At 35.8% G+C, this 72,089-nt stretch overlaps 4 protein-coding genes across 4 annotated transcripts; 3 read left to right on the forward strand and 1 right to left on the reverse strand.

The window, feature by feature from the left end:
- Positions 1-21,728: 21,728 nt before the first annotated feature.
- LOC142538217 (uncharacterized) lies at positions 21,729-29,604 on the forward strand. The gene is made up of 20 exons (XM_075643579.1): positions 21,729-23,089; positions 23,779-23,982; positions 24,486-24,590; positions 24,698-24,763; positions 24,847-25,011; positions 25,255-25,329; positions 25,417-25,571; positions 26,070-26,205; positions 26,290-26,359; positions 26,449-26,576; positions 26,682-26,738; positions 27,152-27,337; positions 27,460-27,552; positions 27,644-27,729; positions 27,820-27,886; positions 27,972-28,038; positions 28,125-28,261; positions 28,365-28,456; positions 28,558-28,624; positions 29,020-29,604. Exons 1-20 carry the CDS (start codon positions 21,860-21,862, stop codon positions 29,179-29,181), a joined length of 3,348 nt encoding a protein of 1,115 aa, XP_075499694.1. The 5' UTR covers positions 21,729-21,859; the 3' UTR covers positions 29,182-29,604.
- Positions 29,605-30,521: 917 nt separating this feature from the next.
- Positions 30,522-31,725, forward strand: LOC142539176 (ethylene-responsive transcription factor ERN1-like). Its single transcript, XM_075644452.1, has one exon. It carries the CDS (start codon positions 30,823-30,825, stop codon positions 31,600-31,602), a length of 780 nt encoding a protein of 259 aa, XP_075500567.1. The 5' UTR covers positions 30,522-30,822; the 3' UTR covers positions 31,603-31,725.
- Positions 31,726-48,307: 16,582 nt separating this feature from the next.
- On the forward strand, positions 48,308-56,221 carry LOC142538218 (4-hydroxy-3-methylbut-2-en-1-yl diphosphate synthase (ferredoxin), chloroplastic-like). Its single transcript, XM_075643580.1, has 20 exons — positions 48,308-48,605; positions 49,054-49,303; positions 51,641-51,798; positions 51,979-52,085; positions 52,173-52,273; positions 52,365-52,441; positions 52,644-52,763; positions 52,860-53,090; positions 53,290-53,406; positions 53,507-53,581; positions 53,662-53,739; positions 53,900-53,959; positions 54,046-54,108; positions 54,222-54,366; positions 54,454-54,592; positions 54,688-54,765; positions 54,919-55,078; positions 55,165-55,263; positions 55,354-55,458; positions 55,921-56,221. Exons 2-20 carry the CDS (start codon positions 49,090-49,092, stop codon positions 56,020-56,022), a joined length of 2,229 nt encoding a protein of 742 aa, XP_075499695.1. The 5' UTR covers positions 48,308-48,605; positions 49,054-49,089; the 3' UTR covers positions 56,023-56,221.
- A 7,971-nt stretch (positions 56,222-64,192) lies between these two features.
- Positions 64,193-65,185, reverse strand: LOC142539177 (uncharacterized). Its single transcript, XM_075644453.1, has one exon. The coding sequence runs from the start codon at positions 65,016-65,018 to the stop codon at positions 64,512-64,514; it is 507 nt and encodes a 168-aa protein (XP_075500568.1). The 5' UTR covers positions 65,019-65,185; the 3' UTR covers positions 64,193-64,511.
- Between the last annotated feature and the right edge of the window lie 6,904 nt (positions 65,186-72,089).

Raw genomic sequence — 72,089 nt, forward strand, 5'->3', positions numbered from 1 at the left:
GAAAAAAATGTGTGTTTGTATATAAAATAATTGACTGGTAGATTTTCGCACCATATTTATAATTTTGTAATAACACATATAGCAGTGTTACTGAGATTAAATTCACTTGTTATTAGTGAATTTGACTAACCAAACGTTCATACCAACAAGCTGAAATTCACATGAATAAATTTCATTAGACAATATGATATTATACTTTGTCACCAGACTTTCTTGATTTGTTGCATTCTTCTTATTTTGCAAAAAACCAAATATGTTTTTGACCCAAAATTAAGGCTGGCTTCGTTGGTAAACATTGTCAGGTCCTTGGAACAGAGAAGAAATTTAAATCTCATGCACAAGTTTTTAGAGGAAAAATATAATTTCGTACTTCAAATATATGAAACTTGAATTTATTTCAAGTTTTAATCCCAGAAGTAAAAAAGTCGCGAACAACAGATTAAGTCCCTGTAACTATCGGTTGTTGCGAACATGGAGTGTTGTCGAACTAGAAGTTACTCTACAGGGTCACGCGACTCAAGTTTTTCGTAAAATAAGAGGCGGACATGAATGACAGAATATAAAAGCCAACATTCGTGCATAATTGCTGAACAGCCGGACCAGACTCTTTTTTCCAAAGAGGCCTAAAGTAAGCCAATTTTGCGGATTAGGCAGAATCAAATGCCAAAGCTAAATCAAGTTCACTGTAAACAAGAAGCATGATACAGGTCCAACATTGAAATTTATTCCAACAAGAGAAAAATTTAATTACAGTAGTATGCAATAAATTTATTTTAAATTGGAATGTATTATTGCGATAAAAAAATAACTAAAATTTTTAATCGTATATTTTTTTTTCTAATATGCTCTTTAAATAAAAGGCTTAAAAAATACGATTCGATGAACAACTTCCTTGTTTAGTTAAATTGTTTATCTTAGTTGATCTAGTGAAAGACTTGAGGCATCATATAACTATAGTTATATGTATGTAGCTAGACCTGATTTAATTTTTATAGAAACCTTTTATTTAAATATAGCAAATCATAAGTCTACTAAACTTGTACAAAATACGGTACAAGAACATGAATTATATTCTTATAATAAAATATTTAAAAAAACCTAAACAAAAAGAAAGAGAACTTACGATATCCGAATTAAAAGGAGAAATAGATCAGATAAAATTTGAGATCAAAAATTTAAAAGAAAGAGTAAATACTCTTAGTATTAATAATAATCATATTTGGGAAAAAGATTCAACTTCTGATGAAGAAGAAGAAATTTTACCCAAAGATGACAATGATAATGAAATAAATCAAATGATTTGGATCAATAAAATTGATCAGATTATTTCTCAAAAATGGTACTCAAAAGTAACATTAATCATTAATAAAAAATTTAAAATTACGATTGAAGCATTATTAGATACAGGAGCTGATGTAAATTGCATCAGTGAAGGAATTGTTCCTTCTAAATATTATAAAAAGACCACTCAGTTTATAACAGCTGCTAATAAGCAACCTCTCATAGTTAATTACAAATTGTCCGATGTGGCCATATGTAATTCTGGAGTTTGTTTAAATAATACTTTTATTCTTATTAAAAATATATCTACTCCTGTTATTTTAGGAACTCCATTTTTCCAAATGTTGTTTCCCATTAATAAAATTTGCAGTTTTATCATTCTTTTATAGAAACCTTTTAATAATATATGAGATTTTACAAAGTGTCTTCATATATAATATATTAGGTAAAAACTTGTATGAGAAGATCTCACGAGTCGTATTTTTTAAGACAGATATCTTATTTAGGTCATCCATTAAAAAATATTACTTTTTATACTAAGAGTATTACTTTTTATTGTAAATATCGGTAGGGTTGAGCCATCTCACAGATAAAAATTCGTGAGACCGTCTTACAAGAGACATACTCCATATATTATTGGTTATAGAGAATTAACTAATTACTCACACCGAATAAATTTGCTCCTAGAGTGATTTTCTCTTAACTATTTTGATTTATTATTATACTAACATGCAGAGTTTTTAGAATTGGATCAGACTGACCGGTTCGACTGAGAACTGATCATGAGTCAGGTTTGGATAACATCCAAAATCCGTTTTATTGGTCGAACCGGTTGGACATGTTCATCTTTTTTAATTTTGTTTTTATATTTTAAATTTTATTTTTGGTTATATATGATTATTTGGATTTTGAAATTTGTTAAAAATATTATTTTAGTTGTATTAAAGCTTATTTGATTTTTTAAACTTTGGTAAATATATATTTTTATTATTTATGTACACATTTAAGATCTTCAGAATTTAAAAAACACTATTTATTATATTATATTGTTATTTTATATGATATAACAATGTTCTGATCCGACTGATTAAACCACTATTTTTAGATAGATCGATTCGATCATGTGTCGGATTATAAAAACATTGCCAACATGCACAACAAACTTCAAAATTACAAGACATCCGTAACTTTATCATCGATAACATAATTAGTGATGCTAGTAATAGGTTTTTGCTATTTTTAGAATATCTTCTCATTGTTTTCACTTAAAATAGCCACAACCATACTCCCATTTTTATCTTCTTTTTTTTTTTTACATGTTCATAATAAATTCCATTAATTTTACAATATATCAGTGAATTATCATAAATTTAATCAATCTAGTCTAGTTAATTATATACATATATTAAAACCTGAATTTAAATTTATTGTAATTATTTTCACATAAAATTAACGAGCATTACATGCACATTATCATTTCAAATTTGCGATTAATCTGACTTCTTCAATCAAATAACTGGATCTCGATTCGGTTTTTTGTTCTAACACCCTCGGCAAGCCAAAAATTGAGAATTATAATAAGCAATCTGACGGAATTTACAGAAGAAATCCATGAATAATATATAATTTAATTATGTTGTTATGAAATTAAGCAACATTTTTACAAGAAAACTGGAGGGATATGTTGAAATTTAAAAAAATTAAACTACTGGAAATTAGAGTGAGAGAATAAAAATTTCAAAGCATTTGCATGAGCTTTTGTTGATGAGTTTGCCGATACCTTCTTTTGATGATTCTTTCAGCTTTTGACTGCATTGTTCCAATTGCTTGGCCCATCTTCTACGATCACTGACTGTGGATAGTGGGTTAGCTTCTTCAACGTGCACAATCAACGCGCACACATAGAGTTCATCTTATTAAAAAGACCGTATATTCCAACTTAATGGGTCTTAACCTGACGAGCTTTAGTTTTTATTTGAGCTAACATAATTTGAGATTGTTATTTAATTTTGAGTCCAAAAAACCCCCCCCAGTCAATTTGATCAGTAGGCGATCTTGTCTATTTATAAGTGTCCAAGTCTAATCCTATTGTTGTAAAATAATTTAAGGGTCTGAGCCCAAAATACACAAAACAAAATATTTTAAAGAAGAAGAGGAAAGTAGATAAAGGGATGATCTTCTCCCTACTGTAACTCTCTCTTCTAAAACTCACAATAAAAATCATATTTCAACATTTTCTATTTATCTTCTTTCTCCAACTCCTCCAATTCTTCACTGCCATAAAAACTGATCCTCATTCACCAATGGTTAGCCAATAGTACACTCGTGGAGACTCCGTGTACAGTGGCGGAGCCAGAAATATGGCTCTGTTCGGGCTAGAATTTTAAACTCTAGAATCTTTTAATATTTTAAATTGATCTATCCGGACTAATATCATATTATTTCAAAATTATATAAAATTTACATATAATTTTTTTTTAAAAAAATTGCGGGCTAAAGCCCGGGTACAAGAGCAATTAGCTCCGCCCCTGCCAGTGTATAGTACTTTGGCTGCATACATTGCTTCTGTGATGCCATCCAAGTTTCAGAAAATCGCTACCTTCGACCTCCTTCGCATCTAGCCACACCATGTCAAGGAGCAAGTATATTTCAACATTTTTTCCAATTCTTCATGACACAAATACTTTGGAATATGTCCTACCTTCATGTCATGCACTCAAGATGTTTGAGATTTTGTGCAAATGAGGCTTGTGAATTGCTTTGAGATTTGAAACTCCGTTCTGGAATATCCTGTAACTTTCACCGTAGTTCATTCATTTGTGTGGCTGATCTGATACCCATGGCTAGAGTTTCTGTTAAACTTCAAGTTTGGTTGATTTGAATCTCATATATTCTTTCCTTGAGCCATATACATATGTATGAAGAATACCAAATATTTATTTTGAAAAAAATTCTTACATGGATTTTTCTTCTTCTTTGATTCATTTGGTGTGTTCGATGACATGGTGAAATTATTTAGGCCAGTGTGCTTTCTTTCTTCTTGACTTTGAGATTATTCTTTTTCAACATGTGTTGGTGGCTTTTCATGATGCTTCATCATGCATTTTTTCGTGTTTTTCACTTTTTCATATGCATAATTACATTCAGTTCACCAAAATATTTTCAAATTTTGATTTAAGATTAACTTCAAATGCTTTCTTGCTTCAAGGTTATTTCTACCACGCCACAAACTATTTTAGGCCAATATAGATTCTTTGGATGGTCTGTTTTACCTGAGTCCGATCGAAATTTTATTGCACCGTAAATTCTCCAATAAAAATTTTCTTATAAATTCGAATAAATCGCAAGTACACGAGTCAAATTATAATATAGTTTACAAAGTACGAATATCGTTCACACGGACACTGTATGAAAAAGTATTATTTTCAGAAATTCAGTCTTTATCAACAATTATTTGAAATGAGTTTATCTACTAAAATTCAAAGGAAAATATAATTCAACGAGGACATAAAATCATGTCTATGAGGATATTAAAATCATGTAGAAATGAATTTGTTGGAATTTATTTCACCTACTACTAATTGATTCAAATAATTAATCTCGACATTTATCCATGCTTTTGACAAGATTCCGTAAATTATTAATACACTCTCTCAATATATGTTAAAACAATTCAACATAATGAAATAATTAAACGTTTTTCATTACTTATCAAAGCTGATTGCATGAACGATTGTAGAAACCCCTTGCTTTTGACCGATTGGACTATCAATATCAATGTGTGTTAGATTTCATATGTTTATGTAAATTATAAATCCACATATTATGCGACTTGTTCCTATTACAAACTGTTCTTTCATATTCATTCACAATATAAAATATTATAGAAGTTACTAAGCTTCGATAATTCAAAGAAAAAGATTAATACAATCAAGCATGAAGCAAAATTCGAGAATTAAATTAATTAAAACAACGTCTCTAGGATCACATAAATCCCAACAAATGTAAAATTTATCTACTAAACATCGTCATAAAATTATCAAAAAAATGATTGAAATAAAGTTATTAAACTAAAAGTACCATAAGAAATTAAGAAAAGAAGAAACATGGAGTGAAAATCTTGAGTTCTTGCCTCCTGGATTTCGTGTTATTTTCTTTGTATGTGAATGCTCTCTCCAATTTAATATCTGCTGATAATAATTCGTGTAATAAGGTTATCACCCTTTATAGCCTCCAAAAATCCGCGACAAAAAGAAAGAAACCTATTGTAATTTTTTCAATATTGCGATGCATTGGGGCGATAAGAAATACCGCCCCAATGCGAGATATTTTGTCCACACTTACTTGAATTGCTCTCGAACACATGATGGCGGTAAAATGTTACTGCTCTAATGCAAGATCCACTGTCTTGTGTCTATGTTTTTCATCCAGGTGCACTGGGGTGGTAAAAATTTACCGTCCTAGCGCGATTTTCTCTGTTTCAGCACCTTGATTTTCATGCACTCGCGCTGGCGATCAAAATGCACCGTTTAGATTAAAAGGGGTAAATGTATGGAGTTGAATGAAACCAGATGCAAAATATGATTGTGCACAAATTAATCTATCATTGTACTATATTCCTTGTGTCGATCGTAGTTACCTTTGGTAGCCCTCACTTGAGCCATAAGTTATGCCTAAAAAGTTCCAACGATTTGTGTTTGCTGGTTAGTAATTAGTGGGAAAAAAAAGATATGGCAGAGGGAAATTTGCACCAACATGTTTATTGAAATTTCTTACAAACTTTGGAAAATAAATATATTTGAAATGCACGATAATAGAACCAACATTACACAGACACTTTTAGGTTTCAGTAAAAAATGTAGTGCGTTAACTTCATGAAATGTGCAAAAACTTGCGTTGGGCGTTGAGTGATGGGAAATATATTGCAAATTCACCGAGGCATAACTGAACCATGAACTCATCAATGAGCTGTTTGTTTTTAGTTGTGTCGTATCTTATAACTTATTTTGCTAGAAAGCGAGAAAAGTTAGTATGAGGAGGTTGATGTGTGTCTTTTTTATGTATTTTATTGTGTTATTGTGAGTCTAATTCTTGCATGTTTCATACAAGTTGACTATATTTTTAGTTCTTTTTATTTCTATTATGTATATTCGTTATCTCTCATGTGTTTCAGTTTGCTTTGTAGGTGAATGTGATAAAAACAAAAAAAACAAAAGAAATATGGGCTAGATATGCAAGCATGGCAAGCTAAGGCAGATGAAATTGTCCACCTTAATGCTAAGGATGAAGACAAAGTGAAATTTGCGCAGAGCTTGCGCTATGGTAGTCAAAGGGGTGGGTAGTTTTGACCACCCCATCGCATACGAGTGTAAAACAAAATCATGGACATCAGGCTATTTGTTCTAGGGTAGGTATTTTGGTCCGCTCCAATGTGCCTGAGTAAAGAAGAAAAAATAAAATATGCGAGCAGCTTGGGCGGGGAGGTTGATTTTGACTGCCCTAGTTCAATCCGATAAGGAAATAAGATTTGATCGATTTCAATTTTCTAGATTCTTACCTACATGGAAAGCCCTAATACACGGTTTTGAGGGATTCATCCAAATTGGGGACGTATCAACTATTCATTGGAGAGCCGCATTACGTGAGAGAAAAGATTGGAGTCGAGGACACAAGAAGAACTCGGGATTTTCATGTAGCGTTTCTTTTTTTCCCTTAATTTCTTCTAGTACTTTTGTAACGTCCCGAAAATTTGAAGGTGAACGTGAACCACATGTATGCAAGTTATCAAACTTCCTATGTATTTTATTAAATTGTTTTAGTACTGTTGAAACATTTCATGTTCGCAATCTTAATTTTGATGTGAACAAAACTTGTTTGTTTGTTTTTAATAATCTACCTTAGTGCGCAGATAACTGAAACTGAAATAATCAGTTACGAGCCAAAACTGAAGCTGTCGAAGACGCCAACTGAAAGCATCAACTGATCAATCAAACTAGACAAGTTCAACTGATATGTCGTAAATGAGTTCAACTGATTGTTAAGTTGATAGGTGGTTCAGCAGGAGAACCTCAGAAGCCCGGCCAGCTGAAGGAGTGTTCAACTGATGAAGAGCCCAACTGAAGATCAGTTCAACTGAAAAAGAATGAAATCAGTTCAACTGACGAGTCAACTAATTTCATCAGCCTAACTGAACACCAGTTCAACTGACCAGTTCAGAACATCAGTTTGGAGCAATCAGTTGCAGATCAAGACAAGCTGAACTAAGTGAAATGCAGCTGTGCACAAAGGTACAAAATCATTTGTTCAGTCAAAGGACAATAATGGACGTTGCATCAGAGATTAAAGACAAAAGTGTTCCAGAAAGAACAAGACAAATTTCGAGGAACAGATTCAAAATGCAACGGATACAATAATTGAGTCTCACTGTACGATATATGTCACGCCCCGAAACTCGGGATTTGACACTGGCGTCGTTTAACAATCACACAATTGAAAACAACCAGCCTCGTAGCATAGTATAAACCGAAATACCAGTTTATTAATCATAATCTCAAAAACCAAAGTCATTACAACTGAATAAAATAAATTTGCGGAAAACGTCTAACATGAAATTGAAAGTACTAAAATTCAAAAAAAAAAAAAAACAATAACATGACTAAACTAAATCACCAAATTCACCATCCCCAAAATTGTTCAGATTCTTCTTCTTCAACCTGTTCTTCGGATTTATCTGGGGAAGGGTGTAAGGGGTGAGTATTTTGAGAAATACTCAGCAAGTGGGGGATATCAAACACAACATAAAATTTTTTCCAATATTTTCGAAAATAGCACATATTTACAACATGCTTTTCATAATCGTAACATCGTATTCATATCATTGTAACACTGCGATATTTCACCTTTAATGGTTTACTGATATCAGTCCCTAAGTTTTGATCCTCTAAGGGGGCGATGCCATAAAACAGTTCTATCCCACTGTTAAGGGCCATATGTTGGAATTCCACCCATTTTCAGGGAATTCTCGCAGTGCCAACGTATAAACGTACCAAGATTTTAAAAAAAAAACGTAGACGGTGTTCGACCGAATTTTTCTTTAAAAAGAAAACACATAACCGAAAATTTAAGAATTTTAAAATTGCCCACTTACCTTGAATTCTTGAAAAAAAACCGTGAATAACTAGGATTGCTTGCACAGGAATTTTCGAAAATTCCTCTTCGGCGGTTTGACGGCGGCAGCGCTTCGCTGTGCTCGAAAATCCTAGGGAGACTAGGGCAAAAATTTCGAAATTTTGTGTGATATGAGGTGTAATTTTCGAGTCTACAGGGCCCTCCTATTTATAGGGGTTGGCTGCTATCGTGATCAAGAGTTATAGTACGTTTGAACTCTGAATCAAATCTTAATCCAGAATCATGATATAATCGTAATGTTGTTCGAAATCTTAAACCTTCCATCCCCTAATTTTCGAAATTTTCATTATATATATACACTATTTAATTTCGACTTCTATGGATTTTATTATCCCTTGCTTGATTTTTATCCCGGTATCTCAATATCAACTCAATTCTTGGATTTTTATCCGCTCAATTTCAAATAATATACACGATATTATTATTCACTTAATCTTGGTAAAATCTTACAAATCTCACATCCTAAAATGAGATAAATCCTGGTATCCAAAATATACTATCGTGATAAAACTTAAATGATAAAACTTAAAATTCTTGGATTTTACAATCTAACTTCGCGCCTATAAATAAAGGGTGAAGATCACTGAAGATAGACACAATATACAAGAGAGAAAAGAAAAGGGCACGCTTCAAAGTCATATCAGCTTAAGAGAGAAGCATTCGACCCAGTCGAGGAAACACTTAAACGTGTTATCAGCTTTAGATTAGAAGCATATTTCCCTCAGTGTATGAGAACACTTTCGGGGAGTTTTCAGAGATCAGTTCACACACACACACACACACACACCACCACTCAAATACAGTCTTGCACAAAGACGTTAAACTTGTGTATGTAGTCTTTCTCACATAGACATTAAAGAAGTGTTGACTGGAAGGTGCTGCCTTCAGTCTAATCTAGGAGTTCAGTTGAGTCAGTGGGTAAGTTCTAAGCTGGGTGGGTTTGTACAAGTATTTGTATCGATCAAAGTCTTCTAGTGAATCCTACTCGATGCGGTAGAAGGGGTGGCATAGGAGCAGTTGAAGTCTCCGAACATCCATAAATATATCTTGTGTATTTAACTATTGTTTCAAACTGATTTAACTAGTTAGAGCATTCGTTGGTTCAGTTCTCACCATAATTGAACTAATAAATGCAAAAACTAATCTAGTCTTTTGGTTATTCAGTTACACAAGATATACAAATATATCAGTGTTTCTTAACGAATGATCATTTCGAGTGTTTTCCGCTTGGTTCTATACCAAACTCGATCTAATTCATCGATGTATACATTCTTAGAACACAAGCTATTGCTGCTCTTAGAGAATATTTTGTTTGAAGCACCTCAAGGTGCTCTGCAAACGATCCTTCAAATACATTAAATGCATGTTTATTGCATGAATATGTGTTTTAATTCATGTTTTATTAAAGTTTCATGCATAAAGGCTTTTAGTAGTTTTCGCGCTTGAACGAGGAACGGAGATCGGGAATAATTAAGGAAAAATGTTTTTATTAAATAATTAGTTTTAATTATTTATTATATGGTGCATTTAAGCGTGATTTTCGAAATGGACCTTGGTGGAGTATTTTTACTCTCCGAGTCATATTTTTAACCGGTACGCAAATGTAGCGAATCAAAGGACTTTTTGAGTGTTCGGACAATATTTCAAAAACATACCTAAACGAAATATTTTCCAGGAGTGTTATTGGGCTTGACAAAATTTTTTTATTGCTTAATGGGTCTAAAACCATTTTAACTCCTTTAATTATTATTATTGGCTCATTAGTATACAATTATATTAACCTAAACACTTCATTATCTAACCCTAAACCTAATCACTCTCTCATGGCCGCCCCCTCCATTTCCAGCAGCATCTTGTGCCTTCAGTAGCTATTTTCTTTGGTTTTCTCAATAAAATCTCATAAAAACTCTTCCCCGTCTCTCCGGTGTCCGTTTTACGCGATTGTCTATAAGGTTTTCGAGCGTAAAATATGCAAAGGCACGCTCTATACCTCATTTTTCTCATCAATCACATCAATATAGGTTTATTTGTATGTTTATGCATGAAAAGTATCAATTATACCATCTTGCATTGGTTTTATACGCTTTTGACACGAAAAACACGCATATACTCTTGTTACTAACGGTTTTGAATGGTTGTGTAAGGGCTGTCAGCGTGGTTAGTAGGGGACGATTATGAGAGGGTTTAGTGAAGTTCTAAGTGCTGGTACAGCAGCTGGATCGAGGTCGTGTAGGGGGCCGAGCGTGTTCTTCCCTTTGGACGCATTTGGTGGCTCGATCAGGTAAGGAAGCTTGAATAGCCATGCATGGCTCGTTCCATGTGCTGTTTTGGGATGTGAGTGGTTCGTGTCAAGGTCTTGGGATGGTCCATGGTCGGCTGGTAGTGAGGCAATGCGTGGACCAAAGCTAGGAGACGATTTGGAGAAAATATTGTGGCTAGATCGATTCTTCTTGGGGAATCGAGGGGTGCGCACGCTTGAGGCTGCGGGCTGTGGTTAGGTTGGTCAAGGAGGGTCCAGAAGTGGGCTAGGAAGAGTTGGTTAAGGTCTGGTCCCCATTGGTCTTGTCTAGGGTCGAGAATTTTGAGGGTTTAGTGCACTAGGTTTCGTTCGTTTTTGTGCAAGAAAATCCAGCAACTTTCAGCTGCTTTTTGAGGGTCTTATGGAGGCTGGTCTAGATGGTTTAAAAGCTGGTAGCGTATGGTTGAGGTATGGTTTAAGCTTGGGAAGTTAAAGTTAAGTTTTGGGTTGATTCAGATTAAAAACCGGGACCTCAGTCCAAGTTTTAAAACGAATCGTATAAGTTATGAAACGAGCTCGAGTTTACGTCTAAGGAACAATTATAAATATGTTTTGAGGTGTTTTAAGGTGTTTGGTTGACTTCGGGTTGAAATTTTGAAGTCCAGGGGTAAAACGGTCAATTAGGGTTTGCAGGGGCAAAATCTGTTTTATGGTGTTTGGTTGACTTCGGGTTGAAATTTTGAGGTCCGTGGGTAAAACGGTTAATTAAGGTTTGCATGGGCGAAATTGTCATTTTGCACCTGGGTCAAGTTAGCAGTCATGACAATGCTCTGATCATCAAATTGACATGTTTTAAATATATACGATATCCTTACATGACTTTTTATATAAATATGAAAAAAATGCGTTGCATGCTTGATTTTAAAGAAATTTACGTATAGACATGATTTTTATAAGTGATGAATACGATGATATGTTTTGAAGGATGAGAGTTGATTGTGACTAATACGAATACGATGACATGTAATGTGGGGCCCTTAACTCCTAATCGTTATTACAATGCAATCTGATTAGGGTTAACTAATTACAGCGGAAAACGAGTTTAAAATTTCTTTACAATGAGCCCGAAATATTTCTTCTATAATATAAATACTAAAAATAGTATTTAATCTCACATCATAAACATGCCCACACGAAATCATAACCAATCATATACAAACAATTCATATCCTCCGGACGTGCCCCGGTATATAAATACATATACATATATACTGGGAACAAGACATAAACATAAAACCTCAACCCAAGCTGTGGCTCCCTCCAGAAGTACCATCTCCGACCTCCTGATATCCTGGAGTACCTGCCATTGTCCACACACAAAGACAACAACAGCCCCCCTTGGGGGTGAGCAAAGCTCCGTATGGAACAACCATCATATATACCACAAGTATCTAAACAATGATATATGGTATGCAATGCATGTATGTCGTGGAGGTATCAGGTCAAATGCCCATCCACTGAGCACATGTCAGAATCAAACGAATCGCTATCAAATCAATGCTCGAGCTGGCACACCGGCCTCAATAAGAGATACTCGTATGATAGCGTCGACAAAGCGCCATCAAATCCCAACTCTCATATCCAATCATCGGGGCCACAATTGTCTATAGCTTTACGGGTCATATAATACCAACATAGCAATTGTGTTCACAAACCCCAGAATCCAATCAAATCATATCAGGGTATCCAAGGATCATAGCTCAACGTGCATGTCATGTATCGATGTATGCATCAAACGATGTGTGTTAACAAAACATTTATTTTATACATCGATATCTCAATCTCAATGTCATGTATGCCACATAAATCGAAAAATAAGGCATATAGACATGTATTCTCATTCCAATCAATCAAATCAATCCAACATATATCATATAATACAGATACCTGTCGTATGTTACCCGGTCGCAACATACCTCAGTTCTTCGTTTCCAGTTGATGTAGCCTGAAGATATTGATATTACACTTTATCTACATCAATAACATACGCATTCCAATCAATAACATAATCCAAAATCATTAATATGAGTTTCAAATATCATTTGAAACTTCAAAAATTCATATCAAATCCAAATCATATCATAATTCAATTCCGACTTCGATTATGAGTTTCTTGTCGGTTATTCTACTACATATAGGAAATTCAACTTCAAATACATGCTATTCCAGCACTTTGATATTTAGAGCTGCTGGAACTAGAATAAAATTACCTCAGTCAGAAGCCCTCGACGCGAAGATCACAAATATATAATTTGTTTCGCGTTTAGACAGCGTTTTGAAGTCGATTCGAACGAAAGAAATTTAAATTCCCTTGTATTCTCTCGAAGTCTCTGAAATGAAATGAAGAAAACGAATGAAAGAATTGTTCTTATCAACTCACCGCTTCGGCGCTCGGGCGGTAGAATTCTCGCGCCCGAGCGCGAGACATTCTGCCCCCGAGTCATATTTGTGCCGCGCTCGGGCGGTCAAAAGTTACCGCTCGGGCGCGGAACTTTCTGCCCGAACACACACCTCATATCTCCTGGCGCCTGGGCGGTCACTTTCTACCGCCCGGGCGCCACATGTTCTGTACAAATGTTAACTTTTGTACTATATTGGCGTCCGACTTCTCCACTCGAGCTCTTACAACGTCAATTCATATTCAATATTCATTTCCTCAATTCCATTGTCACGATATACATCAAATACATAATCACATGACAATTTCATTAATTATCGATAATCACATAAGATGTACGATAATACAATACACGGTCCTTACATTTCTCCTCCTCTTAAAAGATTTCGTTCTCGAAATCTCAAACATCTCTATATACATAACATTGGCAAACATATATATGCTACCAGTTATAGTACATATCAAAGCTAAAATCAGTAAAAGGATCAGAATACATCGAATACAATGGAACAGATGACATAGAATCATAAAATGCGGATACGAATCTCGCATCTTGCTCTCCGATTCCCACGTTGATTCATCAACACCATGTCGTGTCCATTGCACTCGAACTAAAGGGATCGACTTATTACGCAATATCTTTTCCTTTCGATCCATAATACGAACAGGTTGTTCGACATAGGAAAGAGAAGGATCCAGTTCAACCTCGTCAGGTGCAAGTACATGTGATGGATCGGGTTCATATTTCCTCAACATAGAAACATGAAACACATCATGAATAGCAGATAGAGCTGGTGGCAATGCCAATCGATATGCAAGATCACCAACTCGATCCAGAATCTCATATGGCCCAACATAACGAGGAGATAACTTCCCTCGCATGCCAAATCGAACAGTGCCTCTAAAGGGAGATATTTTCAAAAACACTCTGTCACCTTTCTGGAATTCCAAGGGTCGTCTTCGTTTGTTCGCATAACTCGTTTGACGAACCTGAGCAGCTTTCATCCGCTGCCGAATCAACTGAACCTTATCATTCATTTCCTGGATCATTTCAGGTCCAGTCAATTGTCTATCACCAATCTCATCCCAGAATAACGGTGATCTACATCGTCTCCCATATAGAGCTTCAAACGGTGCCATACCGATACTCGTCTGAAAGCTATTATTATAAGAAAATTCGACCAATGGTAAGGCATCTTGCCATCCCATTCTGAAGTCCATCACAACAGCACGCAACATATCCTCTAACGTTTGAATCGTACGCTCGGTCTGGCCATCAGTTTGAGGATGATAAGCAGTACTCATAGTCAAACGCGTACCCATCGCCTCCTGAAAACTACCCCAGAATTTAGTAGCAAATCTGGGATCACGATCAGATACAATCGAGACTAGCACACCATGCAGTCTCACAACATTCTCAATGAATAAAAGGGCCATTCTCTTATAAGGATAAGTCCGTTCATACGGAATAAAATGCGCAGATTTGGAAAGCCGATCAATAATCACCCAAATAGCATCACAGCCCTTGGGCGAACGAGGTAAATGAGTCACAAAATCCATAGCGATATGTTCCCAATTCCATTTCGGGATTTCAAGACTATGGAGCAATCCCCCGGTTTCATTCTCTCGGCTTTTACTTGCTGGCAGACAAGACATTTAGAAATAAACTCAGCAATGTCCTTCTTCATACGTTTCCACCAGAGTTGAGGTCTCAATGTCAAATACATCTTTCGACCTCCAGGGTGAATACTGTATTTGCTACAATGTGCTTCTCGAAGAAGGGCAGATTTCAACTCAGATTCGTCAGGAACTACCAGCCGACCATTAAGTCATAAAAAACCATCAGAAGAAATTTGAAATCCAGACTGATGTCCGGCAGATACAAGTTCTTTCGACTTTTGGATCTGAGCATCGCTTCGTTGGGCCTTTCGTATTTTCGATATCAAGTTCGGCTCAATTTGCAATGTGAGACAGTGACAGAATTCCAATTCGAGTGAAAAGTCCAACCAGAAGTACAAATATCCTCGTGTACTTTGGTGACATTGACAGAAGCTAGCACAGAATCATGAACTTTACGGCTCAGGGCATCCGCAGTAACATTCACCGATCCAGGGTGATATTGAATCTCACAATCAAAATCCTTCAGGAGATCCATCCACTTGCGTTGCCTCATATTCAAATCAGATTTAGAAAAGAGATATTTCAGACTCTTATGGTCCGAATAGATAACAAACTTTTCTCCGTACAAGTAATGGCGCCAAATCTTCAAAGCAAACACAATGGCAGCCAATTCGAGATCATGAACAGGATAACGTGTTTCATGAGATTTCAATTGACGAGATGCATAAGCAACCACTTTGCCATGTTGCATCAGAACACAGCCCAAACCTTTACCAGACGCATCTGTACACACCACAAATCCTCCGGTACCTGAGGGAATAGTAAGCACAAGTGCTGTGGTCAATCTCGTCTTCAATTCAAGAAAACTAGCTTCACATTCATCTGACCAAATGAATCGTTGATTCTTCTGTGTCAGTTGAGTAACAGGTTTAGCTATTTTCGAAAATCCTTCAATAAAACGACGATAATAACCAGCTAAACCCATGAAGCTACGAATCTCAGGAACATTCGTAGGTCTTGGCCAATTCAATACAGCTTCGACCTTCGCAGGATCAACAGATATGTCATGTCTCGAAATGACGTGGCCTAAAATATAACTTTGTCCATCCAGAATTCACATTTGGACAATTTGGCATATAAATGACTAGTAGAAGAGTTTGAAGTACCAGTCTCAAATGTTCAGCATGCTCCTTTTTCGATTTCGAATATACAAGAATATCATCAATAAAAACAATAACGAATCGGTCTAGATAATCTCGGAAGACCCGATTCATTAAATCCATAAAGATAGCAGGAGCATTCCTAAGACCAAAAGGCATAACCAAGAATTCATAGTGACCATACCTCGTACGAAAAGCAGTTTTGGGCACATCTTCGTCTCGAAATCGTACTTGATGATACCCAGAACGAAGATCAATCTTCGAGTATACAGAAGTACCCTGAAGCTGATCAAATAAATCATCAATACGAGGAAGTGGGTACTTGTTTTTCACAGTAGCCCGATTCAGTTGCCTATAATCAATACACATTCGCATAGTACCATCTTTCTTTCGAACAAATAAAACTTGAGCTCCCCAAGGTGATACACTCGGTCGAATATATCCCTTATCGAGAAGATCCTGTAATTGTTCTTTCAATTCTTTCAATTCCAGAGGCGCCATGCGATAGGGAGCTTTAGAAATAGGCGCAGTCCCCGGCACAAGATCAATACTAAACTCAACTTCTCGATGAGGAGGAAAATCAGGAATCTCATCGGGAAATACATCGGGAATTCTTTCGCAACTGGAATCTCAGATAAAGAAGACTCCTTCTTCAAAATATCAATAGCGTAGATAAGATAACCTTCATCTCCGCTAGTCAACAATCGGGACATTTCCAAGGAAGATACCAATGGAATTTTGGCTTGGGAACCCTTGCCATAAAAATTCCACTTGGGTCCATCAATCGGTCGAAATCGAACCACTCCATGACAACAATCAACAGTAGGTCGATTTGTTGTCAAGATATCCATGCCAACAATACAATCAAAGTCGTGCATTGGGAGGACAATCAAATTCAGAAATACCACATTATCCTCATATATCAATACGCAATTATGCACAACTCTTTCAGACAAAATAATCTTCCCTGCTGGCGTGGCTATCGACAAAGTATCATACAACGGGGTACACTCAATATCGTGAGATGCAACAAATGCATGAGATATGAATGAATGAGATGCTTCTGTATCAAATAAAACACGTGCAAGATAATCGCAAAGCGTGCAAATACCTGCAATCACGCCTCCAGGAGCTTCTCTCGCCTGATCCTCAGTCATGGCGTACACTCTCACTTGGGGAGGAACTTGGGCACTCTAACCACCCGGTCCTCGATATCGTGGGACACTCGACTGCTTAAAAGATGGAACAGGAACAGCAGGTCTCATCATAGTACTAGGGCCATCTCTAAATCCTGGCTGGGGTTGACCAGAAGTTGTACCCATGTTCGGACATACTCGAGAGAAATGGCCTTCCTGGCCACATTGATAACAAGTACCAAACATACCTCGACACTGCTCGATAGTATGTTTACCTCCACAATGACTACAGTAGGGAGTAATCACAGGACTCCCTCGCTGTGATCCACTCGAACTCGAAGAAGACGAAGAAACAGAACCAGTCTTCTTGAACTTCTTACCTCTCGGCCGCAAAGTAGGCTGCTGAGTTGACACCGGAGGTGGAGGAGTATACTATGGACCTCCTCTCCTAAGTCCAGCCTCGGCTGCCTTGGCTCGTTCCACTGCCTTGGCTCGTTCCACTGCCTCTGCGTAGCTGGTAGGCAATCCAGAAACAACATAATTATATAAAGCAGGATGTAATCCATTTACAAACCTGTTATATTTTGCCCTCGCATTCCCAGCTACGTGAGGTGCATACTTCAACAGAGTAGAAAATTTCGAAGCATACTCTGCAACAGACATCGTTCCCTGCTGCAGATTATTAAATTCATTCTCCTGTGCAGTATAATAAGAAGGAGGAGAATACTGCTCCAAAAACTAGGCCTTGAAGACATCCCATGTGACTTCAATCCCGGCCTCTTTCAATCCAATCTCAGCGGCTTCCTACCAAGATTTAGCTCGGTCCTTCAACTGATAAGGGGCAAGTTTCAGTCTCCGAGCCTTGGAATACTCAACAATATTAAACAGATGCTCAATATCCTTCAACCAGGCTTCAGCTCTTTCAGCACTCTCAGTGCCAAAGAACCTCGGTGGTTTTAGATCCTGGAATCGAGCCATCACTACATCCATGGACAATCCTTCAAATTGTCCAACAATCCTCTCAGTACTGCTACTCGCAGTTTCATTTGTGGGATCCATCTACAAATCAAATGATGAATATCACAATCAATATCAATCTCATTATCTCATCATCTCATATCATCAATCTCATCAAATACTTACTCGAATCAAATCAAGTAGGAGCAAGTAATACAAATAATTCAAACACATACGCACAATTCATTTGTGCCTATTCAAGTGTACACAAGACTCAATCGAGCATTCCCAGCCATGCTCTGATACCACTCTGTGTGGGGCCCTTAGCTCCTAATCGTTATTACAATGCAATCTGATTAGGGTTAACTAATTACAGCGGAAAACGAGTTTAAAATTTCTTTACAATGAGCCCGAAATATTTCTTCTATAATATAAATACTTAAAATAGTATTTAATCTCACATCATAAACATGCCCACACGAAATCATAACCAATCATATACAAACAACTCATATCCTCGGGACGTGCCCCAGTATATAAATACATATACATATATACTGGGAACAAGACATAAACATAAAACCTCAGCCCAAGCTGTGGCTCCCTCCAGAAGTACCCTCTCCGGCCTCCTGATATCCTGGAGTACCTGCCATTGTCCACACACAAAGACAACAACAGCCCCCCTTGGGGGTGAGCAAAGCTCCGTATGGAACAACCATCATATATACCAAAAGTATCTAAACAATGATATATGGTATGCAATGCATGTATGTCGTGGAGGTATCAGGTCAAATGCCCATCCAATGAGCACATGTCAGAATCAAACGAATCGCTATCAAATCAATACTCGAGCTAGCACACCGGCCTCAATAAGGGATACTCGTATGATAGCGTCGACAAAACGCCATCAAATCCCAAATCTCATACCCAATCATCGGGGCCACAATTGTCTATGCTTTACGGGTCATATAATACCAACATAGCAATTGTGTTCACAAACCCCAGAATCCAATCAAATCATATCAGGGTATCCAAGGATCATAGCTCAACGTGCATGTCATGTATCGATGTATGCATCAATCGATGTGTATTAACAAAACATTTATTTTATACATCGATATCTCAATCTCAATGTCATGTATGCCACATAAATCGACAAATAAGGCATATAGACATGTATTCTCATTCCAATCAATCAAATCAATCCAACATATATCATATAATACAGATACCTATCGTATGTTACCCGGTCGCAACATACCTCGGTTCTTCGTTTCCAGTTGATGTAGCCTTAAGATATTGATATTACACTTTATCTACATCAATAATATACTCATTCCAATCAATAACATAATCCAAAATCATTAATATGAGTTTCAAATATCATTTGAAACTTCAAAAATTCATATCAAATCCAAATCATATCATAATTCAATTCCGACTTCGATTATGAGTTTTTTGTCGGTTATTCTACTACATATAGGAAATTCAACTTCAAATACATGCTATTCCAGCACTTTGATATTTAGAGCTGCTGGAACTAGAAGAAAATTACCTCAGTCAGAAGCCCTCGACGCGAAGATCACAAATATATAATTTGTTTCGCGTTTAGACAGCGTTTTGAAGTCGATTCGAACGAAAGAAATTTAAATTCCCTCGTATTCTCTCGAAGTCTCTGAAATGAAATGAAGAAAACGAATGAAAGAATTGTTCTTATCAAGTCACCGCTTCGGCACTCGGGCGGTAGAATTCTCACGCCCGAGCGCGAGACATTCTGCCCCCGAGTCATATTTGTGCCGCGCTCGGGCGGTCAAAAGTTACCGCTCGGGCGCGGAACTTTCTGCCCGAACACACACCTCATATCTCCTGGCGCTCGGGCGGTCATTTTCTACCACCCGGGCGCCACATGTTCTGTACAGATGTTAACTTTTGTACTATATTGGCGTCCGGCTTCTCCACTCGAGCTCTTACAACGTCAATTCATATTCAATATTCATTTCCTCAATTCCATTGTCACGATATACATCAAATACATAATCACATGACAATTTCATTAATTATCGATAATCAATTAAGATGTACGATAATACAATACACGGTCCTTACATGTAAGGCCAAGGCTCGGTTGATGGGTAATACTATCGTTGATGTCCCCGTCTTTGGATACTACGGTTATACGTAGATGGATCCATCGAATAGAGCTGGTACGAAAGTCACAACTAATAAACGAAATTCAAATAAAGAAAACGAACACGTATATGATGATATTTTGAGACATGTTTTGACACATTATGCTTTGTTACGATATGTTTAAGTTCATGCTTTTAATATCATGAAACGTATGTTGATTACAGTAATTTTCATTGTTGCATGTTATGTATATGTACTTGTTATAATGGTTCAAGTGTGTTGAGTCTTTAGACTCATTAGGAAGTGCTCCACGTCGAGCGTCCGTGCTTGGTAAGCACGAAATGCCGCCCACGTGGAGCATTGTCCGTTCTTGGTAAGCACGGACGCTCCAGGTCCGTGCTTACCAAGCACGGATAATGCTCACGTGGAGCATGATCCGTGCTTCGTAAGCACGGATTGCAGTACATTTGAAATTTTTTTAAAAAAATTATTTTTGAAATAAAGATTTAAATTTAAATTATTTATAAAAAAACCCAGAAATCGAGTTGAAAATAGCTGGAAATCAGCTGAAAACAGGGGGAACATAAAAGGCTTCGATTCCTTGCTCAATAACCCCACATTAACAAGAAAAATCGAAGCTAGAAACTCACCAAATCAGACAAAGAATGAAACACAGCTGTTGGCTCAAATGTGAAGGATGGAACTCTGATTTCTGTCGATTCATCTCAGAGACTGAACACGTAGCTTGGGAAAACCGACTACAGGACTACCATGCTGCTACTCTGGCAGCTGGCGGGACGGCGAGATGGTTAGCTTGGTGCTTGAAGGAGCCTATGGGTTTCAGGGGAATAAGATGAAGATGGTTACGGGCTGGATTTAGTGGAAATGAGTTTATTAAATTTAGCTGGAAATGGGCTAGGCCTAACTTGGGTATTGGGCTCTCACAATTTGCTGGAGCTTTGCTGTAGCTTTTGTTGATGAGTTGCACTCTTTCAGCTTTTGTCTGCATTCCTCCAACTGCTTGGTTCATCTTCCACGATCTCGTGGATCAACTTCCTCAACCTGAACTATCAACGTGTGCAAAAATGTAAAGTCTAAACGACCAAATATTCCAACTTAATGGGCATTAACCTTATTGGGTTTTAGTTTTGAGTAGGTATCTTATGAGACGGTCTCACGAATCTTTATCTGTGAGACGGGTCAACCCTACCGATATTCACAATAAAAAGTAATACTTTTAGCATAAAAAAGTAATACTTTTTCATAGATGACCCAAATAAGAGACAGTCTCACAAAATACGACTCGTGAGACCGTCTCACACAAGTTTTTGCCTTTAGTTTTTATTTGGGCTGACATAATTTTGACTTGTTGTTTAACTTTGGATCCAAGAGTAACATAATAAATTGTTAATTAATGGATTAGTCGATATTTGATTTAAATTATAGAATTTAATTAATTTTGTAATAGAAAAAAATCACAGATAATAAAAATAAAATATAACACAGCCGGGGCTGGGGTTTTAGTTTCGCCCTATATAAGCATAGAGATGCACACCTCTGGTATGTGCATTTGTGTGTTTTTTGTAGAGCGCCACCACCCCCCAATCGAACAAACACAATTACCTCCCGCCACCTTCTCAAAACCAACAAAACCCTAATCCACCATCGCGGCAGGCACCGGATCTCTGCGATGAACGCCGAGTCTTCTCAGCTCAATCAAGCCGAATTGGCGGCGATTTTGGGGCCGGACCCGGCGCCCTTCGAAGCATTGATAACTCACTTGATGTCCACTCTCAACGAGCAACGATCCCAGGCGGAGTCAATTTTCAATTTGCTGAAGCAGAACGATCCCAATTCTCTCGTGCTCAAGCTTTCTCACGTCGTTTCGTATTCCGTTCAACCAGAGGCTCGCGCCATGTCCACAATCCTCCTCCGCAGGCAGCTCACTCGCGACGACTCCTTTATCTGGCCGCAACTTTCGGAGTCAACCCGTGCCGCCGTAAAAAATATCTTACTGGCATCAATTCAGCGTGAGGATTCCAAATCCAATATTAGAAAGCTGTGCGACACCGTTTCTGAACTTGCTTCATCACTCCTTCCCGATAATCAGTGGCCGGAGATTCTACCCTTTATGTTTCAATGTGTGACTTCGGATTCCCCAAAATTGCAAGAATCATCTTTTTTGATGTTGTCTCAATTGGCTCAGTTCATTGGAGAAACGTTAATTCCCTACATAACTGATTTGCACACAGTGTTCTTGAATGTACTGAATAATTCCCCTAACCCGGATGTGAAGATTGCTGCTTTAAGTGCGGTTATTAATTTCATTCAGTGCTTGACCAGTTCAAGCGACCGGGATAGGTTCCAGGATTTGTTGCCTTCGATGATGAGGACTTTGACCGAGGCTCTGAACTCCGGGCAGGAGGCAACCGCACAGGAGGCCTTGGAGTTGCTAATAGAGTTGGCTGGGGCAGAGCCTAGATTTTTGCGAAGGCAGATTGTTGATGTAGTGGGGTCCATGCTGCAGGTAGCTGAGGCCAATAGCTTAGAGGAAGGCACTAGGCACCTGGCAATTGAGTTTGTTATTACTCTAGCCGAGGCACGGGATAGAGCACCTGGGTTGATGCGCAAGATGCCACAGTTCATCAACAGACTATTTGCTATCCTCATGAAAATGCTTTTGGAAGTAGAGGACGACCCTGCTTGGCACAGTGCAGAGGTCAAGGATGAAGATGCGGGGGAGACCGGTGATTACAGTGTAGGGCAGGAGTGCCTGGATAGATTGTCACTCGCTCTTGGTGGGAATACTATTGTTCCAGTGGTTTCTGATCAGCTTCCGGAATACTTGTCTGCTCCTGAGTGGCAGAAGCAGCATGCTGCCCTTATTGCTCTTGCCCAAATTGCAGAGGGTTGCTCAAAGGTATAAACATATTAATACTCATCCAAATTTAGTCATAGTTATGACATGTCATGTTTGAGTAATTGTTTATTTGGTTTATGAACTTATTCCTTTATGTTCAATGAGGTTGTACTTGATCAAAATTTTCAAGACCTTTGTGCAATTGCTATGTTGTAAAGTTGTAATATGATGTTGATTGCTATTTGCCATTCATGCATTTTACTTTTCAGCGCCTGAAGAATTCATTTTTCTGGCTCTGTCAGTTGATGTTCATTTGCAGTTGATTGTGTGTTTCAATATCTATACTTCCAAAAGGAACATATAATGCTAAACTGATGTACACATATGTTAGTTACTTAGTTTCCATGGTATGTATGTTTTATTTAAATGTCACTGATCACAGACTCACAGCTGCTCCATCTTGTTAGTAGCTTTTCTTTTGTTGTTACTTTTTATGGGTTATGGTCTGGTTGACTGTTACTTTAATGGTGAATTTATTCAATCCGTTGATAATCTTTTGCAATTCTTTATGTATTTTATCGCTAAGAAAGTTTGAAATTCTGTTAAAAATACTGGTTTACCTAAAACATCAAGTTTGGTGGCATGCCTTCCTTCCTTGCCATTATGTCATTAATTTAGACTATACTCTTATGGAAACTGATATATTTTGTTTGTCAGTTGGCTTAATACCCACTATCTTATTGTTTCAGGTGATGATAAAAAATTTGGAGCAAGTTGTAAACATGGTTCTGAACTCCTTTCAAAATCCACATCCTCGTGTGAGATGGGCTGCTATTAATGCAATTGGGCAGCTTTCAACTGACTTGGGCCCGGATCTACAGGTTCAGTATCATCAAAGGGTGCTACCTGCACTAGTTGTAGCCATGGATGATTTCCAAAATCCTCGCGTACAGGTTTGCAAATTTTGTTGAACTATTATTCCTTGAATCTGAACATGATGACTTTGATATGGTCCATTTATTTGAGTACTGGAAGAAAATTTCATTAGTCTGTTAGTTTACTTCCAGAAGAGATTTAAATTTTATTGTTTAATCACAACATATGTTATTATGTTTCCTGGAAAATAGAAAATGACTTCCCTAAACATTGCGATTATTATTACATAATCAATGTACTGGTATCACTTCCTATTCACGCCTAAACCCTGCCATTAGCTAAACCCTGTGATTATTAAAATTTATAAATGTGAAAGACCTAATAGAAATAGAATTCTGGTGCCTTGGCCTTTATCATGGACTGCATATTCATCATAAGTGGACAAATCTGCAATGTTGCCTAATTTTTATCTTTGAATGTCGATTTGTCTTGAATACTGCTAATGCACATTACATATAATAAATTCATAATTTTATTTGCTTCTAGATTTATCATAGTTATTTGGCATCTTATCTTGCAGGCACATTCTGCTTCTGCCGTGCTAAACTTTAGTGAGAACTGCACCCCAGAAATTCTGACGCCATACTTAGATGTGATAGTGCACAAGCTGCTACTACTTCTACAGGTTCAGTTGCAGATAAATTAAAATATAGTCGCTAATCCTACATTAAATTTGTTTCCGAGTTAGCATATGATAGTTTTTTTTTTTAAAAAAATTGTTATCAATTGCAGAACCCTAAGCAAATGGTGCAGGAGGGAGCCTTGACCGCTTTGGCTTCAGTTGCTGATTCTTCTCAGGTATGCTAAAGTTGTAATGTCTCTTTTAGTTAAAACTAGTCACCTTGCATATATGCTGATCCCAGAGAATGTTTACTTCGCAGGAGCACTTCCAGAAATACTATGATGCTGTTATGCCTTACCTGAAAGCTATATTAGTGAATGCAACAGACAAGTCTAACCGTATGCTTCGTGCCAAAGCAATGGAGTGCATTAGCTTAGTTGGAATGGCAGTTGGAAAGGAGAAATTCAGAGATGATGCCAAGCAGGTAAAAAGGACAACATATCTATGTTCTGAGTGGTGCTTCTTTGTGAACATATTTCTGACGTTACTTACCGTGATTTGTAGCCTTTATCTTTTACTTTCCTCTATGTAAATGATGTATACTGTAATTTTGTTGGTCAAATTCGAACTGCGGCTTTTGATCTATGTTGAGATTTACATTTGGCTAGCAGCCATTTGACTTGTTGCAGTTGTCAGCATGATATTATTTTTTTCTTTGTTATGCTAGGTCATGGAAGTGCTTTTGTCGTTGCAAGGATCTCAAATGGAGACAGATGATCCAACTACCAGTTACATGCTACAGGTAGCTATTCCTGGAAGTCGAAGAGTTCAAATGTTCTGATATGTTTGGCATATCAAATTCTGACTAGTATATTTTATTCTATTGTAGGCATGGGCCAGACTTTGTAAGTGCTTGGGACAGGATTTTCTTCCTTACATGAGCGTGGTCATGCCTCCTTTGCTTCAGTCCGCGCAGCTAAAGCCTGATGTGACCATAACATCTGCTGATTCAGATGATGAAGTCGATGTATCAGATGATGAGAGGTTTATTTTATTTTGCAATATTTTCATATTTTATACTGAAGCTTCTCTATATTTGTTACTAGGCAGATGAACATATACTTCAAGAATCAAGTTGTCTTTCTTGTTTATAAAGACATAATGTTAGCGTATTTATCGCCTTTATAAAATGCTTATATTTGGTTATGAACGTATTTGGCTTCTGAATCTTACACCTTATTGATCTTTGCTCTGAGTAACAGTTGCATTTTTTATGTAATTCTTAAACCACAGGTTTATGATTGTGACATTCATTCAAAACCTACTTTACTGTTTGAATGGGATTTGTGTTGAAATTTTGATTAATGATTATAAATTTTATTTCAATTTAGGTTTTTGTGCTCATTTTCACTAGTGTGCCAGTACTCACTTCGCTTCCTGTTTGGATGTAGTATTTTGATTTGCAAATAAATCATGCTTTTACCTGTCATACATTTCGCTGAATGATATCCTAGATTGCTTTAACGTTTCTCCATATCGCAGCATGGAAACTATAACACTCGGGGATAAAAAAATTGGAATCAAGACCAGTGTCCTGGAAGAGAAGGCCACGGCTTGTAATATGCTGTGCTGCTATGCCGATGAGTTGAAGGAAGGTTTCTACCCATGGGTTGATCAGGTTGGTGAAAATGGATTTGTTTTTTGCTTTATTTGTCTGATGATGACCCCAATTTAAAGTTTTCTTTGCTAACTATGATTATAGGTGGCTCCAACATTGGTCCCCCTTTTAAAGTTTTACTTCCACGAAGAAGTCCGGAAGGCTGCTGTTTCAGGTGATATAGAATTTGGTTTTCGTAATTTCCTACTTGTAAGAAATACCTCATTGCTAATTCTGTTCGGGTCCTTCATTTTGTATTTATAGCAATGCCTGAGCTATTGAGGTCTGCAAAATTGGCTGTGGAGAAAGGGATTGCTCAGGGGCGTAATGAGACATATGTTAAGCAGTTGTCTGACTACATAATTCCTGCTATGGTGGAAGCTTTGCATAAGGTTCTAGTTACAGTTATTTAAATGCTAGCATTTGTTGAAACTTGGACTCTGATTACTACTGTCAATATCTGGATGTCGAGAAGTGTTTATTGTCTGTTCTTGCAGGAACCTGATACGGAGATATGTGCAAGTATGTTGGACTCATTAAACGAATGTCTGCAGGTTAACTTTATTCTAAAATAGAATGTTCCTTCTTTTAATATACATTCTTGTATGGAGTGCATATGGAGTTAAATTTAATTTATATTTGTTCAAATATTACACTCTACTTCCTTCGAGCCTAGGGGTGAAATAGAGGAGAGTCAAGCTGAGTATATCCTAATTTTCAGGCTTGAGGCCAAGCTTCAATGTTGAATGAGCCAGTCCAAGCTCAATCGAATTGAAAATAGAAAAAACTATATTCAAGCTCAGCTTGAACAAATGGAACAAATGTTTGTCTCATAATTTTATCTGGCTAAGTATTTACTTGAAGTTTCGACTGTATTTAAAAAGCTTGTCTTTCATAATATTCTGGATTTGTATTTTGCATAATTTGGCAATAAATTCATTATTTGCCATATTAACTTTACTTCCAGATTTCGGGTCCGCTGCTAGATGAGAGTCAGGTTAAAAGCATTGTGGATGAGTTAAAACAGGTTATCACTGCTAGTTCTAGCAGAAAAGGAGAGAGAGCTGAGAGAGCCAAATCTGAAGATTTTGATGCCGAGGAAGGAGAATTCCTTAAAGAGGAAAACGAGCAAGAGGAAGAAGTATTTGACCAAGTTAGTGGGCTATAGACTAGGACATTCAGAATATAATTGCTATCATTTGTTTTCCAAGTCAATATCAGCTAAAAATAGGAAACTGAGAATTCACTAGTTGTTTATGTGTCTTTCTGGTTCAGGTTGGTGAAATCATAGGAACTTTGATCAAAACATTTAAGACTTCTTTCTTGCCTTTCTTTGATGAACTCTCATCATACCTCATGCCAATGTGGGTAAGTTTGCCTCCTAAATCTGCTTGTCAGTATCACTTGTTTTTTCCTCTCTAATTTTAGTTACTTTTTTTTTCTTTTGCAAAATATTCAGGGAAAAGATAAAACAGCTGAAGAGAGACGGATTGCGATATGTATCTTTGATGATTTGGCTGAGCAATGCCGTGAAGCAGCTCTGAAGTATGTTTTTAAGCTGTAACATTGTCCAAATTTAATTGTTATCGTGAAACTCTACGGCTCTACCACATTTCTTCTTTTTTGTGCAACCAGATATTATGATACTTATTTTCCTTTCCTATTGGAAGCATGCAATGATGAAAGCCCAGATGTCCGACAGGTTTATTGAAACTCATACCACAATATTTTTATTTAAAGTTATGTTGCTGTCTGGTCAGCATCTAAATGCTTACTGGGATTTTCAGGCTGCTGTGTATGGGATTGGGATTTGTGCAGAATTTGGTGGTTCTGTGGTTAAACCACTTGTTGGAGGTAAGCTGAGTAGCAAAAAGACTTGTAAAATAGATATTTAAGCTTGATATTTCGCTGATTGAACCTTGTGCATTTGCCTGTTTCAGAGGCTCTTTCAAGGCTCAATATAGTTATTAGGCATCCTAATGCCTTACAACAAGACAATGTAATGGCATACGACAATGCTGTTTCGGCTCTGGGCAAAATATGCCAATTTCATCGCGACAGCATCAATTCAGCGCAGGTTGTTTATTTTGACCTTCCTGCAGAACATTTCAATTCCGATGCAATACTTCCTCTCTTTCAACACTTCATCAAATTCTTACGAGTAATTACTCTTAACACAGGTGGTTCCTGCCTGGTTGAGTTGCTTGCCGATAAAGGGTGATCTTATTGAAGCAAAAGTTGTTCACGACCAGCTTTGCTCGATGGTTGAGAGGTTGGGACTTGATATGCTCAAGATCAGTGTTTTTTTTCAATCTTTTCAATGTTGTTTAAATTACTGCTAATTTTTATGTTAACATGTATATTTTCTTTCAGGTCTGATACGGACCTTTTGGGTCCCAACAATCAGTTCCTCCCAAAAATTGTTACCGTGTTTGCTGAGGTTAGTCTGTGAGCTATTCAAGTACCCAGAAAATTATACGCTAGTCCAGCATTTGGTACTCCAAATATGTGATGGTCATATAACTCAATTTAGTTTCATGGTCATATGTTGGACATTAATTGTGATAGGTTTCTCTCACAACATTTGTTTTAGAGTTTGCATTTTCACATCATTCTCCAATATCTCGTCATCTGGCAAATGCTGTTTTGACACGAATCTTTCTCATTCTTAAAAGACGAGACCGCCCCTTCTCAACGTTCTTAAAGTTGAATCTAAATACCACTAATGAATATAGATATTATTGCTTGTATTTTTACCCGACCATAATATTAGCTGTTGAGTGCTTGTGAAGGCTTTCACCAGCAAGGAAAATTTGAAATGTTTTTGTATTTCAGGTTCTGTGTGCAGGTAAGGATCTAGCCACAGAGCAAACTGCTGGTCGAATGATTAATTTATTAAGGCAACTACAACAGACTCTTCCTCCGTCTGTTCTGGCCTCGACGTGGTCATCCTTGCAGCCACAGCAGCAACTTACATTGCAGTCAATTTTGTCATAGTGGTGCTCATGGCCGATAATGGGGAATTCTTCGTATGAAGTACCTGTCTGACCGATGTGTGCCAATGATTATATTTGTTTGCTTGATTCTTTGGATGAGATGCTTGCAACATTTATTTTCGTACATACACCAACCCGTCGTTGGGTGTTTATTGGAGTCTAAATGCCTTTTCATGTGTGGATGTAGATTACTTTATAGTGTATATTACCCGCAGTTCGTCTCATTTATCAGTTCAACAAGCTACAAGGAAAATGAGACCAGGAAATGGCCTCATGGTTGGGGCTTTTTTCATTGCACGGTTTTGTTTGCCAATTGTGATGTTTGAGGGTTGTAAAAGAGTCTGTCTCAGTTTTGATCCCATCATTTTGTCCTTTAGAGCACAGATTGTTATATTGCACGCATTAAATACAATTGGTATATCATGATTTTTCAGCTTTGATTATTGTATTGAATATGTAGATGGAATCTAGCCTTTGGAGGATGTAATTGTCCCCATAACGTGATTTATATGCGCGGACGTGGGTAGGAAAGATAGTAACAGCTAACGGAAACCGAGGAATGGGTGCTGGGAGTGTTCAACTACACTAACAAACGGGTTTAAAGCTTCAATCTCTAATTCTTTGATCAATCACTTTCACTTCAAACTTGTTTTACAAACACTTCCAACTACTTATTTTGATCGTCGTTACATTTTATTAGCTTATGGAAGTTAAGATTCCCACGGGACGGCATGAGCCTATAGATTCTATCACTACCTACCATTGAAGTAGCGAGTTGTTCCCACCCCCATTTCTCAATCCAAACCACGTGGCCCATTTGTTTTCCTTTGTTTAATGTGTATCCAAATTGCAGTCTCAAGGGATGCCTAATTTTTGAACTTTTTTTGGGTAAAAAACACAAAACGAAAATAGGAACGCTTTACATTATTGGTTGCCCGTGTAGACAAAAGAAGCAAAAATACTAGGCTCACCCACCAAGGATAAAAGGTATACATTGTCTCGACCTAAACTTTGCCTTGGTCTTTCGTTTGTTTGTGGAAGACTTGGTATTTGTTTATTAGCAATCCGTCATCATGCCTCTATCTAAAATTAAATATCTTGTATGTTGTTCCATTTTCTTCACGGATACACATCATCTGACATTGACATGTTGATTCATTGTGTTACCTAATATATATTATGACGAATTGAGTCTTTGTAAATACACATATGTAGCTTATCATGTGACGAAAGTGGTGCCACACGTATTTTTAACATTGAAGCTTATCCACCCATATAAAGATAGGCCAAAACCAACCCTCTTTTCCCCTCTAAAATTGAAGGCAAGACAAAGAACGTGTTGAGCAGCATAAGTCATGGGATTAAGCATGCCTTGCAGAAATGCAGCACAAAGCGTAAAACAAGTACATAAATTTAAAACTACCAATGTAGTTAAATAATCAACATACTGCTCATGATTCATGACATATTCCTCCACTCAACAGAGAAAAATCAGCCAACCATCAGCAAAAAAACAAAATTCAATTCTTGACCAAACAATTTTAGAAGACAAATTCACCCCTCCATCCCCCTCTTATATAAACACCCCTCGTCTCCATTTGTTTTTTATTCAAGACCCTTTGCTCTAAAACAGAGTAATATCATGGAACTTCAGTTTCAGAACACTGTTAACAACGGACATAGCTCATATAGATCAAGAAATGTTCAAGGCAACAATGGAAACAAGTTCGTTGGTGTGAGACAAAGGCCTTCTGGAAAATGGGTAGCCGAAATCAAGAACACGACTCAGAAGATTAGAATGTGGCTTGGCACGTTCGATACGGCTGAAGAGGCTGCTCGGGCCTATGATGAAGCAGCGTATCTCCTTCGTGGATCAAACACGCGTACCAATTTTTTGACCAACATCCCTTGTAACCCGGCTCTCTCAATGAAAATCCGAAACCTTGTCAACCAAAAAAGAAGCCAGAACAAGGCCAAACCTACTGGTCTTCCCTCTTCAAGTAACATAGCCATAGGGAAATGCAAAAAACAAGAAACTATTGTATCTAATGTTTCAGCTAGTACTTGTGCCAAAAATGGTGTTACTACCTCGAATCCCACCGCATTTGAGGACGCGTATAAGCCAGACTTGAGCTGTTTTTTGCCTCAAGATTTCAGTACGTGTACTAGAGATCATTCATCTTTTGTCATGGATTTCGACAAGTTTATTCTTGAACAAGAATGTTCTGATATTCCGGGAAGAGTTGGTGAGGTGGTGAATGATGCACGGTTCCAAGATTTCGAATGGATGAAAGTCGAACAACATATATCGGCATCGCTGTGTGCAGTGAATGGGATCAGTGAATACTGGGAAAATTTCAATGATTGCAGTGATCCTTTGTGGGATATTAATAGTCTGTGCAAAATGTTTTCTCCTAGTTAAATCTTGTTCAATTATTATTCTTTTTTTTTTAAAAAAAAAATTTCCTTACCAAGATATTTAGTTGAAATCATATTGGAAGTTATACGGGATTCAGAAGTTTTATTTGGTCTCATCAATTTTACAGTGGGTAACAACCATTTTAACTCATGCGTACTCTGTTTTCTCGGATGGATACGAAAGATCTTTTCCTTCGTATTAGAAGCAAGACAAACTGCTCACCTCCTTGGTTTTGTTAATGCTACTCATATAGATAGTCTTTGGAGGGCACTACCCATATAGATAACATCTACGAGCCACGATGAATATTTATTTCTGAACTAACTTTCTCATTAAAAAAACAAACTTGATTACATTTTAATTGTGAATTATGCGGAGAAAGATGGAGCAACCTAGCCATGATACCGATTCGATGTCAAATTTCACTTCTCCCGTATCCATTAAATTGTCTCCTCCTGGCCGAGGCATCCCTGGACCAATAACAATCTTGAGATGTTATCTGGATATAAATTCTAATGTAAAAAATGCAAGTTCAAAGGTAGAGTGTAGAGATGTAGCTTGAATATATATAAATTTTGAAAGTTGATGTGAGGCAATATAATGGTTGATATTTGTTAAAATTACTCTCTGTTCTTTTGTTTGAATTACTTGTTGCGCAAACACATCAATCATAGGAAGATTTCTTCAAGGGAAACTAGAAATGATCTTGAACCTTTCGTCAGATGCAGTTCTCTGGAATTTTACGAAGAACATTTAAGACAAAACCAAGGATACTCGTGATATTCTTCTTGGTTAATATGTTTGGATCAGGACATACGAGGATGATTTAATGTAAACAATAGGAAATAGCTAATTAGACGTGGGTCAATTTTAATATTTTCTCGTGATTAACTATCGGCGCATTGTCTTAATGTATTATTATTATGAACCAGAAAACGCATCTGTCATCAGATTATATATATGAGCAAAAATAACTGCTAATTAACGACCAAACAACAATTTCTATATACCATACAACAACTTATGCAGTATTTGCAATAATTTATTTTGAATGTTTCCAAACTTCTAGCCAATGAAATGTTTGGAAATGATATGTAAAAACACTTGAAATAAACTATTACTATATTATCTTGGTTTGTAAATGTTTTTAATGGCTAACCATCTTGGACATGAGAACTGGCGAACAATTTTTTTTTAAACTTTTGATGCATCTTGGGTGCGAGAAACGGTACTCCAATAAGAAGTTGAGAGAAGGCATTTGGATGCTGAGATCATCGATGTTCCAGTTACTAGTGTGGTGGAAGTGAATTGAGATACTTGTCATGTGAAAGAGGCTCCCAACAATCTTGATTCTGACAAAGATAATGCAGAGCCGGAGACCGTGAAGGAAATGTTGGTTGAGAGTAATGTGAAGCATGAGATCATTGAATGGAAAAAGATGGAGGGCGAGGGGGACGCTAGTAGAAGAAATGGCTAGATTTTGGTGGATTTTGGTGACGAAGAGATATTGGGTGAATCGAAGGAGGAATGGGAGGGTGGGAGTTCCGTTGAAAAACAAGATAAGACAATAGATGTTGAGGGAAATGTGGAGGTATGAGGAAACTCAGTTGTATGACGAAAAAAGATGCAATTGTAGATGCTTGATGCTTTGGCGAACAGGATGAAGTTGTTGGAAAAAGCATGTGTTCGACAAGCTAAGGAACAGAAGGAAGAAAAACAAGTTTACTCCTACTTTTATAGATTATTATTATTAAACATAAAGAAATGTGATATGTGATCAAATTGAAAGGTATTTATACGTTGTGTTGGTATTATCTCCCAGCAGCACTTCCAATTTCAAAAAAAAAAAAAAAATTGATTTTCTTGCACACAAAGTCCATTCAAACTTTATTTTTATCTGGAAGTGTTATCTCTTACATTAGAAGAACGATCTTCATTACACTCCTCTAGGTAGCTTATAATTTCTATTGTTTGATTCAGAAGATGTAACTCCCAACTAAAAGAACATTTTCATTAGATTCTCTTAGATTACTTTTCTATTATTTTTCTTCTTATACGGAACAAAATACATTTTTGTGTTTTTTTTTTCCTTTTTGCTCAATATTTTCAAGTCATTTTTCATATGTGATAAAGTCATGAAATACACGAATATCTGTCAACTACTTTGTGATTTATACAGAGCACATTTCAAGACCAAGTGTGTTTATTGAAATAGAACTGAGAAATTAAAAGCACATCAGGAAATAACCATCACAATATCAACATTTGACAAAACATGATGAATGATTTAATGCAATATGTCTAACATTCTATAGATCCATATCATTTGGTTGTTGTCCCGGATTTTGCAGTTGTCCGGATTTTGCAGCATCCAAGACAACACCAGTGAGTGATTATCATGCGCACAAACTGAGATACTTCCAAAGATTGGAAAATCTATCGAAATCTAATAGTTTTTTGAAATTATTTGCCGGTTGGTTATCAGTTCCAACAAATTCCATTCAAATAATTTCCTTCTCAACCAAGTCTCGAATAAAGTGGTGCTTAATGTCAATGGGTTTTGTGCGAGAGTGTTGTACTGGATTTTTTGAAATGTCTATTGCACTCGAGTTGTCACAGTAAAAAAATCAAGGTTTCAATGTGGAAACGTAGTCCTCTACCATTTGGTTCATCTACAAGAGTTGTGAACAACAGCAACCAGCTTCCACATATTCAGATTCAGCAGTTGAAAGAAATATACATTTTGGCTTCATGTTGTACCGTGTTACCAAGTTATTTCCTAGGTAAAAGCATTCATCAGTGGTACTTTTCCTATCAACTAAATCTCCAACCCAATCAGCATCAGAAACCCAACTAAATTGGTGCTAGTTTCCTTTGTGTACCATAATCCTAGATCTATAGTCCCTGCAATGTATCTCAAAATTCGTTTTACAGTCGTTAAGTGTGTGATCTTAGGATTAACCTGATATCTAGCACATAGACAGACACTGAACATGATATCAGGGCAACTCGCGGTTAAATAAAGAATATTGCCAATGATACTATTGTACATGGTGTTGTCAATACCTTAAGCAACATCGTCCTTACATAGTTCTTCACTCGATCTCATGGGAGTTTTCATGTGCTTAACATATTCACTGGAGAATTTCTTTACCAGATTCTTTGCATATTTGTTTTGACACAAAAAAATTCCATCATGAAATTGTTTAATTTAAAATACAATAAAAAAAACTCAATTCTCCTACTATACTCATTTAAAACGTGGACGACAAGCATTCAACAAAATCATCAACATGCTTCTGAAAAAAATCACAAAAGATCATATCATCCACTTAAATTTGACATATGAGTATATCAACCTTCAACCTTTGAATAGAAAGAATTTTATCAACCTCACCTCGTTTGAAGCTTATGTTAAATAGATATATAGTCAGCCTACCATACTATGCATGTGGAGCATGCTTCAGTCCATATAATGTCTTATTTAGCTTGTAGACATGGTCCAAAGTGGTGTGAATTTTCAAATCTTTTTGGTTGACTCACATAAGCTTCCTCATTCAAAATGTCATTCAAAAATGCATTTTTCACATCTATTTGATAAACTTTAATCCCCATATGGCATGCATTGGCGAACAACAATCAGACTGACTCAATGCAGACTAGAGGAGCGAAGGCTTAATCAAGATCAACCATCTCAAGCTACATATACCCTTGAGAAACCAACTGAGCTTTATTTCTAACAACATTTCTCGAATCATTAGTTTTGTTACTAAAATTTCATTTAGTTCCAAACACATTATCATTTTTAGGTCTTGGAACTAGATCTCACACATTATTTCAGACAAATTTTTCAAGTTCATCATGCATAACATTTATCTGAAATTCATCCTTTATGACTTCATTAATATTCTTTGTTCAATATGTGAGACAAAGCATGAATATCTATTGGAATATTTCATGTTCGCAATCTTGATTTTGATGTTAACAAAATTTTTTATTGTATTTCTAATATATTTACTCATGTGTGAAGTTGCAAACAAAATAAGCAAACTGAAACTGAATTTAACGAAATTGAATTTCTGGCGAGTTTCGGTGTTTTGACTATATCTCTCAGTTGGATGATTCAATGACAATCCGCCAACTTGGCTGATCAGAAAACTCAATTTGAAACAAGTCGTGTTTCACGTCAGTTGGGCGAAATCGGATGTTATCAAGGTATAACTAATCGCTGAATTACCAAACTGATTGCACGAAAACAACAATCAGTTGGGTATGAGCAGTTGCTGTATTTGGTCATATCTCACAGCTTGGTTAATGAAGCGATTCAGTATGCATTGAAAAGATAAGACGATGATCTACAAATCATCTTCAGAAGTCAAAGTCTGAATCGAAGCTTAATATGCTGATAAATGACGATGAAACTACTGGTTCTGTACAAACTAAAATCAACCTAATCAGCTAGGCTGATTTCAGTGCACCAACTGAACTGAACCAGCAGTTGACCAGTTGAACTGAACAACCAGCTGAGTTGACCAGAGTTTATCAAAGTTGACTAGTTTAAGCTCAGAAAAAATCTAGCAATGCAAATTTGACCGTTGCAGTTTCAGAAACAGTCTAGAAACTTTCCAAACAGTCATATTCTTGTGTCTAACGTATATGTATCATTGTTGGGGCCTATAAATACAACATCTAAAAGATCAAACAGGATCTTTTGAAGATGATTCAAATCATGGGCAGTTAGCATGAAGAAATCAGCCAGTTGAGACTACAAGCCCTTGTGTGAGGATACATTTGAGATGTACATTGTAAAATATAAATTCCTCACACACAATCACTAACACATATACAAGAGAGTTGAAATTCAAATATTAGTTGAGTGAGTCTTCACATAAAGACGTAAAATAATGTTTTTGTTGTCTTTGCATATGAGACATTAAAAAATATGCTAATTGTGAGGTGCTGTCTGCAATCATGAGTGCTAGGTGTTCTAGTTGGGTGATGCCCTTTTGGAGTGGGTTTGTACAAGGTATTGTATAAATCAAAGTCTTCTGGTGGATCCTTCCCAAGGGGAAGAAGGGGTGACCTATGAGCATTTGAAGTATCCAAACATCCATAAACAAATTCGTGTCTATTTGTTTATTGCATTTACTTATTATTTCCACTATTTTAAAGATGCATTCTTGAAGCATTTTATGTGTTTTTCAAATATCAAAATATTTCATACAAAGTATTTGATAAAATGCTTCAACTAAAATATTTTTACTCATTCAACTTGCATATATTTTAAATGCTTTACAAAATATTTAATCAGTTTCTTAACGAATGATTATTTCGAGTATTTTCCGCTTGGTGTAAAAACCAAACCCGATTTAATTCATCGGTGTTCAATATTTCAAGAACCGAGCTATTGTAACTCAACGATGATCCCTGTAATCGATCATGTCAATATCCTATGATTTGTGATGAGGGGTGATCTTTTTGAATTTTGCTGGGAAGATCCTTCCCAACACTGTTCACAACCTCATCATTATCCAGCGTTTAATTGCTTTGTACATCATCCTCGGATCTGTCATTCTCAGTGGAGGTGTTGTCTCGGGTGTAACAACATCGGGCACAACATCTGTCTCGACAAGTGGCCCGAATGTTTCTAGTAGACCATCTGCATCATCCTTGATTGTCTTTCCTATCAGATCTGCAAGATCATTAAACACAACATTAATTGATTCCATAGTAAGTCATCCTAGTTCTTAGATTAAACTTTCTATATGCATGACTATTAGTTGAATATCCCAAGAATAAAAATTTATATCTCTTAGTATCAAACTTGGCTAGGTGATCTTGATAATTTATGACATATCATACACAACCAAAAACATGAAAATATTTTAGGTGCAGCCTCTTTCCCATGATAATCTCATAGGATGTCATCGTTGAATCAATCAATAAATATACGCGATTGGAAATATGATATGATGCGTTTAAGGCCTCAGCCCAAAAGAGTTTTGAAATATTTTTGGAACTCAACATGACCCGAACCATATCTTGCAAAGTTCGGTTCTTTTGTTCGGCTATGTCGTTCTGTTGAGGGGTCTTTGTCGAAGAGAAATCATGTGTTATATTTTTTTGTCATAGAAAGATGTAAAATGTGAGTTCTCATTTCTTACCATGGTCAGTTTTGATCTTACCAACCATCAAATTGTGCAGATTGGTAATCCAAGCAAGTAATTTCCTAAATGCATCAAAAGTATCATATTTTCTCTAATAAAGCGTACTCATGTAAAAAGTGAAAAGTCATCAATCAAACAAATGAATACTTTTTACCTCCCTAGCTTCCAATGTGTTGTGCCAAAGTGTTGCAGCACTTGGTGTGGTACACGAGTTTTCTTACCTTTCTACCATGCTCCACACACATGGTATTCTAGACGTTAGATTAGGCATACATCACACAACATCGTGTTTTGGTAGATTCTTCAATGTCTTGAAGTTTGCATGACCCAACTTTTGAGACCACAGATCTAGTTCACTTGCCTTTTTGTGTTTGCAAGCATGTTCCACTCCCAGTTTATAGCAGTTATCGGTAGATCTTGTATCTGTTATAAAATAAGCATTAGATTTATCAAAGATGATATGAATCTGATCGGGTAGGACGTGATAAATCTTGGGAGGAGAGTTATACAGGTGTGTTGTCTTGATTTTACAAGCTTGATGATTATTAAAGATGAAGAATCAAGCGCATTCGAAATCTTGAAGGAGTTCAATGAAGTATTCCATTAAGAAGTATCGGGCAACAAAGCATTTGAGTAAGAAATGACCCGGAAGGCAGCCAGGATGCGCCCCAGCGTGCCAGGGCCAAGGCAGCGATAATACCCTTCTCTGCATGCCTACGGCCCGTCTACGAGACCCCCACACCCAACGGCCAGAATGCCCCACCCCAGCGTGCCGTAGTGCAGATTTGAATATGAAAACCCTATATTACAATTTTTGTTGTATTTTTCCATATAAACACATTGTAAAACATTATTGAACAATAATTGAAGATTGAATATACTTTGTGAGTTTTCTCTCAAGATTTTCTTTGTATAACAAAAAAAATTTATTAAAGATTTAATATTTGTGGCATTTGTCGTTTGTTCTTCAATCGGATTGTCAAATACGAGTTCTTTGAAAGTTCATTTGAGATCAGTTGTTTATCTTCGTGAATCTTTGTTGTTAAGCTTTTCGTAGCTTAAAGGTAAATATCACAAACCTTTACTTGTTTCAAAAATATCGGAATAACCCAACATTCTTTATTTCATCAAATCGAGGGCGTGACTCCGTTTTTTAGTACATTTCTTTTTTGTGTTTGAAGAATCGTATCAGAAGACTTCACAATGATTTTTGTCAAACTTAACATGCAAGTCATCATCACATAATTGACTAATGCTTAATAAATTTGAGTTAAGTCCCTAGACATGAAGCACATGGTAAAGCTTAAGGAGTCCATCCATGTTCAGTATTCCTTTTTCAGCAATCCTTCTTTTTGCACTCCCTCCAAAGGTCACTTGACCACTATTTAATTAAACATATTCAGTGAGGTGCTACTTTAAACCTGTTATGTGGCATGAACACCAATTATCAAAATATCAGATACATGTAATGTTAGTTTCTAAGGAGATATAAACAACAGTATAACTAATTTTAGCCTTATGTACCCAAATCTTCTTCAATATAGTTTTCTTAGCTATAATGTTGCGGTTGTTTTGTGTGACAACTTGTCCAACGTCCGGTCAGTATCTCAGCTCATATAGTCATTCCTCGGCTTGAAACAGTGAGGTTTGATATGACCATATTTAAAACAAAACGAAAAAAATGATGTCTCATTTGCTTAGGCTTCTATGCAAAATGTTTATCTATTTTTTGGAATAATTTTGACCGTAGGATTGACTTTTGGAGAGTTGAAGTTTCTTTTCTCTCTTTCAAAAAAATAGCCGAACGTGGTTTTGAGTTGGAGGATTCTCCATATTCAAATACATTTTTTAAACTACGGATTGGTTTTACTGTCTTTTTCCATCATCACTATGAAGTCAAGTTTGATTGAGCTCAAGTTGAACTTAGAAAGTGTCTTGGTAGCCTTTTCAACTTCAGCCTTGGTCCTGCATAAATCCATGTCATTCTTACTTAACATTACTTCAAGTCTGGACACACAACCTTTCAACTCTATATTCTCTTTAGAGATATTCGAGTTCAGTTTTTTTCTTTTGGTCCAATCAGCATATAGTTCCTCATAGAATTTCTGTATGTTTTCCAAAGTGACTTATTCTTCATCTACATCCCGAGTTACCATATCACTTGAACCAGTAGGAATTGTCACATTGAGGCAGATATAATTTGATGAATTTGGAGAGTTGTTCCTACCAGGTCTTGCAACACCAGAGACAACACCCAATGGATTAACTTGCATTGAGTGTTTCTCCTATAACAGTGTAAACAGAGAAGTGTGATTCTCTTCTTCACTGGATCTATGTTTTTCGTCAGAATCTTCATAACTTAGGGAGAGATTTAATCATTTGTTTTTTTCAAAGTCTGTTGGTACATTCATTAGTACAATGTCTGAAGCCTGAACACTCTTTGCATGAACCGAGTCTAGTTTTTTGACATCCATTGAATCTTTCCATCATTCTTTGGTCGAAATTGTCCTTGAGTAAGTGCAATCCTTTGAGTTTTCTGGGGAGCAGTAATGATATGAAGTTTAAGTTGTTGGCCCGATTTCTTCTTGTCTCTGATCTTCTTTAGATAGTCTTCAAATTTCTCAGTGATCAGTGTAATGGAGTCTCCACACATATCAGACTCGTTCACTTCCTGAGACACTTGAAATAGATCATTGTAAGAATCATTTGAGACTTGAAAAGCAATGGTTTTTCCTTTGTCCTTTTTATGTAAATCCAGATTCATTTGAAAGGTATTGAGAGAACTTATCAGATCATCCAGATCGAGCATGGTGGTGTCTTTGGCTTCATCGATTGTATGTATCTTGTTGTTAAATCATGTAAGTGATCTTAATACCTTAATGACTAGTCTTTCATTAGAAATCGGATCACAAAGACTCAAGGCTTTATTTTCAATATCACGCGGTTGAAAATCATAAGCAATAATAGAATATGTTTCTTCCTGTTAGGATTCGTTCTTCAAGGTCATGGGATTACAGCAACTCACACACACAACAATATAAACACCTGCAAAGAGATTTACGTGGTTCGGCAAAGAAGTGCCTACGTCCACGGGAGAGCAACCAATCTTGTATTGAATGAACCAAGGTACTCGATTACAATTACAATTACAGAGTTTCTAATCAAGAACAAAGAATACAATCTCTTATGATTTTCAGATCTCTCTTCTTCTCTCCTTTGAATCGCTCCTCTGTAATTTCTTTTCTTTTCCGTCGTCTTTCTCAAGCCTTCCATCTCCCTTTTATATCCCCGCCTACCATCGATTAAGAAGCCTATCTGTTACACCTGGCAGTTGGTTTGTTATCCTAATTAGCCGTTGTCTATAACTGAATCCCATCCATCGACTTGGCTTGACTCAAGATGCCAACTTGCGAGACACTTACTTCACAAATCTCCACCTTGTCTCCAAGCTTGGCTACTCTCCATTCTCCACCTTGATCTATTCTGCAGTCACTGTATTAATCAAGTGCAAGCATGACTTGAACTTGACATGAGGCAGTTACTTTGTTAGCATATCTGCAGGGTTGTTTTCAGTTGCTATCTTCTCAAGTTTGATTTCTCCCTTAGAGATGATATCCCTTACAAAATGCAGCTTGACATCAATATGCTTCGATCGTTCATGGAATACAAGGTGCTTTGACAGATGGATCGCACTTTGATTATCACAGTTTACCACCACATGTTCTTGTTTTATTCCAAGCTCAGGTAGGAGTCCCTTCAGCCAGATTGCTTCCTTAATTGCCTCCGTGACAGCTATAAACTCTGCTTCGGTAGTAGATAGAGCTACCACTGACTGTAATGCAGCTTTCTAGCTAATAGCTGTACCAAATAAGGTAAAGACATAACCTGTTACGGACTTTCTTGTGTCTATATTCCCTGCAAAATCAGAATCCACAAAACCTTCAAGAGGTTGTTTTGTGATTCCAGATTGATTATTGAACATTAATCCCACATTCACTGTGCCCCTTAAGTATCTTAGAGTCCATTTCAGCGCTTCCCAATGAGACTGCCCCGGATCGGCCATGAACCTGGAAATCAAACTTATTGTGTGGGCTAAGTCCGGTTGACTACAAACCATCCCATACATGATGCTTCCCACACCACTGGCATATGGAACATTCATCATTTTCATCTTCTCCTCTGCACTTGTTGGTGACTGTACCAGGGAGAGTTTGAAGTGGTGTCCTAATGGTGTGCTAACTGTTTTAGCATCATGCATATTGAAACGTTTGAGCACTTTCTTTATGTATGTCTCTTGGCTCAAAAACAGAATCTTGTGGTCCCTTTTCCTTGTGATTTCCATCCCTAATATCCTCTTGGCTTTTCCCAAGTCTTTCATTTCGAATTCTGAACTAAGCAGCTATTTTAAAGCTTGTATTTCAGATTTGCTCACACTAGCAATGAGCATATCACCCACATACAGTAAGAGGTAAGTCATCAATCCATTGTCTCCGAGTTTAAAGTAGACACAACTATCATAACTACTCCTTTCGAAGTTGATCTTTAACATAAACACGTCGAACCTCTTATACCATTGTCTAGGACTTTGTTTAAGTCCATAGAGAGATCTTTTAAGAAGACAAACTTTCTGTTCTGACCCTTTTGGCTCAAATCCTTTAGGCTTTTCCATATAAATGGTTTCTTCGAGCTCTCCATGGAGGAATGCGGTTTTTACATCGAGTTGTTCAAGCTCCATGTCCAAGTGGGCTACTAAAGCGAGTATTATTCTTATAGAGCAGTGTTTGACAACCGGGGAGAAAATCTCATTGAAGTCTAATCCTTCCAGCTGAGAATAACCTTTCACCACCAACATTGCTTTGTACTTAAATTTTTCTGCTTCTGTCAGCCCTTCTTTAACTTTATACAACCATTTACTTCCTAGTATCCTCTGCCCCTTGGGTTTGTTTACCAGCTGCCACGTATTGTTTTTCAGTAAGGATTGAAGTTCATCATCCATTGCTTCTTGCCATTCTTTTCTTTTGCTGCAAGTGATAGCTTCCTCATAGGTTGCTGGCTCAAGGGACTCCACCTCTTCAGCTACAGTAAGAGCATACCACGTTAAGTTTGCATGTGCATACCTCTTAGGGGGTCTCACTTCTCTTCTCGGCCTGTCTCTTGCTAAAATGTGTGTTTGTTGATCCTGGGCAGTAGCATGATGATCTGTAATTCCTGTGGAAACTTCATCTTCTTCTTCTACCACAGACTCTTGTGGGGTATTATGAATTGGCTCCACCTCAATTGGTGTTTCTTGATAACCTATTTTGCTCATCACAGTGCACCCTTCTTTCCATCCATAGCCCATCTTGCTTTCATCAAAAGTGATGTCCCTTGTATTAAAGCATTTAGGACCAGTGGCTTCCAAGTTCCATACTTTATAATGACTCCATCCGGGTAACCAATAAAGATGCATCTTAAAGCCCTTGCTCCTAGTTTATCTTGCTTGATATGGGCATATGCCAAACAATTAAATACTTTAAGGTGCGAGTATTCACTTGGGCTTCCTTTCCACAATTCCATTGGTGTTTTAAAATTGATAGCACTTGAAGGGCATCGGTTTATCAAGTAGCATGCTGTATGTATAGCTTCTCCCCAGAAAGATTTAGGTAAACCAGCACTTATTATCATGCATCTCACTCGTTCTAACAGTGTACGATTCATCCTTTCTGCTACCCCATTTTGTTGTGGGTTTCCAGCAACAGTCCTGTGTCTTGTGATTCCCTTTGACTTGCAAAGTTCCTTGAATGGTTCAGAAAAGAATTCTAATCCATTATCTGTACGGAGATGTTTCAATTTTCTGTCCAGTTTATTCTCGGTTTCCTGCAACCATTCTTTGAATTTCAGGGCTGCTTCATCCTTTGTTTTCAATATGTAAACCCATAGTCTCCTGGTATAGTCATCTACTATGGACAAAAAATATCTCCCTCCTCCATGAGTTTTTGTCCTTGAGGGGCCCCAAAGGTCAACATGAACATAATCTAGGGGCTTGTTTGTTGTGTGTTTACCACTTCCGAAGTGCACTCTTTTTGCTTTTCCAAATATGCAGTTCTCACAAAATTCTAGGCTTTGAATTTTGTCCCCACACAGCAGGTCTTGTCTTGATAATTCAATCAACCCTTTTTCCCCCACATGGCCAAGCCTTAAATGCTAAAGACTTGCATTATTGGCTGTCATTTGTGCCATAGCAGCCCCACCTACCACTGTATTTCCTTGAAGTACATACAGTGAGTTCCTCTTTACAGCTTTCATGACAACTAATGAACCCTTCATCACTTTCATAGTTCCATTTTCTGATTTAAACATGAAACCATCACTATCAAGAGTCCCTAGTGAGATCAAATTCCTTTTTAATTCAGGAACATACCTCACTTGGTTCAGTAGCCTGTCTTGTCTATCGTGCATTCTCAATCTGATAGAGCCAGTACCTTTAATTCTGCATGGCTTATTATTTCCCAGTAGCACTAATCCTTCGTCAGATTCTGTGAAGCTTTCAAACCAAGATTTCATAGGGCACATGTGGAAAGTGCATCCCGAATCAAGAATCCAGTCATTATTAGGATCTTGATCTGAGATCATGAGAGCTTCTGCTGATTCGTATCCATCAACTACAGCTGCTACTTCATCATTTTGTTTGGGCCTTTCTTGGTATCTTCTTTTCTTTTCTGGACGATCTCTTTTAAAGTGTCCTTCACGATGGCAATTGAAGCATTTATACTTTGTTTGACTCTTTGAATTGGATCGATTTCTTGGCCCCTTTTGCGATCTCTTTTCTGTTCTTCCTCGCACATGAAGTATCTCACCTTGAGGTTCTTTTGTTGTTTGATGGTTCCTCTGAAGTTCCTTCGCTTGAATGGCTGATAAGACCTCTTCAAGTGAGATTGTCTTTTCTCTTCCATACAACATAGCTTCTCTGAAATTGTCATATGCATGAGGGAGTGCATTCAGAAGAAACAGAGCCTTGTCCTCCTCTTCAAGTTTGATGTCCACATTATCCAGATCATTCAAGATCTTGTTGAATTCATCGATTTCATCCAGGAGATTTTTCTCATCTCTGATCTTGAAGGAGTACAAGCGTTGCTTCATGTATAGGCGATTGGCCAAAGATTTGGCCATGTACAACTTTTCCAGCTTATTCCATATATCTTCTGCAGATTTCTCCTTCGAGACTTCACGAAGGACTTTATCTCCAAGGCTGAGAATGATTGCACTATGGGCCTTCTCCAGAATTGTTTCCTTTTCTGTGTCTTTCATGGTTGTAGCCATATTTGCTTCTCCGTTCAGGGCTTCGACAAGTCCTTGTTGCACCAAGATCGCGCGCATCTTGATCCTCCACAAGCCAAAATCATTTTTGCCTGAGAATTTTTCAATGTCGAATTTTAACGAACCCATCCTCGTAGATTCCCACAGACGGCGCCACTTGTTAGGATTCGTTCTTCAAGGTTATGGGATTACAGCAACTCACACACACAACAATATAAACACCTGCAAAGAGATTTACGTGGTTCGGCAAAGAAGTGCCTACGTCCACGGGAGAGCAACCAATCTTGTATTGAATGAACCAAGGTACTCGATTACAATTACAATTACAGAGTTTCTAATCAAGAACAAAGAATACAATCTCTTATGATTTTCAGATCTCTCTTCTTCTCTCCTTTGAATCGCTCCTCTGTAATTTCTTTTCTTTTCCGTCTTCTTTCTCAAGCCTTCCATCTCCCTTTTATATCCCCGCCTACCATCGATTAAGAAGCCTATCTGTTACATCTGGCAGTTGGTTTGTTATCCCAATTAGCCGTTGTCTATAACTGAATCCCATCCATCGACTTGGCTTGACTCAAGATGCCAACTTGCGAGACACTTACTTCACACTTCCATTATCAAATTTTCAAACTTGGTGGTTAACATTCCTAGTTTAGTTATTCGCACATTTTCAGATCCTTCACAATGTTTTTGAAGGATTTCTCATGCATATTTGGTAGAGACACAATTAGTGATTAAACTTGACATTTATTTCAACTAATGCGAAGATGACATTGAGTAACTTTGAGTTGAATTTCGAAATCAGGACTTTATCAGTCGTCCATTCACTATTTTGTTTAATCAAACTGTCATCATCTTTACCAACAGTCTTTGGTGTAGTCCAACCATCTATAATACGTTGTCATGATCTTTCTTCAATAGATTTTATGTAGACCCTCATCTTGAATTTCCAAATAGCGTAGTTGGATCCATCCAAAACTGGTGGTCGAAGTGCGATGTTGACAATTTACACTTCCATAATACTTTTTCTGTTCAAACAAAATAACCAGAATCTCACTTAGTAAACGTCAAGTGTCGCTCTTGATACCAATTGAAAGAGTTGTTTGACATAAAATTACTACAAAGATGGAGAAAGTGTGAATTAGATATAGGTGTTGTGTGCAGTGTTGTAATATCTTAACGCAACATACAACAGAATAATATAATTTATCACACAATTAAACTGAAGAATAAAATAAGACATAATTAATCATACACAAGTATACACTTGTGTGTTGCATCGGAGCAAAAGATTCACTAGAAAAACTTGTCAGTTTAGAGAACCACTAGTGAATAAAGAAAAACTTAACTTTCTTAACAATTTGAGGGAGTAAAAATGCATAAAAACACTTATAAATAAATAACAAAAAATAGAGATGCAAAGTTTGTGAATCCGAAATTTTGTTTGATAAGCAGTACTCCAATCAGCACTATAATTAGGTATTGTGTCTGCATGTATTCAATACTCAACGGCAACACAACAATACATCTTGACTTGAGCATTTGATCATTTTGATTTAAATCACCAACTCCCGTGCTTGCTCTCCTGTGGCGTTTACATTCGTCCATCGATCCTAACATCTATCTTTGATTATTTTTAACCTTTTTTTGTCATAGAGTTTATTCCTTGTATAAAATCCTACAAGATATGAAAACAAGAGTTTCATTGATAAATAAACTCTTTTAAGTAAGTCTATCATATCTAGAATTTATCAAAGATCTCAATAACATAGAAAGATAAACTTCTAGCTCCGTTCCTACTATGTATTCCACTGTATTTTTCTTTGATGCATACACTTTACGGACACGACTTGTATACATACGATGTATAACAACACATTACACATGGCACGCCCTCTAACAATTTTTGTACACAGTGAAATTTTTTAAAATATTTCAAAATTTTTAAAAAAACAAAGTTCAAAAGTTAGTAATCTGAAAATTCAGTCATATGTTTTGATTAATAAATTTAGTTTCTCAATATTTGGAATGCATTTCTATTTTTTCTTTGCCTGGCATAGTTGATTTTTTCTTTTCCATGTCGAGAGCCCGTCTTTTATTATATAATAATAATCATATTCTTACAGCCTACGGTCCTAACTTTTTCTTTGTAATAATAATTAAAAAATATTAAAAACAATTACGGCTCATATTAATTAATTAATTAATTAATCCCGGCGGCTTGAATACTCTTACCATATCGTGCATTATTAATCGCCACCTTTTATTAATTTGACCATACAATATTCTAATATTTGAATTGACAAACAAAAAAAACATTTATTTATTTAAAAATTACTTCAACGAACATAGGAATCAGCTGCCTTACAAGACTTTAATATTCTACTAATAATTAATTGAGAAATGTTTATTATGAAAAAAATAGAAATTAAATATAATTAAATTTAAAATGTTTTGTGAGGATTGTTATTTTTTACTCGAAAATACTCTCTCCTTTCCTTTCCTTTCCTTTCCTTTCAAATACTTAGATTTGTTTTTCCACACAGACAAAAAAAAATCATTGGTAAAAACAAATTTTAATGACAAGATTCTTATTTTATACTTAATTAACTCGTTGAAATACGGTTACGTGTTTTTCACGACTTAGTTAATAAATATATATTAATAGAAATAAAAAAAACATAAATAAATAAGAATATGTATCTTGTGAGACGGTCTCATGAATCTTTATCTGTGAGACGGGTGAACCTTACCGATATTCACAATAAAAATAATACTCTTAGCATAAAAAATAATATTTTTTCATGGATGATCCAAATAAGATATCTGTCTCACAAAATACGACTCGTGAGACCGTCTCACACAAGTTTTTGTCAATTAAAAAAAAGGGGGGGAAAGTGAGGGATTATAATTGCTGGTCTTCATGAGCAGTGCCAGATAAATATTGTATCTCAGCGCTCGAAATTGACTATCGAGGATGGTGCCGCTCATCACTAAGACTACGAGTCCGCATGCCAATTCAATACGCAACTCAACTTTTTATTTTGGTCAAGAAAAGGTAATTTATTCAAGATATGTTTTTATATTTTAAAAAAAAATGATATTTTGAATTTCTACTAATAAAGAAAACAAAATCAGATGAAAAAAAGGTAAAAACAGAGTCTTGAAAAGGGAATAAAAAGACAGTTGCTTGAGCATATTGACCGAAATAAAACTACAAAATTGTTTATTAAAGTATTAGTAAATATGGGTTGTTCTTATTTGAAACCAAAGCTTGAATTTTTTAAATCGTAATATTTTGATCGTGTGTTGGGAAAAATATTATATATATATTGAATACTTTAGACGAGATACAGAGATGTTGGAGCAGTGAAGAAATCTGTGGCCTTTACAATTTTGAAGCACCTGCTACCGAACTTGTATCAAAGTTTTTGTTTCCCTCTCGATAATAGTGATCTGTCCCTCTGAAATTTGCATTTCAATCTCTGATTTCTTCTGCCCATATTCCTGCTAGCCAGCTTTCTGTTATCGCCATTAATCATCTCTGTAAGTGATTGATCAAGCCTGCTTCGGTTCAAATTTTGTTGCTGTAAATTCTTAGAAGTGGGATTCAACAAACTCTTAACACCAATATTTGAATGTTTAGTTGCTGGCACAAGTCTCCTGTTACATGACCGAATAATGTCTTCTTCGGGTCGACTTTTTCCCCATGTTTTGGGGGGTGAGTGTGTGTGTTTGTATGTGTTTTGGAGCAAGGAGTGGCGGGTGAACAGAAAATCTGGGGTGATGTAATTAATGTGGACGGAACCCAATTGAAAGTTAGTGATGACTTTTCAGAGGCACCAATCTAGGCGATTTGTTAATTTTTCTTTGTTGCTTCTTTGGATTGCTATTGTTATTTGGCAGCCAAAGACAGAATTATCTCTCAAGAAACTTTTGCTTACAGATTAATTTTTTTACTGTGTTGATAACCAAATTATTGATTCTTTTGTAGTTTGAGAGGATAGAATTTGACACTTGGGAGTAGAAAATGGCAGCTGGAGCTGTTTCGTCTTCATTTTCGGGTCTCAAAAGCCGGGATCATCATGGGTTGGGGTTTGCAAAAAATTCTAGTTTTGTAAGAGTTTCAGAGGTACAACGGGTTAAATTTCGCCAGACCAAGGTCCCTGTAATAAAAAACTCTACAACTCCCGGTTCAAAGACTGTTGAACTCGAGCCTGCATCTGAGGGAAGTCCACTGTTAGGTATAACATCTACTGCTTTCATATGCTTATGTTATGTGAAGTTTTAGGTTAAGATTGGATTGATGGATGTGATTTGGAGGGAGGGATTTGAAATCCACCACAATCAATATCGAAATTAATTTGAAAATGAATCAATCCAAGAGCAACCTTAGTCATTTGTGCAGGAAGAATCCTGCACAAACATAAATTCGTGAGAGGCGCGGGGCAGGGTAAGAAGGCGATCTCGATTATTTTTGGGGGTGTGAAATTTAAAAACTTATAATAATTACATAGAAAATCTCAATCTTTTGATTGACAGAAGGGTTACTCCTTCTCGCCCCGCTGGCTTCGCCCATGGGCAGAACGCTTTTTGTTGTTAAACCCTTAAGTTGTCATGGTACGGTTGGCAAAGTCAAGCGATGGTGCTTCAGATTTGTAAGATCTAATATTCAAATTATATAGATGCTATTTGCTATTAGTTTTTTCGATATCATCATGCTCTTGGTTCTATGATAGTTCTTGGGATTTATAGGATTTATAGATTTGAGCTGCACAAACAACAAAGGCTATCAGCTTAATTTTTCATAAATCGTCATGTTCTTGGTCCTATAATTGGAATTAAAGGCCATGTTAGTGATTGGATTTATGTTAACGAGAAATTGTGACATTGATTGCTTTCGTTTCAATCAGTATTAGCTTCTGGGTCATCAGCAAGCTATCAGTGATACACAATAAAAAAACTCCAAAACAAGTTCATAAGAAAAGAAAATTTCATCGTATATAATGCCAAATCAACATCAATAAAACTTAATGACAATATAAAAATCAAAAGTGAATTCAAATATTTTCTTCAAAAGAGAATCTGATCGAACATGACTAAGTGACATGGTAAAAGTAGGAAGACCCGAGATCCCATGAGCTCTAACTCCTTCCCATATAGTATGACTCCTAGGCTTCTCTAGTCTCTCCTTACCTAGTGCAAGGCATCACAGAATAGCCCGATGGATTAGCAAAACCTAATGTGAAATTATCTAATAAGTACGAATATTGTCATGAAGTAAATGTATATGTAATGCATGGTCAAGAAAATGTCGCGGTAATTGATAAAATGGGGTGTCAAATCTCCAGTTTAGTGTACCCAACACACTCTCATGGGCATATAAACCCTAACATGTTACCAACTGCTCCTATTAGAGTAATGTACTACATAACCTTATGATATCTGAATTATAATACTTCTATGGCAACTTAACCTTGTTGACCTCTCCGTACTGACCCAACCACAGTTTCATACGTTTCCTAGTCCTCACCCTGGCCAATTGGCCTACAAATGGAATCTACTGAATGAATCAATAATGCTTCAATAGTTCAATCTGTGTAATAGTTCCATGTTCTCATGCAATTACATTAAAATCACATATTCAAATTATATTGAAAATACTTGTCGCCTCTGATATGTTACTAGGTTATAACATACCTTAGAAATCCTTAAGGCTATGTCTACTTGGTTTTTCCAATTCTATTCAAGCATTTCTCAACACAAGAACTTGAGTGTTGAGCTAAGGTCACACAAAAGACAATCATAGCATGAAGTTCCAAAATAGGCATGACATAACAAGTCTTAACCTAAATTTTTAGCTCCTTCGAAAATGATGTCTAAAATAATCCGGTCTTGGCCATACATCACATTTAAAAATTTATCAAACCATGAACGAACTCTTCTCAAAATGAATCCAAGGAAATTAAGGGAAACTTACATCAAAATGTAGCATTTGATGTGAACATCACTATTTCGTGGTTGAATCGTATATTTTAGGAGGATCAAAACTACCAATTTAAAGAGAAGTTGGAGCAAGATAATGCATCTAAAGCTTACCAGGCAAGTTTTATGGTTGAAGGAATGATATAAAATTATATGTATACACTAGCGAATCCTAAAAATTATGGCTTTTAAAAATCTCATCTATTAACATTCTAAGGCTCGGATGCATTTCACTTATGTATCCATGCAATCTCCGTGGTAGGTCCGGAATGGAAAATATGAAATGTTCACCCTTTTAAGTGTTCTCTAGTTACAAAGCGATGATATGGGTAAATAACATTTTTCTCTGTTTCTTTTAAACCTTTGTCCTTAGATACAGCACATTGGAACATCCAGCCATCATATTATCTTAAGTATTAGAAAAAATGAAATTTTCATCCTTCTAAGTGTTCTCTAGTTACATAATGTTGATCTGGGTAAATAGCTTTATTTCTCTGTTTCTTTTAAACCTTTGTCCTTGGATAAAGCACAGTGAAACATATTTTAGATCCAGCCATCATATTATCTCAAGTATTTTGATTACTTTTTGTTTGTAGTTCCCAGACAGAAATACTGTGAATCTGTACATAAAACCATCAGAAGAAAAACCCGCACGGTGATGGTTGGAAATGTGGCTCTTGGAAGTGAGCATCCCATTCGGATTCAAACAATGACCACAACAGATACAAAGAATGTTGCTGCAACGGTTGAACAGGTTTGACTACTTTCTGTAATTTTATTTCTTAATCTGTCCTAGTAAACATGCTTTGATTTCATTCATGTGATCTTGCTCTTTTCGTCGAAACACGACTTTAATTGGACTAATGGGAACCATATAATCGTACTAGGTATGATTGTTTTATATCTATTGTAAGTTGAATTCTTGAATTTGCAGGTAATGAGAATAGCAGATCAGGGAGCAGATATTGTTAGAATAACAGTTCAGGGCAAGAAAGAAGCAGACTCGTGCTTTGAAATTAAAAATTCACTTGTTCAGAAGAAGTAAGTGCTAGATTGAGCTTCACATAAAAAGTTTAAATCGGTGTTCTTTATTAACATAATGGGCTTATAAATTCTTCATTTATGCAGCTACAACATCCCTCTGGTAGCAGACATTCATTTTGCCCCACCTGTTGCTATAAGAGTAGCTGAATGCTTTGATAAAATCCGTGTCAACCCCGGAAATTTTGGTAATTAATTCGCCATTTGAATCTTTTTTCCTTGGTTGAGAAAAAAATTGTATGATATTGTGGTTTAATCCAGCTAGATGATTTGTTTCAGCTGACAGGAGGGCACAATTTGAGAAGCTCGAGTACACCGAGGAAGATTACCAGAAAGAACTTGAGCATATTGAGCAGGTTCCTGAACATTAGCTGCTTTTCTGCAATAGTTTCTTGGGTTCTTGAGATCACTTAGAGGCTTGATATTGCATGGTTAAAATTCTCTGTATGCACAAAATATTCGTCCGATTTATTTTTCATTTTATTAATTTTCATTTAAGTTGTATCTCGTTCTATTACATTCTGATGTTTATGTGGAGTATGATTGTATCTAATTTAGGTTTTCTCAAAATTGGTTGAAAAATGTAAAAAGTACGGTCGGGCAATGCGTATCGGAACAAACCATGGTAGCCTTTCTGATCGTATAATGAGCTATTATGGGGACTCACCCAGGGGAATGGTAAGTAGTTAAGCCAACACTTTAAGAAGAGGTCAGTATAATCGTCAGTCTTGTGAATTCTTAGACGAGGGTTCATGCTATTTGATAACATGATAGGTCGAATCTGCATTTGAGTACGCAAGGATTTGCCGGAAAATGGACTTTCATAACTTCGTATTTTCGATGAAAGCAAGTAATCCCGTGATTATGGTTGAGGCATACCGCCTTCTTGTCGCTGAAATGAACGTCCTAGGATGGGATTACCCATTACATTTAGGAGTAACTGAAGCTGGTGAGGGTGAAGATGGACGGATGAAATCTGCAATTGGCATAGGGACGCTTCTTATGGTATGTCTGTTGCTTCCTATCAATAAAATTGTAATGATAGTGGAATTTCAGTGCCTTTGTTTTCAACTTAAAATTTTCAATTATCTTAGTGAGGTGTTTGCCATTTGAGCATTTCAATAATTTTCGGGCCTGTTACAGTGTTCATGATTTTGTTTCACGTTTTTGGTGGCTTCAGATAATGATAATGTTGATTATGCAGGATGGTCTTGGGGATACTATCAGAGTTTCTCTTACTGAATCTCCAGAAAAGGAGATAGATCCTTGTAGAAGATTGGCTAATCTTGGTATGCGAGCATCTAAGCTTCAGAAAGGAGTGGTATGACTTCAACATAATTCAATTCTTATTTTTAACGGAATTTCAAGTTTTGATTGTGTAGACTCTAAAAGTTATTTTATTCCTAATTCGTGCTTACTAGACACCATTCGAAGAAAAGCACAGACGTTATTTTGATTTCCAAAGAAGAAGTGGTCAATTGCCAGTTCAAAAGGAGGTGGGATACTTTATACTTTATCTCATTTATCCATTTGATTAAATGAAACTTCTGTTGATCTTGGTGTCATTCTTATACAGGTTGATGAGGTTGATTATAGAGGTGTACTTCATCGTGATGGCTCCGTTCTCATGTCCGTTTCCCTAGATCAGTTGAAGGTATCATACTTATGCTTTCTTGCTATTAATATTCTCCTATCAAATTTTAAGTTACATTAGCAAATATTTGTGTTTGTGTTCCTTTGCTTCTTTTATTGTAATCATGATTCTGCCATTTCTTCATTTTCATTTCAAAATATTTTCCCCTTGTTCCATTCAGGCACCTGAACTTCTGTACAAGTCTCTAGCAGCAAAACTTGTGGTCGGAATGCCATTCAAGGTACATATGAGTTTTTAGTTGCATGAAAAACGTTATTCTGTTTCCTCCATTTGGGAAGGTTTTTGAGAAAGTTTGATTTGATTCAGGATCTAGCTACTGTCGACTCAATATTGTTGAGAGAGCTTCCGCCTCTACATGATAAAGATGCTGTAACCATTTTACTTGAAAGCACATTACTTCATTTTATAATATGACATGAAACTTTATTTGCTGTTAAAAACATATAAAGAGGTCTTAATTTTCATTCTTGTACCATGACTAGAGACTAGCTCTTAAACGGTTGATAGATGTTAGCATGGGAGTCATAGTTCCATTATCCGAGCAATTGGCCAAGCCTTTACCCAATGCCGTGGTCCTTGTAACGCTACAGGAATTGTCCACTGGCGCTTACAAGCTTCTTCCAGAAGGTGCATTGTTTTTTATAGTCCTCGACCATGAAAAATCTCATGTTCGATGATATTATGATTAATTCTAACTTAGTAATTTTATTTTAGGCACCCGTCTGGCGGTTTCAATTCGTGGTGATGAACCCCAGGAAGAGTTGGAAATTCTGAAAACCTCCGATGCTCTGATGCTTCTTCATAACTTACCTCACGAAGAAGAAAATGCAAGCAGAATTCATGCTGCAAGAAGGTATAGTTGCTCCTAGATTCTCTTTATATATGTATAGAGAATCCCGTGTAATTTTTTAGCTTATTACCCCTTTTGGCGTTTTTTGATGTTTTCAGGCTTTTCGAGTATCTTTCGGAGAACTCGCTCAACTTTCCTGTAATCCACCATATACAGTTTCCCAAAGAAATTCACAGGTACGATAGAACCTGTTAAAAGCATAAGATTTTTATTGGACTAACTCCAATGAACACTAGTTTTTGGAACAAATGGTTTTGGAGAAAATCAACATTAATATGTGTGCTTTAGATTAAGAAATATCTGCTGACATTTGCGATCCTCGAATGCAGGGACGATTTAGTCATTGGAGCAGGAGCCAATGCTGGAGCACTTCTGGTAGATGGACTAGGTGACGGTATCCTATTGGATGCTGTCGATCAGGACTCTGAGTTCCTGAGAAATACGTCTTTTAATTTGTTGCAAGGTTGTAGAATGCGCAATACAAAAACGGTAAGGAAAATATTACGAGGAAAGCTGCACTGATCAATCAAATCAGAGACTATTCACTGATTTGTCTGTTTCATTGCTTATATCAGGAATATGTATCATGCCCATCTTGTGGAAGAACCCTATTCGACCTTCAAGAAATAAGTGCAGAAATTAGAGAAAAAACATCACATTTACCTGGCGTTTCGGTAATTACCTTGTCTCCAGGTTAAAGTTACATGCTCTAAAGCAAACCAATGTGTGACGTGCTGGTTTTTTCCTTTTTTTTTGCTCTGAAGATTGCAATAATGGGTTGCATAGTGAACGGTCCCGGGGAAATGGCGGATGCAGATTTCGGATATGTTGGTGGTGCTCCTGGAAAGATCGATCTTTATGTGGGGAAGGTACCAATTTGCAGTCCTCTTTACTTGAGAAATGTGTTTTCGACATAATGTTTTGAGATCATAATTGGATCCACCACAAAAAATGTACACATACCTGAAAGACGTACGAAAAGCATGCAATGGAGAGGCTTTCTCTCGTGCCCAATTGTTGAATAGGTTAACAGAAATTAAGAAGCAGCTTAAAAAGTATCATGGATCTTGGGTCATATGAACAATAGCTCTTATTTTACCATAATTTTCTTGGAGAAATGTCGATAAACCTGTAGTATTAGTTTCTTTAGCAAAATATCAGGTTAACTAGATGCTTGGCACGTCTGCCTTCCATGAGAAGACTAGATCACACCCACATTCAAGAAATTAAACAGTGGTTAGAAGGAACAATCACAAATCTTTATCAGTTTTGTTTACATAATTTGCTAAGTCAAAAGGTCCAATATCCGCTTATCAATGGCTAATTTTCAGACGGTGGTGAAACGAGGCATCGCTATGGGAGAGGCAACAAATGCATTGATCCAACTTATTAAAGATCATGGGCGATGGGTAGATCCACCTGCAGAAGAATGAGAGGAGTAACACGAGTTCGCTCGTAATTTTTGCAATCAGGACTTGAGATCAGGAAAGAGGTCGGGTCTTATATAGCAAGTTGCGGCATGAGAATCTGCAGTTTATGCTGTGTACTCTAATTGGCACCTTTACATGTATAATGTATCGTTGTATGGTTGAATTACATTAATAATTTGGATATTTCACATATATTGGCATTTGGACTGCTTTCTTCTTTTCCTCGCTTGAACTATACCTTGATTACCACCCGATTTGATGACCCTCAATCGAGCAAGAAATAGACATTTGGGGCCTTCCCAGTGTCCGTGTCCTTGTATAACAAAGCGACTGTACCAAAAGGGTACACAAAGCAAAGGAAGGGACTCGCCAAGGTCCAAGTGATCGAAACAACAAAATCTAAAGTTTTCTTGTAGCTTTAGATTTCAATCGATATCCCAAAACAATACGCTAGCTAGATATTGAGAGTTTGTAATAAAAGAAAACGGTAACGAACAAAAAAACAGAAAAGAAAATGTGATTTAAAGTATAAAGGCCATGAAAACGATAGAAGACTTTGATTATATTTTGCTTTAATACCAACACTTGTTTTTTTAGCTTGTGTATGTCCTCAATCATAGAAACTTCTCGGGAGTTTATTGGGAGTCACTCATCCCAAAATTGGCCCAACTCAAACACGTTTAACTTTGGAGTTCTTAAATGATGAGCTCCCGAAAAAAGATACATCTTATTTATATGAGTAGTGTCTATCAAATCTTTTAAGGCATTATCAACAACAATATCTCATACTTAGAACAGTTTTTGGAATCCCTCTCATTCAGGTGTGGAATCGGTTCATTCATATTCTCTTTGCCTAGAAACATGCTGCTCATTATCTGTGTAACCTCATGGCATCGACGACCACCCCCGCCTTTTTCGGCCCTCTAACTCGGACATCTCCTCAGAGACAATCAGTTATAATTATTCAAACTGTGTAAGCACGCATCGCGTGCACGGGGCACTAGTTGTTATTATTATTATTATTATTATTATTATTATAATTATAAAATATGAGAGTCTTAGACTAACTAACTGATATAACATATCTTATCAACTTTCAAATATCTTTTAAATTATAAAAGTTTTTTTTTTACTTTTATCTATCTATTCATTAAATTTTTAGATATAATTGTATATAAAATTATGCAAAAATCAATGGAACTTATTTCAACTATGTAAGCATGCATCGCATGGACTGGGACGCTAGTGTGTTTGTGTTCTTGTCTATATATATGTGTGTAAATATAATTTGTGACATCAATTGATTTTATGAAAATATCTTATTCAATTAGATAAGTTTTTCATATAATTTACTCATAACAAAAGAATATTTAATTCACTTTAAAAATTAAAAAAATTCACATATTATCTCTACAAACCACATATATAAATAATTGCATTATCCATATCCAAATAATAATTTAAAACTATAATAAAATTTTATGAATAAATTCGATCTATTAATGACCATTATTCATATATGTAATAGTTATTATTTTACACATGCACCGTGTATGCGTCATTCGGTAGTATATTATAACATTTGAGCACTTCATAGCAACTATTTTAGTATATCAATGTGACACCAAAGTTTATTTTTGGTTTTATCCTGCATAATTTGTTATGTAACTTTGATGGTATGTGTGGGGACCCGGACGCGAATCATGTTCTTAATCATCATTGGGACTAATTAATCAATTATAAAACAGGGTCTAAATTTTTTTTTTTTAAATGCGGAACGTAGTGAAATAAAACGTATATACATCTCAGTATAAAAGTACAAGTCTTGTACCACATACATTTATTCAACTAAGGTTTAACAGCTAATATCAAGTGTCCAACCCTATCTCTAATCCAAGTCCGGAGCCTCCACTCTAATCACGATCTTTCCCCATCTTCACAACCCTAAACCTGTCCCACCTGTTGTCATGCACACATACAAAACAAGACAACAGCCGGATAACTCCGGTGAGAATAAATCCCAGTATAAACAATGTAAACATGCAATCATATAAATACATATACAAAAGCATATAATAAATATCATTCACATGCAGTCAATCAACAAACATGTATAATATCAAAACTGTAAATCAACTAGTCATCACAGACTCGACTCAAACAACGCGTCGTCTCAGACTCGACTCAACTCTAACCTAGGGATCCCAATATCTGGATATTGATAATTATATCGAATCTCAGTCGATAGGAATGAATCAACCCTAAACGGCATCGATATAATTCATATATCCAGTGTCTGGGCGAAACAGCCGCATAATTGACGAATCAGTCAAGGATTAAGCGAATCAGTCAATAGCTAGACGAATCAGCCAGTAATTAAGCGAATCAGCCAAAGTTTAGACGAATCAGTCGATAACTAGACGAATCAGCCAATAACCAGACGAATCAGCCGGTAACTAGGCGAATCAGCCAATGACTAAACGAATCAGTAGTCAATACATGCAATGGCTATAAATCAATAGACTATAAACATCAATCTCATCAATTACAAATATCAATGTAATAAACTAAGTATGTGATTTAGGGAGACTCGAGTCAAACCTCACTCGAGTTGTGCAATCCCAACTCAACATTAATTTATACCTTTCTTTCTGATACTCTGACTCTGTCGAAGTCTCGACTCAAAGCCTGTCAATACTCAATCTGACAATAACAATATTGAGGGTACGGTATCAATACACCACTCAAAAAATACCGGATATAATCAGAATTCAATCAAATTCTGTTTCAACAACATAACGTCATAATCTCAATATACCCAGCAATATCATCTCAGTCAGATATCAATTCTAACATCTCATAATCGGTAATAATTCAATTCTGATATCAAATCGATTCCAAAACAACTCCGAAAATCATAACAATTCCATATGGTATCTATTCTTCAGTCTGGTTTCGATTATACGATGTCTAACATGACCAGAACATCATATAAGAATCGTATCAGATTCTGACAATACCATAATTTCAAATCATATCAAAACGTAGTAAAACTTACGTCCAGTTGTAGCCTACGTCGATAGGTACTCAATACCGAAATCGGATTCAAAATCGGACGGGCGGATTTCTCACAAAAGGCGTAAGGATTTCTTTCTTCCTCTGAATCCTCCCTTTTCTTCGTTTTCCTTCTGTTTCCCGACTGAAGACTCATGTGTATATATATATATATATATATATCTCGTGCATGCAAGAGGACGAGTGGCTCATTCCGCCTATTACACGTCTCGCGCATATGCGCGACATCAACCGGCGCATATGCGCGAGACCTAAGTCTCAGCGCGTGTCTTCCCAACTGTTGGCGCATATGCGCGACACATTTCCGCGCATATGCGCCCAACTCTCTGGACCTCTCGCGCATGTGCGCGTATACAAGTCGCGCATGTGCGCCCAACCCTCTGGACCTCTCGCGCAAGTGCGCGTATACAAGTCGCGCATGTGCGCCCAGGGTTCGGTCCCGCATCATGGGTTTCCGCACTACTCGCGCATATGCGCGAAACCTTCGGCTCTCGCATTAACAATCTTACATGCAAACTTTCAATTCGTGTCTCGATTAGCCCTTTCATAATCGTTTCGATTAAAATCAATAATCGTAATTTAACACGATATAAAATTTCGGGCCTTACAGTATGTGTTTATTAGTCATCTTCATACATATCTTCATCTTCTTCCCATTTTTTCTCCAAATTTTTCTTATTTTATCTCAAAGCTCACATGTTTTATTCTCTCATAATTTTTTAAAAATATTTCATTATTCAAATAATTACATCATCACAAAAACTTTTGTGAGATGATCTCATGAGTCAATTCTGTGATACTGACTTCTATTTAAGTCACTCATAAAAAATATTATTGTTTATTATAAATATGAGTAGGATTGACACGTCTCACAAATAAAAATTTGTTATATCGTATTCACAAGAGACTTACTCTTAAATTATATGAGGGCGTAAAAATTGGTTACTAGTTATATATATAAAGGTTGAGCGACCTATAACTACTAACTTTTGTGTCATGTTGTAAGAACCAAAATGGTCTCTATCAAATTATAAAAGTTTTCCTATTAAAAAAATTAAAAATATCATAATTTCAATAAACTTTTTGTTCATCAACTATCATATATTTTCCATTTTTCGAAAATTTTTAAAGAATTAAAATATTTATTTACCTTTATTTAGACATCTGAATTTTTAAATTCGTATCACTCCAAATATAAATGTAAAAATAACAAAACAATATTTAACACCAAATTTTTTTTCATATATATACAAGCGATGCATGTAAAAGGGCGCTCGTATTAAAGTATTCTTTTGTTAAGTAGTGATTGTGCAAACAATCAAGAGTTAAAATTAAAAAGTTTAAATTATAATTATAAGAATTTAAAATAATTAATTATAATAAAATGATATATAAATATTCATCCCAATATTTAAATGTGTGTTCAATCGCTGTTAGACAAATTCTTTTTTGCAGTCCTGACTAACCCAAAAAATATTTTTGCACCTTACATGTATTTTTTGGATGAAATTCAAAAAAATACAATAAAACAATACATTCACACACGTACATCTCGATAGATACTATACGTACATCTCGGTAGATACTCTTATCTTTCATATGTTACCAGGTCGTAACATATCTTGTATTTGTCGAAAAGAGATCGCAGCTAGGTGAACTGGTGCAAGGAATTCGACAATAATATGCAATTTAACTCATTATACCTCATAGAAGTTACATGTATATAAATTATTCAGATGGATAGGGAATTTTCTAATTAACTACTAATAAAACCAGATTACCTCTTCTTACATTTTCTAGTTTGATTTATTAGTATTGTTTATAAATTGCTATTAACTATCATTTTATGTTACCAATTTTGATCTAAAAATCATATTTGATCAATTTAATTAATTTTTACTTCTTACCCAACCTTTTCTTTCCCACAATTAAGATTATATAAGTTTAGTCTTCTACAATTTAATATTAAATTCTACCTAATCCTTCTAGAAATCAAGCAGGAGAGAGCTGCAAAATATTTCAACTTCTGATATATCACAGCAGCTAGCATAATTTGTGGTCAGAAAAGTTAGCAACATAGCTATATATTAATCCAGTAATCAAATTCTGATTAGTTGTTAGTTTATATGAATCTCTACCTAGTCTGGACAAAACCTATTGCTCCTCACCTCTAAAATTGGATTATGGCAGACTGGATGAGGAAAACCATATGGAATACTCCAAATAATACATCTCTCGTGAGATAGTTTCACGCATTTTTATTCTTGAGACGGATCAGTTATGCTCATATTTACAATAAAAAATAATATTTTTTCATGTATGATCCAAATATGTTGAAGTTTTCGTGTGCTCCAAAACTCATTTAATTTAAATTCATGATCTTTTCTGCATCTTTTTTGAAATAGGCAAAAACTTGTGTGAGACGGTCTCACGGGTCGTATTTTGTGAGACGAATCTCTTATTTGGGTCATCCATGAAAAAATATTACTTTTTATGCTAAGATTATTACTTTTTATTATGAATATCGGTAGAGTTGAGTCGTCTCACATATAAAGATTCGTGAAACCGTCTCTTGAAATATAGATGGTCCAAATAAAATGGATGTAACCAAATAAAACAAGGTACTACTGTTAGATGCTCAAAAAGTTGTGGGATTGAAGGAATACGCTCGCACGACTCGATTCTTTGGAAGAAAAAGGGTTGAAAACGGCTACATGTAGTGGGTTTATGGGGTAAGAGTCGAGCCCATGTTCTCTTCCCTTTTTATTTGTTATTCATTCTTCTATTTCGTTTTATTTAATATAATAATTTATTCTTTTAATATTGGAGTTATTTTAATAAATTTAAAATTCACAAAAATATTATCATTTAAAATACATTATTCGAAATCAAATTCATTTAAATTAATTACTCCAAGCACGTATATATATATAATATATATCGAGCCGAATAAAATTTATTATAGGACCCACAATGTGATGGAGGGACGACAATTCCAAATGTCCATCTCATGTCAGCCTAATGCTGAGTTGTGACACACCCACAACGGGTCTTGTCCATGTAATAGGTTTTTTTAAGACGGTTTTACGAATTTTTATCTGTTAGACGAGTCAACTTTACCGATATTCACAATAAAAAATAATATTATTAGCATAAAAAGTAATTTCTTTTATGTATGACCCAAATAAGATATCTGTTTCACAAAATACGTCTTGTGAGACTGTCTCACACAAGTTTTTGTCATGTTCATGTTAGTCATATAAATAGTTTTTTTTTATCTATTTAACACATGATACATGTATTGAGTTGATAAATCATGATTATTTATTCAACAATGATATATAGATGAGTGATCATGATTTATCATTCAACAAACGTGCGGACAGACGAAAACGATGCCCATAGAGATAGCATCCCCACAACAAGCAATTTATTCCCACTTTCAACAAATTCATTCTACAACTACCTACCAAATCCATGTATTATACAAAGGAAAACACACTTTCTGTTTGCATGAAATAAATCTCACACATAAGAATCACATTGTATTTTTGTACAAAATTCACAAATTTATCAATGCGTCTCACTGTTAGTACCATAGTTTAGTTCGATCTCTGGCAAATATTCATTGCTCTAACATCAGATCAAACAACTAACTACAAAGAAAACCACACTAAATTGTTCGACCTGACAAAAACGATGAGATCTTTTTACAATCATTGGATTAAATGTTTGGATATTAACCCCAACATATGATTTTAAGTGTGTATATTCAATTCAGATTTTTGATAATTTTTAATGACTTTTTCAAATGATAAACTTTTATGGATTTGATATATTTTTATTGACTTTTGCATAATCTCACAGATTTATAAACAAATTTATGTGGATTTATATAGATTTTTTTGCAAGATTTTTATAGACTTTTGTGAACTTTTTTTTTTATAAAATTTTATAAATTTTGTACTTTATTATATCATATTATTTTTTTATTAATTTCTTTGAACCAGTAATTAATTGACATATATAACATATTCAGTTTCAAATTATTTTCAATATTTATATTAATAAATAAATTTACTTATTTAAAAGAAATCATTTAATCATTACATGTGTATATATGTGGGTGCGTATACATATTTGTAAATTTTTTAAAATACATCAATTGGTTAACCTATAACCTTGTTTTAAATTGATAATATACATGTGAAAAGAATATTATTTAGTATTGTGTGAATATAATTTGTATAAAAATATCATAGCTTACATATTAATTGAAAATGCTAAAATGAATTTAAAAAATCATGGTTGTTACGAGACTATTCAATTATTAAAAATTAAGCAACATTTTTTTGGATCATCTTTTATTATTATTGAATACTACATTAATTTATATATATAATAAATTAAAAATCACAAAATCAATTCTAGAATTCATAATTTCCTGTGATATTAAAATAAAAAATTATTAAATGAACAATCAACCAAAAAATAAAAAATTTGAAAATGAAAGATAAAATATATATAGAGATACATTTCATAAATTTGAAAGAGCAATAAAAATAGATGATAGGAAGAGAAGATAAGAAGAGAGGTGATGTGAAGCGACGAAGAAAAAAATAAATAGCTTGTGTATGAGTTAAAAGTTTTAAAAATCCATCCAAATCTTTGGATTGAATCAAATACAATTTTTTACAATTTATAGTTATACATCAGACTTTAATGTTTGTATGTTAATGAATTCTATGAAGTTATTAAAAATCTATGAAAAATTTGAATACATATAGACTTTTATAGAGTTTTTAAAAGTCAATGTTGAATATCACTTGACTTTTTAAAACTCTATGACAATCTATTTTGAATATCACTAGACTTCTATAGAATATGTAAAAATCTTAATTGAATACATCTAGACTTTTAAAATCTACAAAAATAATTAAAAATCAATAAATCTTATATATTGAATTCACCCATAAAAGAAAATCACCATTCTCATGTTAGGACAATTAAGTTAACACCAAGAAAATGCAGCACATACACTATTCAAAAATAATAATAATAATAATAATAATCTTACCGACACTTTCTGGGCCAACGATAGCATCAATCAATTCGATTATTTATATTATCATTAAATAAATTTGCAAATCTGAAGATGATTCGCTGATAAAAACAAATAAATCAGAGATTCAAACAACTAGTTGATCTATAGAAATGAGTAAATTGATTATAATAGAAATAAAGTAAAAGTCTGCATTGAAAAAGTGTTTTAATGAAACAAATCGGAAGCATAGTGGGATTTTTAAAGGAATCTAGGATGAATGAGATCTGTATGAATGTGATGAGAAAAGGGTGTGTGAAGAACAACTCCGTGTGTAATCTGACATATAATATGGAAAATTCAAGTTATTGCGAGGCTACAGAAACTCTCTCCTGGCGGCGTATCCGTATTCCGAGCGGCGGAGGTTCTGCTGTCGCTTCTTGTAAACAAACGCTCCGATTCCAACAATGGACGCCGCGCCTATGACTCCGATCGCGATACCGGCTTTCTTCCCACCGCTCATCCCACCAGAGGACCCGTCGTCCGACTCATCCGCATTCTTCTGATTCTCATGGTTAACGCCGCCGTTACCCACAGGCACGAGCGGAGGAGACTTCTGTTCAACTGCCGCTGGGGATGGAGCAGGGGTAGGGGAGGGACCTTGGGGTGGAGGGGCGGGAGGGGAGTAGTGGCTGTTGGCGGGAGACGGTGAAGGGGTACCCGGCGGAGGTGAGAGGACTCCTGCAGGAGACCGAGGGGAAGGAGAAGGAGAAGGAGAATATTCCGGCGCGGCGGCGGAAAAGGGATGCACGAGGAGGAGGAATGCAGAGAAGAAAAGGGCTAGAAAGCGGGTTTGACTTGGGGAGAAAGATGGAGAAGCCATTGCAGAAGCAGAAGGAAGATGTGAAGAATTGGGGGATTTAATCAATGGGAGACGTGATGTGATTAATGTGTTAAAAATAATTATTAAAGAAATCTTGGGATCTAAGAGTTTGAATAGGAGAGGGAGCGGATCTAGGGGAGGCCAGCCAAATATCAACGGAATTCGAGTGTTTCAAGATAATATATATATATATATATATATATATATAAAATATAAAATCTTGTCCTTTTATCTCAACTTGTTCAATCAGTTTTTTAATTTAAAATACTCACTACTTAATTTCTCTTTTAAATAAAAGATAATATATATTAAATGATTTGATCGATTATTTTGATTTAAATTAATTAAACATTGCTCACAATGTTTATTAAGAGGGAAAAAAACGAGTTTTTGTTTGAAAATAAAGTATTGTTATTACTTTGTTTGAAAATAATGATATTTTCACTTGTTTCTTTTTTAAACAGTTTTTAAATTATATAAATTAAAAAAAAACTGTATTTTTTGATCTCGTAATTTTGTCATTTTATGATTTTGGTCCAATTTGTTTTCAAATGTTAGTTTTACTCTTGTATTTTTCGATTTTTTATAATTTTAGTCTTTTTTCCATTCGAAGTGGTGAAATGAGATTATATACGTCAGCGTCACATCAGTTCTACGTCAGAAAAATGACTAAAATTAATTTTTTTTAAACAAAAACAAAAATATCATACTTGGCAAGTTTCCTTATAAATAAATAATTATTGTGTTTATCTTCACATGCATGGCTTTTAATCTTTTTTGGTTCTAAATGATATAGAGCCCAATAGTACCGATCATGTTTTCTTTGTTTGAATGTTGCTGCAAAGTGCAATCATATGGACAAAAATTACGATATTTATGTATACACACAGCTCTTTTCTTTTTAACTAGTAGCAAAATGCATGCGTTGTACATAAATAATGAACTTGATTGCATTATGAATATTGGTCGTAAATTTGTAAGTCAATATAAACACATAGTTCTTTTCACAGTTTATCTTTCATTTCAAACAATTATGATTTAATTTCTTCAATATTTATTTGTTTGATTTTTGAATTATTCAATATCTTTTTCGTCTTTTTTATTTTATTTTTCTTGCTTTTTGTTTTTCGATTAAATTCAACAATCACATCATCATATCTGGTTTCCTGTGTTTCTTTTTCATCATCAGATTTAATGATTAATTTCTTTAATAATGACTTGTTTTTTTTTCCCATGCACTTCATATTTTGTTTATTTGAGTCATTCACACTTCAAATCTTACTTTATTTTATTTTATATTGTTTTTTTGAAGTCTCACTTAGTTTATCTACATCTTCCAACACCAATTACAACACATTATTATTCTTAGTAACTAATTTGTTTAATTGGAAATGAAACTTGTGATGTTTTTTGTTTGATTTTCTAAGTTTATGTTTAGACATATACTTTCCAGGTAAATTAACTAAACTCATACATTGAATATGTTTTCATCTCTATCCTTTTGACACATACAAACAATTTACAATAACAAAAAAATTTCAATCCAATATCATGTTCACACAATTCTCATTTATTTCATGTCTCAACTTATATATATTCCACCAAAAAAAACCTGTTATTTCCATATTTTATTCTTTTCCGAGACAAATGAGAAACACTACAACCTAAAAATTAGTCTATATTGCATTATATTTTAGGTTATGCATTACTTTAAATCAAATAATAATAATTTAAATGTTTTCCTTCAAACGTGTTTGATAATTATGTCTCAAAATATTAAAAATTTGAATAAATAAATAATAAATCATCGTAAACGAAATAGACAAATTAATTATTTAAAATCAGATTATAGAAGTCCATGTTGTTACGTTTAATTATAAATAGTAAAGGGTAAAAAAGATGAACACATATCTATGTATCAAATCTAAAATGTAAATTAAATTTTTTACTTATATATTTTTTATTTTAAAAAAATAGCATCCACTTCGATGTCATAGTCCAATTTGATAGACTTAATTTAATTATGATGATGATAGTCAAAACCAGTAGATCGCGTTAGTAAAACCAGAAGATAGTATAAAAGCAGAAGTTCTCGTGTTGCCTTAACAAAGCAGTAATCTTCGAGTACTTATCAGTTTAGAAAAACAGAAGCAGAACTTGACATCTACTGAATCAGAACCTAACGATCTTGTATTAATTGTTACCGTTACTTTACCAAGTACAAAGTATTAAATGCATCATTAAATGCTGAACAAAGTCATTTAATACATTTTACCAAATGTGGTATGAAACAAGACTGATTGTTCTTAAGCTTTTTGCAGGAACCTTTTTAAGTAATAAAGCTGATCTTATCAGAAGTCAGAGAAGCCGTTTTGTTTATAAACGTTGGATTCAAGACTTCTATAAATACACAAGATCAACGACGTTTATAGGTTACCGATACCGAAACAACGTTTACATTCTTTCATACGAACGTCGATTTAAGCACTCAGACTTACATATCATCTTCAAGCTCAATATACAGAAAAGCAGCACACGTTTCACTTTAGTTATTTGATCTTTTGAGATCATATTATGCTGACTGTTTCTTACTCTCTCTACAATCATATTCAGTTATCATATCAGTTGAGATAGAGTTTGTAATCTGGAAAAGAGTCTTTTTCAGAACTTTGTTGTATTCGTATTATCGTGTTGAGAAACTAAGAGTTTCAGTAGGTGAAGGATAAGTCCTGCTGAAGTGGGTGTGTACAAGTGTTGTACTGTAAAAACCAAAGTCTTTTAGTGATACCTTCTGGAAACAGAAGAAGGGGAGACGTAGAAGATTTTATCTTCGAACTTCATAAACAACCGTTGTCTACTGCCTACTGTTTATTGTATTTCACCGTACTCCATTGGATCGTTTCCGCACTATTTATTGTGATATGCTGGATTTACTTTCAAACAAGAATAGCTATAATCTGTAACGCCCCGAAAATTTTAAGGTCAACGCAAACCACGTGCATGCAATTATTAAATTATTTTGCATTTTAAATAATTAGTTTTAATTGCATTAATTAATTATATTGTGCATATTTGCATATTTAAAATATATTCTTCTACATGATTGCATTAAAATGTATTTTTAAAAGGTTATTCGCGTTGCGATCGAGGAATGGAGACCGAGGGCTGAAAAATAGAAAATGTTTTTATTAAATAATTGTTTTTAATTATTTAAAATATGGTTGATGCTTTTTAGTATTTTTGAAAATAAGGGGTTTTGAGGTGATTTTATACGCCGGGACGTAAATTTTATCAGTGTTGGTTTTTCAACAAAAATACAAACTTTTTGGCAACCCGGCTAATAAATTCACAAATTTATTTAAACAAAAACCTTGTTAATATTTTATTAAATCCTAATTAAGACTAATGGGCTTAGTTTAGTGGCTTAATAGGCCTAAGTCTAATTAGTAATTTAATTAGCTATTTAAAATATATAAAACACCCCAAAACCCTACCAAGTTCACGCCTCTCACTCTTTAAAAATTCAGAAACTCCCTCCCCTAATCTCAACAGCACACACGACATCACACTTAGCCTATTCAAGGAATTTTCGAAAGGTGCAAGGTAGAAGCAAGCCAAGGTTCCGTTCCGTTCTTCGTCGTCAACGTATAGTCGTGCGTAAAATACGCAAAGGTATGCCATACATCTCCTTTTCTCATCCATCATATCATATTATTGTTTTAATTATTGTATACATGAAGAACATGGGTTTACTTTTCAGAATTTTCGGAATATTATTGCATGTACACCTTGGGAAACTTGGGATTTTGATGTAAAATTCATAAATTGATTACGTTAGTGGGGCTGCCATGAACTTAGGTGGGAAAAACTGGTGTTTATGCATGATTTAGAGTCCTAGCACTCTCACCTTAAACACCAAAATCGCAGCAAACAAGGAACAAACAAACTGGAACCAATTTTTTGTTATGGGGAAGGTGTGGCACGTTTTTGGGGCAAAGCTTAGCATGGCTTGGTTCGGCTGGGGCCAGGGCTAGCTAGGGTCAGGTATGAGTCGAGTGAAGAGTCCTAGCCACGCTAGGACTCGAGACCATGGGCTGGGGAGGAGTCCGTTCCAAGGAGAACTCCTACCCGAGAAAGCCGATAGGGGGCGCGCAGGGTCTTGCTTCGTGCAGGGCTTGGGGGCGCGGTCCAGGGGGCCAGGGCAGGGTAGAGTCGAGTCTTTAGGGTCCTTAGGAAGTGCTTATCACGCTGGTTCAGCAGCTGGATGCATTGGTAGAGTCTTAGGGGCTTGATCAAGGTTCCTTGTCCAACAAGGAGTTCTCGGCCAGTTAGGGGTCATCTTGGGAGGGCTCGGTTTTGGGGTTGGGCATGGGTTCTTAGTGGTTTAAGGATCCTAGTAGCCTAATTTAGGATGTTGGTCAAGTTTTGGCTCGATATTGTTCGGGGATAACTCGTGAAAATCGAGAGTTGGCTCGGGGGTGAAAATTAGGTGTCATCTAGGGTTTTTAAAATAAAGAAAAATTGGAAAATGGCTCACGGGGGTCGAGTCGTGGTCCATAAGGGCTAAAATAATATAAAAAGACTAAATTTAGAATTTAGGAATTTTATATTAAAGTTTGGTATTTTTCGGGATTAAAACACTGTTAAAACAATTAAGAAAAGATAATTGAAAAAGTCTAACATTTAAGCCAAATAAAATTATGAAAAAATTCACGTAAGCTTAAATAATTATTTGGGACAGGTTAGAGTCATGAAATCAAGAAAAAAGTCGAAAATGTAAAATGTCGAGTCCAGGGGTAAAACGGTCTTTTTACACCGGGAAATTAGTAAAGGTCATGGCAGTGCCCTAAATGCTATTTTTATGAAAATATGATTATTTTTAAATGTTTATGAATTGTTCATGATTAGAAGATGATTTTTAAATGTCTAAGGGATTTTTATGACTTAAGAAGACGTTTAAAATACATGTTGCATGCTTGGTTTCAAAAATGAAAAACGTAATGATATTCATGATTTTTCTAAAGTAATGTGAATGAAAAATGTTGAAGGATGTGAAATAATTGTGACTAATTCGTTATGTTGGCGACGTCGTGAGGGTTACGGTCCCATTGGGAGCCCGACGATCGTGTTTCCATCATTGCGAATATGTGGTAACGGTTTTGTGGTAACGGAAGAATGAGAATATCGTGAGGGGAAAAGGCCCAAGAGGGAGCCCATTTATGGGAAAAGGCCCCAGAGGGAGCCCCGACGATCGTATTTCTATTCGAATCATGATAGGCCAGGGCCCAGTTGACCGGTGAGAGTGTTGCTGGTGTCCCTCGCCGCCCAGTACTGTGGTTTTATGTAGATGGATCCATCGACCCTCATGAGCATGATCAGGAAAGTCACAATTAACGATCTGAATTCAACAAAAGAAAAGAGAAAAAGAAAAGGAAAATGTTCATGATCATGTTAAAGGTTTTATGTCATGTCATGTTGAGGAAAAAGGAAAAAGTTAAGGTTTATGATTGCATGTCATGAAAAAGTATTTTATGAAAATGTTTATGTTTAAAGTTTTATGCATCATGAAAATGTTTACGAAAATGTTTATGTTTATGCATCTTCATGAAAACGATATTTTAAGTACAAGTATTTTTCACTGTTATATGTTAGCTGTATTACGTAGTACTTGTTATAAAGATTATGGTGTGTTGAGTCTTTAGACTCACTAGGTGTGATGGATGCAGGTTATCATGATAATGCTAATGGAGGTCTTGATGGTTGATCCGACTGGACTGAAGGTGCACATGACCCGAGGACCGACGCTAGTTTCCGCATATATGTTATGATTTATGTTAAAAGATTTTATGACTTTTATCATGAGTATGAGTGGTTTTTGAGAGGTTATAGTATGTGCTATACTTTTCAAATGTTATTTTTAGATTTAGAAAAATGTTAGTTGGTTGTTTATTTTAAAATGATGTCAAAAATATTTTATGAAATTTTATGGTTACGGCCGAATGCTATGTGAGGTTTTAAAAAAAAAATTTCTAGTACTTTTTAAGAAAACGAATAGGCAGATGTTTCAGTTGGTATCAGAGCAATGGTTCTGTAAAGGGTTGTGCCACCATCAGCGCCGGAAAGATCAGTCTTCAAGCCTCAGTATTAAAAGTACAAATCTGTTGTGGGGACCCGGACGCTAATCATCTTATTTATCGTCATTGGAACTAATTTAATTAATTATAATAAATAGGGTCTAATTTTTTTTTTTTTAAATGCGGAACGTAATGGCATACATCTTAACATACACGTCAGTATTAAAAGTACAAATCTTGCACTATATACAATCAGTCTCAACTAAGGTTTAACAACTATATAACAAGTGTTTAAACCCTAACTCTAGTCCAAGTCCGTAGTCTCCACTCTAACTCGATCTTTCTTCACCTCTGTGACCCTGAATCTGTCCCACATGTTGCCATGCACACATACAGACAAGACAACAGCCGGATAACTCCGGTGAGATATAAATATCCCAGTATAAACAATGTATCAATGCAATCATATAAAACATATATAAAAGCATAAACAGTCATTAAAACATGTATCCAATCTGACTACATGAACCAATACGAATCTGTATTTAAGTCAATGACTTATTATCTTATCTCAACTTATTTCTAACCTAGGGATCCCGATCTAATTTAGACTTTGGTATGCTGTATCGAATGTCTACAATAGACGTCGATCTACATCTAAGCTCATCGATACACCGTAAGTCTAGAGTCTACGCGGTTCTGACAAAGACTCGGCGGTTCTGCCCTAGCTAGGCTGATCTGCCCTAGACTCAAACTCTGGCTCTGCTATAATTCAATAGACTAAACATATCAATCTGATAATCTGCAATTATCAATGCAATAAAATAAAGTATGTGATTTTGGGAAACTCAAGTCAAACCAACTCGAGTTGTGCAATCCCGAATCAACATTTATTTATACCTTTCTTGCTGTCGCTCTGCTACAATCGAAGTCTCGACTCAAAGTCTGTCAATGTTCAATCTGGCAATGACAATATCAATATTCTGTATCAATATTC

Source organism: Primulina tabacum, chromosome 3 (genome assembly GCF_025594145.1).
Source record: "Primulina tabacum isolate GXHZ01 chromosome 3, ASM2559414v2, whole genome shotgun sequence".
In the NCBI taxonomy this organism is placed as follows: Eukaryota; Viridiplantae; Streptophyta; class Magnoliopsida; order Lamiales; family Gesneriaceae; genus Primulina; species Primulina tabacum.

Excerpts from the sequence above, each read along its gene's own strand:
- LOC142538217 (XM_075643579.1), top strand. The coding sequence starts at position 21,860 with ATGAACGCCGAGTCTTCTCAGCTCAATCAAGCCGAATTGGCGGCGATT. Across the intron at positions 23,090-23,778 it reads TTGCAGAGGGTTGCTCAAAG|GTGATGATAAAAAATTTGGA; the intron begins GTATAAACATAT and ends TTATTGTTTCAG. Across the intron at positions 28,625-29,019 it reads TTGTTACCGTGTTTGCTGAG|GTTCTGTGTGCAGGTAAGGA; the intron begins GTTAGTCTGTGA and ends TTTGTATTTCAG.
- LOC142539176 (XM_075644452.1), top strand. The coding sequence starts at position 30,823 with ATGGAACTTCAGTTTCAGAACACTGTTAACAACGGACATAGCTCATAT.
- LOC142538218 (XM_075643580.1), top strand. The coding sequence starts at position 49,090 with ATGGCAGCTGGAGCTGTTTCGTCTTCATTTTCGGGTCTCAAAAGCCGG. Across the intron at positions 55,264-55,353 it reads CACATTTACCTGGCGTTTCG|ATTGCAATAATGGGTTGCAT; the intron begins GTAATTACCTTG and ends TTTGCTCTGAAG. Across the intron at positions 55,459-55,920 it reads TCGATCTTTATGTGGGGAAG|ACGGTGGTGAAACGAGGCAT; the intron begins GTACCAATTTGC and ends GCTAATTTTCAG.
- LOC142539177 (XM_075644453.1), bottom strand. The coding sequence starts at position 65,018 with ATGGCTTCTCCATCTTTCTCCCCAAGTCAAACCCGCTTTCTAGCCCTT.